General features: G+C 29.3%; 2 protein-coding genes across 2 annotated transcripts; both read left to right on the top strand.

Moving 5' to 3' along the window:
- Positions 1-11,289: 11,289 nt before the first annotated feature.
- On the top strand, positions 11,290-32,887 carry LOC136973432 (uncharacterized). The gene is made up of 6 exons (XM_067268154.1): positions 11,290-11,302; positions 11,392-11,541; positions 11,757-12,249; positions 17,290-17,349; positions 32,028-32,279; positions 32,315-32,887. Exons 1-6 carry the CDS (start codon positions 11,290-11,292, stop codon positions 32,802-32,804), a joined length of 1,458 nt encoding a protein of 485 aa, XP_067124255.1. The 3' UTR covers positions 32,805-32,887.
- A 55-nt stretch (positions 32,888-32,942) lies between these two features.
- LOC136973444 (neurotrophin 1-like) lies at positions 32,943-41,377 on the top strand. The gene is made up of 3 exons (XM_067268167.1): positions 32,943-33,117; positions 40,551-40,805; positions 40,883-41,377. Exons 1-3 carry the CDS (start codon positions 33,059-33,061, stop codon positions 41,073-41,075), a joined length of 507 nt encoding a protein of 168 aa, XP_067124268.1. The 5' UTR covers positions 32,943-33,058; the 3' UTR covers positions 41,076-41,377.
- Positions 41,378-60,504: the final 19,127 nt, after the last annotated feature.

Genomic DNA, 60,504 nt, shown 5'->3' on the forward strand with positions numbered 1-60,504 from the left:
AATAATTTTTTTAATCTTTGATAAATACATAATCTTCGCAAGGGATGCGAATGAATCCGACCGTTCTCATACCCACACTCGGAATTTATAAACATCTCCTTTCTAAGACTAGAATAAGAATTATAAGGAATTATTATTTTTCGGCCTATTCCGTAGGCCATCCTCAGGTTATATGAGAAAATAAAGGTGTTCAAACGTTCGCATGTTCCGTGCACATTCATATTGAAACATCAATTTAATTATAACACAATTATATTTTCTATTTTATTCATTCTCTTAAATTTTAATAATATAGTATATATTATTAAAATATTTAGACTATAATATATATATATTTAATTTCATTAGAAAATTAAATTTTATTCTGAACGGCAGAAATATTGAGTCACTTTTATTTCTCTCTTTATTTTTCACTTTTATTAGTAATATGCGAAAAAAAACATACTTATTTTAAAAACAGAAAAATATCAATAACAAGGTATATCAAGTGTGAAATTTCAGAGAAAGAACAAAGTACCAAAAGCGTAAGCACTCTGCATGAGCCGTGGAATAGACCTAAATGCGCACCATATAGGATATGCCTTTAGTACTTTATATGTTCTTTATAACGTCAATATACAGTAGACTCTCGTTAATTCGAACTTGTGTAGCTTGAACTGGACCCTAGTTCCCATCTGATTCCTATTTAAATCAATGTAAAACTCGCTGGATAATTAGAACTCGATTGTGCGCTTCCTGTTATTTGAGTTTTACAAGATAAACCTCTTCCCACTTTTGTAATTTAAAGATCGAATTTAAGATTAATAAATTTAATTTTAAAATAAATTAATAAAGTAAAATTAAATAAATTTTAAATCAGTTGGCTCACAGCAGTTTATGGTCGTCCTGTGTGCTTGCTCTCATGGTCTTTCGAGGACAATACAAAGCCTTCGTCTTATATTTCCTATTGATTAAACATTATTCTGCATGCTATGTGGTGTGAATATGTTGTTAAAATCATTAATTTTTGTTGTGTGGTATTCAAAAATGATCTCTTTTAATTCAAACTGTTTAAGCCGACCCTTATTGTTCGAATTAACGAGAGTTTACTGTACTTTATTTAAAATAATTGAATGCCGAAACTAATAAATATCGACGGAATAATATAGGGTGGGGCATAATGGAGTCCCACATTTACAACGTGAATTAAAAAATACGGTACAATAATATAGAAAAATTTTTTTATTTATTCAAAGTACATGTAAGAAAGATTTTTTTGGTGAGGTTTTAAAAATTATATCGTCCAACTGTCACGGGCGATGCACATTTAGAGCCGTTCCTTGAAGTTTTCTTCAACTCTCGCCAGCATATCTGGAAGAATTTTAGCGATTTCCTCGTGAATAGCCTCCTTGAGTTCTTGTAGGGTTCTCTGCCTTGCGCTACCCCCATAAGAAAAAGACACAGGACTCAAATCAGTGGAGCCAGGAGGCCATTCAACGGCTTTTTGGGAAGAGATTAGTCGACCGGGGAACATCTCTGTCAAAATGGCGCGAGAACAACAGTTCCTATGGACTGTGACTCCATCCTGTTGAAAACAAAAGCCACTTGTATCGTATTCTTTCATTTTGGGGCGCAAAAATTCTCCAGCATGTCGCAGTATCGGTTTGAAGTCAGTCTCCACGATGCATATACAGGACAACGAACACCAAACGGTGACTTTCCGGTTGTTAAGAGGTCGTTGTGGAGTTCTTGGGGGTTTCCAGCTGCCCAATAACGAAAATTCTGTTTGTTCTGTTTGTTTCACTGTGCCAGACAGATGAAAATGCGCTTCGTAGCTACGCCACACAATACCTCTAGGAGGCACAGCTGTAAAGATTTAACGACACCATTTTTAAAACCTAACTAAAAATCTTTCTTACATGTACAGTACTTTGAATAAATAAAAGGTTTTCATATTATTGTACCGTTTTTTTCTTTTTTTTTAATTCACCTCGTAAATGTAGGACTCCATTATGCCCCACCCTGTATTAGAAGAGCTTATAGATTCGACACTAGCATGATTTTGAGAAGATAAGTGCTGTTATTATAACGTATGTACTGTACAGTGCATACTATATCATATGAATTTATTTATATACATATTGTATGATTTCAAAAAGAAATATTTAATACATGAGAACTGATATTTAAGGTTTTTATACCAAAGTTAAATCTAGAAACGTATCCAGAGAGTTGCGGCACCTCTGTGCAGATGGCTATGCGCAGCCGCCGTTTTGTGATGTAGTTTTCTTTTCCTACTTAGCTCCAATGCAGGAAAATTAATAATCATTTACTTGTAAGAATTCTCACGAGACTAAAAGTTGAAAAAATATATATATCGATACTTGAAAAATTATCATATGCTATTTCAACTTGTGAATTTAAATTATTGAATAAGTTGTCTGTGTATATTAAATAATGGACTGCTTATTACCACGTTCACCGAACATATTAGTAGTAACAATGCAACAAAATTTGTTACTTTTTATCTCATGTAAAAGTGAAGAGTTTAACATTAAAACTATTCTTGACAGTTTATATTCTGAATCAATTTTATTTATTTTACGATTTTATAAAAAGATATTTTTTAAAGCGATCAGAAAATTAACAAACGATCCATCGAATATCAATCTTGGTCAAAATCAATTCGTCAAAAGAATGAACTAAACTATGTTCATAACCCCTTTTAATACTCTAAAATAAATACATAATTAAGTTCTAACTAAACTAACTCCTATTTTATGAAGTAAAACTTGTTTTCTGCCAAAGTTATATTGCTGTTTTAAATATAACGATTTACCCACTTTATCTTTTGCTTAATTATTATTAACTACAGATGTTTTAGATACTTGACTCTTTTAATAACTTTTCCAATTTATCTCTACTGAATTGTTTAACTACAGTCAAATACACTTTGACTGTACTTATTTTTCTTAAGAAATGTCTTTACTTATTTTTCAAGAAGAAATAAACAAAAATAAATTAAGAATAAAAGCAAAAAATATTTCAAATGCAAAATGTTATTTGTAATGCTTTTGTATTATAACCATTAAGCAAATGTATAAGGAATAAATAACGAAGAAATAATTAAGTACAAACAGTTTTAACTTTTTACTTGTTAAAATAATTTGATATTTTTACAAGTTAAACACGTCATATTTCTAGAATAACGAATAATAATTGGAATCAGTGTTGTTAATCTGTATAGTGTATTGTTTAAAATGTAGTAAATATGTTTTTCTGTTTTAAAAAACGAACTATCATACAAAAAATATATTGTTATGTATAATTTAAGAAGAAAGTTACATTTTGTAACAGCGAATAGGAGCCAGAGACTGTAAGAGGAACAGTTGGCTTAAATTGTTTAAAAATTTTATAATTATTTAAGTTTTAGAGCTATTAACAACTCAAAATTAAACAAGTGCATTTTACTTACATAAAGTTACATAGTTCTATTATAAAATCCTGTTGTAAAGTCTTTTTTTTTTCTTTAACATAAAAGCAAATCCAGTAACTTTTTGTATATATAAACTGTTTTACACTAAAACAAAAGTTCTGAATTGTCTAAATAGAAAACTTTCCTGACAAATGTTATGCAAAAATAGCTTTAAATATGTTAAACATTGATTTATATAGTTTGTTTTTTATGTCAATTGTATAATGTACAGTAGCTCACGAAGTTTGGAGAAATTTTTTAGTATTTATTTCTTTCGCCGAATATTAATAAATTAATGTTGATGTTGTAAACTTTGCTTTTTCTCTGGAAAACATAATATTCTATATCCTTTTCGACCAGAATTAGTGTAATTCGATGCAATACGAACTGAAATTTTAAATTATTAGCATCGTAGTCGTACCAGATTATAATCTTATAAAGAATATACGGCGACAATATCGTCTGACAATCGTTGCTACACTGTAGCGACTACTGTAGCACACAATGTCGATACGCATACCTGTACAAATGTGCCCTACGGAAAGTGTATATGCACTCTTGGATACGCCCTTAGTTTTAATACAAAGTCCAGCAACGAGTTATGTAATTTTCCAGACAAAAAACTTAAAACTGTATATGGCGCCATCTGTATGATATTTTACTAAAAACTTTTTATAATTTAATTATTATAAAATGGTAGAAAACCTTAAATTTGAAGATAGAAATTGGTTTTATATATATTTTTAAAAAAATTATAAATGCTAATAACGATTAAGATTTTCGTTAAATTCGATTCCACTTGAGATATTACACATGATCCTCCTCTCTCACCTCACCCTTCGTCTTTAACTACCAAAATTTAATAGCATCAATCCTTCTAATACTCAAGCTTCCATGAAAAATTTCAGAGATTTCGACAAAAGGCGCAGGAATTATTAAGCTTCAAATAGGTGAACAAAAGTGTACACACACACACACATACAACTAAGATTCATACTTACAGAATAAACCCAACTTTTTTTTTTTCGATGTTTCGAGATTCTCTGAATTCAACGATGCAAAAATCTTGGCGGGTCCTTTTCTTGTTTGATCGCCATACTTTCCCTCATATATAACAGCAGGGAAAGTAAAAATGGAATTCGCCTTTTAATAGCATACTAACTGTTGTAAAATTGCATGATTTAAATGAAAAAATGTGATTTTTTCGTTTAAGTTTACAGTCTAAATATTATTTATTCGTTAAAATTGCAAATTCTCTTTGAACTTTTCAATTGTTTTAAAAAAAATAATAAAAACAACATTAACGGTTTAAATAATTATTAAATTTTCCATTAAATTCTACTTAAAAAATAAATTTTTATACACTTCTCAAATCTCAAAGATAAAAAAAAATACACTGTTTTTGGAAAATGTTACGAACGAATTACAAATATTGAAAGAGATAGGATTGAAAACAGTTTAAACTGAATTATTATATTATAAACTTTTATGTTTTAATTACAGGTTAAAATTCATTATAATTTCCGGGATCAAAGGAATTTTAATAAATTTAAATCCCGGAAATTTAAATTACAATATTTGGGAATCTCAATCACTGATTAGAGAAGATAGAGAGATGTTCAGAAATGAGAAAGTTTATATTTTAAATAAATTACTCATAATTATTGATTCTATTTTACTTTTTATTCTAAATTTATATTTTAAATTAAATTTTATTAATTTCTAATGATATTCTGTATGTTTATAATGTTTCCTGATTATAATATATTTAAGATTGATATATTAAAATCAGGGCTGCAGAGTCGGTAAAAAACACTCGACTCCGGCAAAATTAAATACCAAGTCATTTTATGGGGGGGCAGAGGCGCTCTTAAGGGGTTACCCTACTCTGAACTCTGAAAGGAGCTCCGGGCATTTACCCAAATGCTTTTATAGCTAATATCTTTAATGTTTAACTTACATTAATATTTATTTCTATAAAAAATTAATTATTAACAAATATTTAATAAGAGGAAAAATGGGGAGCGATAAAATCCTACATCTACATGTCTTTATCTACAGTTTTCACACTTCAATTTCACCTTTCCAGAAAAGTTAGTCCAACTAAAAAGTGAGCGATCTAGTTACTTCAGTCCCTTGTTCAGAAAAGAAAAATATATACTCTGATCAATTAGTCTGACACATTCAGAAAAATAGAGTACTCATTTAGAGCGGGAATAATAAACGAATGAATTAAAAATATTTAAATTCAATTGGGTCAAAATAATTTAACTACTAAACACAAATACTACAAAGAAAACTCTTTAACTTATTATACAAAGAAATTCATTTATTATACAATTATTATACAAAGAAAACTCAAAAGAAAACAATTTAATTTATTAAATACATATTTAATAAATTAAATTGTTGCATTCTGTATTTAAAATAAATGAATTATAACAAAACACGAAAACATTTTAAAAAGTTGATAAATTTAAAATATATATTCTTTCATTTAAATAAAATATAAAAAAAACTAAATTAAATTTAAAATGCTAGAGTCAAAGTCAGAGTCGACACATTTTTCCCGACTCCAACTCCTCTGGCCAGAAATTCCTCCTGACTCCGACTCCACAGCCCCGATTAAAATAATCTCATTTAATTTTTTAAGATAAATGGCATAGTTAAGAATAAGTGACTAAAAATTAAAGAATCTTATAAAAGTACATTTCTTCTTCCATATTTTTATTTACATCCGCTGCAGAATTTCATAAACAGATTAGACAAATAAATGCGTTGAAAAATTTTGAAATATTTCGTTCTTTGTGTTTCCAATATCATAATAGGTTAAAGATAATATATATATATATATATATATATATACATACGCAAGGTCTGGATTTTTGGGTGCATTTTTAGAATGGATTCGGTGCTCGTTTGGGTGCTAGTTTGAGTGCTTTTAAATGTTGTATTTTTAAGACAAAAACCAACAAGAAGTATTATTTTTACAAACTACGTAGTTGTTTATTGCAATTTGCACAAAAAGATGAGCATAGTAATTTACAACAGTAACCATTTCAATGTTCTTAAAAAAGTGAAGTTTTCTTGTTTGGAGGATAGAATATCTTCATATAAGGAAAATATTTTTCTACGTCGACCAAGGCTAATGTTTCATTTTTATTCGGAATTCTAGTTTAGTGCAATTCAAAATATTTTTCATAAACTAGATCTGAGTTTTTCCAGATCAAAACCGTCCAGTACATCAATCGCCCAAATTACGACATCCCATGATTCCACATTTCAGTTCCACGTCTTTCCAGCTCGTTGATTTTACCTACCAATAACTTGTACGAATGCAAGGAGTAGAGCTCTGTGATTACTACTGGATCAGCGACCAGTTTCTTGACACTGTCAACGGCCGCAGAATCACTAGGAGGAAGTTCGTTGATAACATTGATTTACTTGAAGTTCTCGCAGTAGAATACCACACTGTTTACCCAATACACCCGTCAGGTGACCATTGGACTGATTGGTAATGGCAGCCCAGTTACGTCTTGGTACAAGCGCTCCCGACTAGGGCACTTGAGAACAACCATTTTCATTTTCGAAATGAAGTCGTTGGCCTTGCTACATTCTACACAAATACGTTCACATACTCGGTGTATGGCATGGGCAAGAGAAGTCACATGCTTTAGGTTGTTGTAGATGCATTTCAAATTCGAGAATGCTGACAACAGGTAAGATATTGGATCTGTAAAGACAAACCAAACCTTTTCGTACTGGGCACCATTTGGCCTCAACTTGATGCAAACATCATTGAAAGTTTGGGACACTGTAGTTGAGTTCGTATTTTCAAGTTAGTACATTTTGAACAACATTGGTCGTACATAGCATCCGGTCAGTGGTGCAAGAAGAACGATCAGGACGTACCGTTTTGTGGAATCCGTTGTTTCGTCCAGTATAAACACTACTCGGTTTGTCTCCGACAACGTTCAGGATTTTAGATATTGTTTGATCATAAACTGGTTTTACGTAGTTTTTTCTAAGAGTGCTCTTGTCGGGGATAAGCTTTTCCGTGTATTTCTGGAGAATTGACTTAAAGGCTGGATTGTGTGTCTTATATAAAGGTATATTTGCCTGAAGAAGAGCGGTCGTTAAATGTATCATTAGCCTTCTGAGATTCTTCTCCTCTTTCAAATGAGGCCCCCTATAAATGTCTGCTTGAAATTCCTCCTCTTCGGTTTGCATTCTCTACGCTTTTCCGAACTCGTATGGCCTCATTTTCGTTTCTTGATGTTCACATCAACCGAAATCACATAATCGCAAATGGAACAGCGAAGAACTTTTCCGTCTGTGCATACGCCTTCATCTTTAAACTTATTTGGTAAAATGTTTAGTTTAGATGCGGACAATTTTGCCATTTTCTAATTTCGCCGACACCGAACAAAGAAAATCGGAACTGTTGCGCTCACAAGTCAGGGTAAGGTGACCTCAATACAGAATTTTCTAGATTGTTCGTGTTGCAGATTTTCAGTGAATCTGTTTACATTCTTTGAACTTCAGAATATTCTCCTTTACTTTCTTTCTCTCAACAAAAGATGAGTAAGCTAATTATCGTATTTTTTTCCTCAGCATACGGGGTTCGGTTTAACGAATTTGTTTTTCACCCCTCAAGTGAATGAATAAAAACCACCACCAAAAAAAAAAATAATTGTCAACATTTTCTTTGAAAATGTAAAAAAGAGGGAAGCTGGGTGCAAGATATATAGTTTAAGTGCTAGTGACCGTTTTTGGAGCAGGTTTGCGTTTTGAATGCATTTGGGTGCAAAACGATTTGGCAAAGAGTGAGCGTACTGCACTAAAACTGATGTAGTTTGTCTTTTTACACTTTGCTCCTTTCAAAACCCGAGTGGGTGAGGCACCCAAAATTCGGATGTTAAATATAAGCTACAAATTATTATACAAATTGTTTATTTTAGAATTAGAATGTAAAACTGATACATTAAATTATATTAACATAAATGAAATTATATGCTTTTAAGTTCTGTCTAAAACAGCTTAAAATCGAGTACGAGGAAACGTGCATGTCCATCGTCATAACTGATAAAAACGTCAAAAAACGTTCATAATGTGCTGCCAACATGATAGTTGACAATTCAAGTGGAACAATACACTTAATAATTATCCTTGGATTTCATAAACATCAGATATTGTTTTTGAAGTTGGTCAGAAAATTTGTTTTTTCTTTGGGGTTTTATATAAAATGTATATTATAAAGTATCATACTAAGAACAAAACAACGTACTGGCACTAGATCAATGCTTTATTCACGTTCTTTGTAAAAATACTATGGCGATTACACTTGCCTAACGGTAATAGTGAACTGCAAATTCATAAAAATAAGAGAAATTTTAGCTTACTTTGCAGATCGATTAAATAATTAGGTTATTTCTTATTTTCGTTTTGTTCCAAACTCGAATGTTCAAACTTGTCAATTAAACACCTGCAAGCTGTGACGACACGTCGTATTTGGTACAGTACAGAGACATTGAACGCCAGGTTTCAGCATTCTAATTCAAGGCATAGATATAACTGATACTAACAGAACCAACTGTTACGACAGAGTACAAACGTGATTATTTTATAAATGATAAACATGAAATAATTAAGCTAGTTTAGAAGATAAGATTCATTTTTGAAAGCCAGATGCATTTTTCTAAGATTGTTATCTTAGAAAAATGCATCTGGCTTTATAAGTGACAAGTAACAGTTCGCTGTTTTACCATCTCAAAAAGATTGCACATGCTCTTTTAAGAGTAACCTATCTCCTTGCAACTGTTGCTTTTTCACCTCAATAATTCATTTACCCCTTCTCCTCTTCTCTTAATTTCTTTCCCTCTATTATCTCAACCTTTTTTTAACAGTCAAAGTATTTGTGTCTATCAAATCTCTTTAATCTATCAAAAAATTTCTTACTCACAGATAAGTATTAAATACTATAAAAAGTAAAAAATAAATGCATTTCATTCATTTAACTGAAATAAAAATAATTCTTCTAAAGCTCTTTAAAAAATCCAAAATTAAATGATTTTTCTTAAAATATAGTGCATCAAAAGTAAAAATTGATAAACTAAATACCATTTGTAATTAGGGGAAACCAGAACGGAACCCCAGACAAAACAGAACGCTTTATATTTCTGGCCACTAAGTAATGCAAAATAGCAGGAAATACAAGAACATCACAGACCTATCTTGTCTGCTCTGTCGAGGTCAATGTGAGTTGACAACATGCTGAAACAGAGTTCGTTCGTTTTTCAGCAAGATATTGTAATTTTATTGAATATTATTTTTACGATAAGTCAAGCCACATAATGCTAAGTTTTATCGCACTGCTATTTCTTTAATGTAGTAAAGACTCTGTTTAATGAACAAAATTTCTGGTCTATATTTATATATAATTAAATTAACAGGTTGTTTTTTTCAAATTCAAGAGTCACTGCTATTAATTTTACGCCATAACGGAGTAAGATCTCATCATTCCAAGGGGAGTAAATAGAAAATTTGTTTTTGTCTTTTCATGAAATTTAAATTTGTTTTCTTTTTTAGAACACTATTTATTTGTTTAATTACATACAATTAAAGTGTATTTTCTACAAAAATGTTTGTTTATTTTGATTTAGGTCGTATAATTGTTTATTACAGTCTTAAAAGTACTCTTAGTACATTAATTGCTAATGACGCGTATTATAAAAAAAACTTTTCTATACAATAATAAAAATAAAAATTAAACTTTGCATAATACGTAATTTTAATTACACAAACATATCGACAGAAGTAAAAAACATATAAATTAAACAATTTGTCAAATTTTTAACACCTGCATTCGGAAACCCTACTTTATATAATAAACTTTCGGCTTTATAGAATATCCCTCGCCCGAATTAGTCCGTTTAATTGAGGTTTATTGTATTACACTTTGAACGATAGATTCGTTTAATTACATAAATCTATAGTTCACACTATGAACTATAGATTCGTTTAATTTCATAAATCTATAGTTCAAAATGCAATATTAATATATTCCTCAGTTTTTAACATAGATTAACAACATTCAAACACAACAGTTGCATCTGAGGTAGGACAGAACCAGGTTTGCTAGAACTGTTTTAGATGGACCCATAATTCATGTGCTGGAATGAACAATGACGATAAAGGTGCTATTTTTATTTTTAAATTTTGCTGTTAATTTAAAAAAAGAGCTTTTTTTATGAAATCTTTTAAAGTTTTAAAGCAGTGTTTCATATGCAATGAGACTAATTTTAACAAATAATGTCTATGTAAAGCAAGATAATCTATAGAATAATAAAATTATATTATTAGTTATTTTTAAGCAGTAAAAATAACAGTGATTTCTCTCCAGCCCGTGGCAAAATGAATCAAAGTGCAAGTTTTTATACATATATAAAAATGATATGATTTACAATATATATATATATATATATCTTTTTTTCTTTCAAATATCTGAATTTATCGCAAAATATATATGTATCTAATAAATTTTGTTAATAAGTTAATAAGTTATATGGATAAATTTATAAATATTTATAACTTATTACATATCTAATAGGTATTAAAAAATGAACGTTAAAATATTAAATGTTATATCTTTATTTTTCAATAAATTTTCTTTTTTGAAATTTTATAAACTATTCTTGATTGGTATATAAAATACAGTATATTTAGGTTAATTTATCATTAATCTGATAAATATATTTGATTAATAGTTTAAAAACAAATTATAATTTTCAAATTCAACAGGACCATATATTTATAATTCTGGTTGGATTAACAATATGGTCAAAAGAAGTATGTGGAGATCATCACCATCATCATAATACACAATTGGGCGATTGGTGGAAAGAATGGTGGAGGGAATACATTAAAGATGTAACTGATCCAACAGTTGTGCCTGTTAAATGTCCAATATGTCCTACTTTTGTTCCTCCTACTAGACCACCTACCAGACCTCCAACACCACCAACGAGACCTCCAACCAGGCCTCCCACTAGACCTCCAACATTACCTCCTACAAGACCACCAACAAGGTGATGAAAACAATCGTGGCATTTTATGTAGTAATTTTTATGTATCAAAGTGTTTGAATTTCATCTTTTAAGCATAAATTTAGATCAGTACTTAAATCAGTATTATGAATAATAGTTTATTATCTTAAACTGTTTTTTCTAATTGCTGATAATTTTTCTACATTATCGCTTTAATTTAATTCGGATGAAAATTTTTCATTTTGTGTTAATTCTAGACCTCCAACAAGACCACCTACAAGGCCACCTACAAGACCTCCAACAAGACCACCCACAATTCCCTCCAACAAGACCACCTACAAGACCTCCAACAAGACCGCCTACTAGGCCACCGACTAGACCACCTACAAGACCACCCACATTTCCTCCAACAAGGCCACCTACAAGACCTCCAACAAGACCACCTACTAGACCTCCAACAAGACCACCTACAAGGCCTCCAACAAGACCACCTACAAGACCTCCAACAAGACCACCTACAAGACCTCCAACAAGACCACCTACAAGACCTCCAACAAGACCACCTACAAGACCTCCAACAAGACCACCTACAAGACCTCCAACAAGACCACCTACAAGACCTCCAACAAGACCACCTACAAGACCTCCAACTAGACCACCTACAAGACCGCCAACAAGACCGCCTACTAGCCCACCTACAAGACCTCCAACAAGACCGCCTACTAGACCACCTACAAGACCTCCAACAAGGTAATGGATACAATCGTAGCATTTTTATGTAGTAAGTTTATAGTGTTTGAATTTCATCTTTTAAGCAGACTGATCAAGATCAGTACTTTAATTGTAACATTAAATAAATAAAATTTATAAGTCTCATGCCGATCCAGAGGAAAAAGCTTCATTCAAAGTTTATTTCCTTTTAATGAAACAGTGTCCGAGATAAATGAGGAAAAGTGATGAGAGTGTATTTAAGTTTACTTTAAATAACTTGCCTAATAGTTCATTCAGACAATATTACTGTTATTATGTACTGCAATTTACACAATAATATTAAAATATTTTTTATTAAATAAAGTTAATTAATATTGAACTGCCAACCCGGTGGCGCTCCAATCGTTTTTCAGAGACACATCTGTGTTTCTAACAGACACATTTTCAAGTTTTGTGCCTTTCCAAATGACGATTGACCTAAGCTTGTGGTAAGTTGTTCCGTTCAACTTTCGATTTTTGACCTTTATTGGTTTGAATCAATTGCGCCAAATAAATCGGCGTCGAACCGATTCACTTGGCGCAATCGACAGGATCTGAAACAAGCAGTCTTGTCACTAGTAGCGATTGTATAACTCTGTCATACTTATTTCGCTTTTTGGTACAGTCATGATGGTTGAACTCTCATTTGTTTGAATATCCTTTGTCACTAATTTGATCCGATTGCTAGTCTAGGCTCTCTACAGAATAACTACGCCCAGAAAAAATACTCAAAAATTGCAACGTTTGCTGCCCAAATCGGATCCGGAAATTGGTTTCCAGTCGATTTCTGAAACCTTGTCTGCAACAACACAGGAGATACTACAGTGTCGCATTGATTTATGAACTAAAATATTGGCCAAAGTTAACCGTCCTATGTCTATGACTGACTGGATACTGCCACGATTCAGGCAACCAAAAATCATGACCGATCAACTAACATCGATGCCGAAAATTGTTTTCACCACTTTGTTAAGGCCTACGTCATTTCTTTAACATAAAAGTGTACAGTGCATCTCGGGCGCTATGGTTATACAGTAAGATCCCGCTTAACGCTGCCCCGCTTAACGCTTACGCAGTAGTATTGAAATTCCCCGAGATCGTACGCAGTGTTGGGATCAAGGCATAATATCAAATTTTAAAGCTTATTATCTGCGACGGACATTCCGACAACTGATTGATAAAACAGATGGAGCAGATAAACAACCCATTAGAGATTTTTGGAAAAACTATAATATCATGAATGCTGTAGACAACATCAATCTTTCCTGGAATGAGGTGACCGAGAAATGTTTGAAAGGAGTATGGAAGAATGTATGGCCGGAGCTAAGCAAGGATGTTGACACAAGAGAATCCATTGTTGATGCCGACGAAATTGTCAAGCTAGCTAATGAAACAGGGTTGGATAATATAAATGCGCAGGCTATTGAAGAATTATTGCAAGTTACAACTGGAGAAAGTTTTTCCAACGACGATCTAGAAGAATTAGTAGAACAACAGGTGCATGAAGATGAAGAAATTAGCGTTTCTGAAGATGAGGAACAAAAGGAACTTTCAACGGATTTTCTAAAAAAAGTTTAGCCACTATAACGGAAATTATGGATCAATTTATACAAAATGATTTCAATTTTGATAGAAGTTCAAAGTCAAGACGAAGTGTCATGGATGCCATGTCTTGCTATCGACAACTGCTTGATGAACGAAACAGGAAAAGGCAAACGACATTAGATGACTTCTTCACAAAGAAACAAAAGATGTCAAATAAGGAAGAACCTTCCTCATCACAAACATAACTTCTTTACTCGAACTTTTTTTTTATTTTCATGAATGTTTTGTGAATAAATTTCGATATTGGTAATAAATAAGTCTATAATTAATGAAATAAAAAAATATTTAACAATAAATGTTACAAAATAAAACAAAAATAACTGACAAATTTTCTTATTCTTTGTTCTGTTTCACGTATCCCCCCTTATTTACATGTTAAGATGACCCCGTTTAACGCTGTTTCGTTTAGCGCTCTGTCATCAAGGAACGCATCCCCCGCGTTAAGCAGGGACTGTATACTGAAAACTCTAATTGCTGGAACGTAATCTGATATGACATCACTTGTGAGAAACTGAATGCTCGCTTTACGACGGATTTCCAGAAATCGTAAAAAGCATGTGTGAGGTCTTTTATATATGTAGACTTATTTCGAAAGCTTGAGAATTTGCTAATGTACATTTTTTAGAATTTTGTAATTAAGAAATTTAATAAATTTTAGAGGTTTTGTTTCTAAGGTTTAAAATGTCAGATACGTGATGTTGCCCAAAAAATAGTTAACAAAGATGTATTTTAAAATAATTTTAAGAATGGATATTTGTAAAAGAGACGCAAAATAATCTTAAAAAATATTTCAGTTAACTAACTTTTTGTGTATTTTTACTGTTTAATTGTAGCGTAATGAATTTTTGCTGCCAATACGGTTTATGGTCACTTCATAACTTATAAAATAATTTAATAATTTTTGCATGTAATATAAATAATAATAATAATAATAATAATAATAATAATAAGATTCATAATGAATTATTAAGTATAAACATAATTGTATACTAGAAGAAATTTAAAATTGATTTTTTTTTGTGTGTGTTTAGAAGTACAGTAAGACCCAGCTTAACGCTGCCTCGATTAACGCTGATTCGATATAACACGGCCTGCTCAAAGCCTAAAAAAATCTCAAAATTTACACTGATTCAAATTAACGCGGCATTTCATTGATTCGTATATAATAGGATTATTTACGAACACGAACAAATCAGCAAAAGGTGGAAATTTGTTGTAGAGCTGTACTTCCCTTAAATCTATGTTGTTTTGTGCAGTTTTGGAAAAATTTAACATCATGGATGCCATAGGAAATATTGACTTGGCTTGGAAGAATTAACTGATAAATGCATGAACGGAGTGTGGAAGAAGTTATGGCAGAAGGTATTCAAGAATTCTCAACGAGAAGAGCCTATCGCTACAGCAGGACTCTGAGATGTAGATAAGCAGGATATTGAGGATGTACTGCAGGTTTCTGGCGAGATACTGCAGGTTTCTTACAAACAACGACCTTCAAGAACTGGCAGAACAAGGAATTTATGTAGAACTGGAAAATAGTGATTCTGAAAACGAAGAATCCAAAGATTTCCTTATAAAAATTTTGATAACGATAACCGAAATCATCGATCAAATTGTAGCGAATGATCCAGATTTTGAAAGGAGGACAAAAGCGAGATCAGGCGTTTTGGATGCGATCTTCTGCTACCGACATTTGCTTAAAGAAAAAAACGACAAATGAAACTACACGACTTTATCGAAAAAAACAAGAATTTCAGAAAAGCAGGACCTTGATCACAAAAATTGATCTTTACATTTCTGTGTGCATATGTTTATGTGTTATTTAACATATATTATTATGCAAATTAATATAAAATAACTAAAAATTAAAGTAAAATCTGTGTATTTTTGTTCGCATGTTCCTTTTTCCCTAATGACCTCGATTAACGCTGTTTCGTTTAGAAAAGTTCTTAAAAAGTAATAACTTTTTAAATAGTTATCTTTAAATGTAGATTTTTGATTAAACTTTTGATACTTTTTATAACAAATTTGGTTCACGTAAAAGCTTTCAGATCATTGAAATGTTCTATCATTGAAAAAAGTTCTTGTATTGGTAGCTGTCTAACAAGGTCTATTCTTAGACCTGTAATTGTTCTTTGAAGTTCGTTTTAAAAGTTATATATGAAAATCACTTTTATAAGTACCGTACGGTAGCCATAAGCGAAAGTCTCTCTTTGCTGTTCTTTTAACAGGAGGAACACTAGTCGTTCTTTGATGTTTGATTGTAATCTAATTTTCTTGTCTTTCGGCTAGTAAATATGTAAAATTATTTCAGGAGTTCAGTGATAAACTAATAAGTAACTGTAGGCAACATACAATTGCAAGAAATGTCGTAAAATTGATAAATATAAAGAAGAATCGATCTTTACTTAATACTCCTTTCATTAGAATGACTTTGTTCTTTAATTTTTATTTTGCAATTATAAGACTTATTTTTTATGAAATTTTAAAGTTTAATCTCGCAAATTACATTTTGAAGTATTTTGCATCAATTTTAAATTTACAGATTATAGTCAAATTTAAAGATAAGCTTATTTTATTAGATTTCTCAGTATTAAGTTACACACCATTCTTTTGCTGATTTAAAATTCTAAATATAATTTATTCAATAATTCTTTATTCTTTAATTCGAAACGAAATGCTTTAAAATTATTGTCATTCATTTGTCATACTTCTATCAAAGATATCAGAGAAAATGTTTATAAATAAATGGTTATTTGAATCATAACGTGTATGATCATACACGTAATGATTCAAATATACGATAATACACGTAAATTAAATAATAAACAGAAATGTTATCTAAAAATTAAACAAACGTTGTTAAATTTAAATAAAGAAAGAATAAAACAATACAGTATTTTTAAAAAAACATTTATGAATTTTAGATCACAATATAGGTGTAATGAGGCTGTTATTTGTATGAAAAATAAATGCAAGTCATTGCAAGTCACACTGTATTCGATCGATATTACATATATCAAATATTAATTATTAAATGAAATCTCTGATCAAGGCCATTCCAAAAAATGTACTGTACATCTCGAGAGAGAAGCCATTTTTTTCACGAAATTTATTTTTTAATAAAAACGCACACAAAATAATACCTGAGCAACCAGTGTTTTTTATATTCCCGTCAGAGGCCATTGTTCAGAGGTTTGACTGTGTTTACTAATAAATTCTAATGGAATATTTTATTCATTTGTTTACTCCATGCTCCATGTTCTCAATTTGTTAAATTTAAATAAGTATGAGCATTTTTATTTTGAAATTAATTTTTGACAATTTAGCGCGATAAAAGTATAAAGTGTTCAAATTGACTGTTTCATTTTGAGATATAATTTATATATATTATAATTAATAATATATTCTGAAAAATATTATTTTCGTTATTACCAGACCGCCAACGAGACCTCCAACGAGACCACCAACATTACCTCCAACAAGGCCTCCAACAAGGTAATGAAACAACGGTAGCATTTTTATGTAGTATAGTGTTTGAATTTGATCTTTTAAGCAGATTGATCGAGATCAGTATTTTAATTTTAATATATATATATATGTGTGTGTGTGTGTGTGTGTGTGGACATGTTTGTGCCTATGTTTCACTCTGCAGCCAAAACTACACATTGCAAATGAATGGTGTTTGTGTATGGTTGTAGCCCCAAGTCTCCCATCGTTCACTATGGTGGTTGCGTCTCGATAGCTATAAGGGTGTGGGAGATATGGGGGTTGAAAGTGTTTGACTACGAAAATATGTGACGCTTCAATGAGAATGTTCCAGTTTTTTCTAGAAAGTTCCAGAATTTTTCTCACACATTCCTTACACATTTTCTCTGTCCTCACTCTCATTCTTCACCCCTACAACCTACCCCCTCTCATTTCTTTTTAAATTAATATTACGTTATAGTACATTTTTTTAAATAATCAAATAATTAAAAATATTAAATGATAAAACAAACAACGAATATTCTGGAAAGATTTAAATTACTTTAATAAGTTTTAACTTCAAGAATGTTCCATAATATTCTATATTATTTCAGAAACTTTTGGACGTTTCCGACACTAGGTTCAGCAACTGACTCTAGGTTCAGCGTGCACTATAGTGCACGCTGAACCTAGAGGTAAAATTTGGTACAGAGTTAGGGTACGTCATGAAAACGCACACTAAGAAGCGATTTTTCGAAATTCCCCTCGCGGGGGGAGAAGGAGAGCATTAACCTGAAGAACGGCTTCTACTGTACTATTTTAGATGCAAATTTTTGTATTTAATTACGTTTTAGTAGGGTGTGCAATGAGAATGAACACTAAAAAGGGATTTTTCGGATTCTCCCCCCCGCGGGGAAGAGGGAGAGCATTAAGTCTTAACCTGAAGAACGGCTTCTATTGTACTATTTTAGATGCGATTTTTTGTTTTTAATTACGTTTAGTCTTCATTGAGTACTTAGGGGTATTAAATTGATAACATTTCAGACATTGTTATAAATATTTTTATATATTTCGATTTTTTAACCAAATGTTCGAACCGTTTTAAATTCGAATTTGTTTTTGCATATTGGTTCGATTACAGAACAATTGTGAACGTTCCAGAAAATTTATCAAATTAAAAACAGTTCGTTTGATTCTCAGCAATTCTCATCATTCCCAACGGTAGGTGTTAAATAACAATTACTATGGTTGTTGAAATATTGAATGTAAATAGGGTTTGTTCGAAAAATCTGCGCGAGCGAAGCCGCGGGTAACTGCTAGTTAAATAAATAAAATTTTAACTAATAAACTTAATTTATAAATCTCATAGCCGTAGAGAAAAAGAAGCCACATAGAAAATGCCATTTAGAAATATATTTATTTTTCTTTAATGAAAGCTTAAATGAGAATTGTTATAGGCTACATTCACTTTATATACCTCTAAGGGAGATGATCTCCTTGCTATGAAATATATTCAAAATAATGCAAAACATTTGATGATTTTATTGTAGGACTATATTCGATGTTGGAACTGTAATAAATTCATGACTTTTGGAAATTATCGGTTGTATTATTAACATTAAACCATCATTTTACTTTTTTAGATTTTAAAATTGTGTTTAATATTATTATTCATATTATGCAGTTATATTTACAATATGCAGTTTTATGCATTTGTGTTGGAAAATGTTCATAAGTTTTTTCAAATAAATTGCTGTTTCAAAGTTTATTGTTAGGTTACCCGTAAAAATTATTAAAAATATACATGTGGCATTATACAGTTAGGTTATTAACGTCGATATTATATAATATTATTATTCAATTTTATTCACTAATTTAATTACTTAGTTAAAGAAAATATAATCCAATATGTCAGATGAAAATTAAAAGATAATAGCTTACATTAAGGGTTCTATTAATATGATAATGCATTAATAAATATGTAAAGAAATTATTACTTTTCACTACACATGAATAATTTAAAGGTCATGACATGACTACGCTATATCTGCTTTTTAATATTAATACTGTATATCTCATTTGAATGTCAGCTTTAATAATCATTTAAAATTGTGTACAGAATTATTCTTGTATGAAGTTTGTATAAAAATTTGATAATTTTCATTAGTATATAGGACTACAGTATCAGTTTATGCTATGGTAAATGCAAATTGAGGATGAAACATAACGCTTACCTGCAACAATGAAATTATTGATTGTTAGAGTACGATTTGCGGAATTGAGTTTTATCTTGCTTGTTAATGTCACTTAATTGTATTTGCTATTCTTGATGATGGAAGAAAAGTATCCACATGCACCAGTTTCCCCGTGCTTAAACTATAGGTTAACTTTTCACGATCGATTATTAAGATATCATTTCAATTTATAGGTATTCAATTTAACCTGAGGGTTTTGTTTACGTAATTCATAAAAATTTGGTAACAAATGTTTCCTTCTAATTCTCAGTTATTAGTTAAATCCGGAGAAATCTGTACATTATGCCATTCTTCTAGTAGGTTTTGTTGTTTTTTTCGTATAAAATCAGTGTTAATAAGATATCTAGTTTGATTATTGTTAAACGCGATTCTTATTGTTAGATTTGGCGTTTTCGATAATTAAACTATCTCTAGTATATCTTCTTGAGTTAAATTTTGTAAATTTAATATACTGGTAATAAATTTAAGTATTTCTGCTCTTGAAGTGGTTTTGTGAATTGGGTAATTATACATAATTATATTACAGCGATGCTCGTTTATCAGCAAGTCCATTTTGAATTGAATATAATCTTTGCCAGTTTGTAATTTCTCTACCTGTTGTTTCAAGCTATCAACCTGCTCCTCCATTTTTATCTGATTTTCCTTCGTTTCACGAATATTTTCGTAAATAATGTCAAGTTCTTGTTTAATATTAACCATTTGATTAAAGAGTTTGTCATTGGTGGTGTTAATCAAATCCAATATTTTATTCCATATCACTGAAGTAAAAGAAGGGAAGATCTGGAAGATTATCCGGTGTATTAATCGGAATTTGGTCAGAAATGGTTGACTCACCTGGGGTGCCGTTTGCACTAGTCTGCGGTTATAATTTACTTCATTAATAGGTTCTTCATAAAGGTTTTTTTCCGAGCTGAAGTTATAGTCCATTATTGTCCTAGAATTTGATGAAGATGACTGGTCTGGCACGATTTAATGGGGGTTTTCCCTGCTTGGGTGGAGAACGTTGCATAATTGTTATTATTGTTATTGCCGATATAAATTATATTAATTAATAACAAGATTAAGCTTTTAGCAATATAAAATAATCAAAAACGATTAATTCTTATTCTTAGTACGAGTAACCAGGTGCACAAGAGCAACAATGAAATTATTATAAGTTTCCTCTTCTCTTTTTATATATACATACTCTTTATATATATATACACAGACTACTAAACTGCATATACAGACTATATTCAGTTTAGTAGAATCTGATTAATTTAAATTATTGGATAAATTGTAAGACAAATTTCCGGATCGGATTAAGTCCGAATGCATCATCCATAGAGAATTAATAGCTACTGATTAGGAAGGAGATTGAAAACCAAGGGACTTATTCAAAATCTCAGCCTCAATCCAGTGAGATGTTGCCGGAAGTGACGCAACTGTTCGCGTTTTCGAGTGAACACACTCTGACTACCGGGTTATCGGGAAAGAAAAACAAGAAAAATGGCGATGATGTGGACTTCCACGTTGCATTAAATTTATTTTTGAACTTATTTAATGAGAACGACGTAAAATGAAAGGGAAAAGAGAAAAAGGGATGAAGATTTTTTAAATTTCCGTTTGACTTATAAATAACTAAACCAATCCTAAGATTACACTATAACAACTAAAACAAATTTATGGATAAAAAGATTCATAAACCTGAGAACAGAACAAACCTTGGGGTACGAACTCACGAGTGTCGACAACGAAGACATCTTTAGATCTATAACAGTCTAATATCCCCGTTAGCCGTAATATAAATTGTTATGTGTTATTATACCCCTTGAAATTAATATTGGATTAAATTGAATTGATGGAATAAAGCACCGCGGCACTTGATGATCAGCCAAGGGAGATCCTCCCGGGAAGAATTTCTATCGGAAACTAACACCTAATATCTCGTATGTCTAGGGTCCAGTTTTCTGTGAGTGTTAGACATGTACAGAAAACCCGAAACACTCTACTTGGCTAACCTGCTGGTGAGACGCAAAATTACGTAGGTTGGTCGTAGGTTTGCGTCTCAATGGTTTTAATTGCAATTCAATTGGTTGCAATTCAATGGTTTTAACCATTTTGCTACTGTGTGCGAAATATTAATACTGTGTTTTAAAAATACGGTAAATTCGAACTTTTTACTATGAATTTCAATAATTCAAAGCTATTATATCTCAGATTTCGAAAAAGAAATTCAGACAAAATAGCAGATAGTTAATTCAATACGTATTATCGAATGCTCGCGTTTCAAGATTTCACCAAACACGTAATTCTGGGGCCTAGGAGAAATCACCACGGTTTAACTGAATTTGAGTCAAGATCGCGGAATTGTTATGATGCTTAAAACAATGTTTTGGGTGAAAGCATTTTGCTAAAAATTAAGTAGATAAAGTTTTTATTTAGAATTCTTCGTTCAATTGCAACCCTAATTGCATCATTGAATTTAACAATGGAGAGGTTGCAGCCGACGTTTTTAACGCGAAAACGTGTACGTCGGACGTTCAGCGCCGCCTGTAAGCCTAGAAGTTTCATAATGGCGTTTGGAATGTCGAGCATGATTCCACTGACGTTCAAAACGCTATTGTCAAACTTCTAGCCTTACAGGAAGGCGGCGCTGAACGTCCGACGTACACGTTTTTGCGTTAAAAACGTCGGCCGCAACCTCTCTATTAAAAAATTTTTAAAATCACGTACCACAAGGTATAAATTGCCTTTTGAAATTTTAAAGTTATAACCCTTAAATTCAGAAGTCAAATTACCAAAATAGGTTGTAAAAATGAAATTTTTAGCTTTATTAATATTACTTTAAATTTAAATTTCTATTTTAATCAATAATACCAGAGATATAAACCTGGAGAGGTCTTTCGGGGACACTTAGTATATAGTACTAGAAATATTTTTATATTAAACATTCAATCTTCTTATAGTAAATAATTTTCCTAGTAAATGTTTACTGAATTTTATAATCTTTGAGATATAAACGATTTTTAGTACAGAATTTTTATTTCATTATCTTATTATATTTCTCTTTTTTTCTATAAAACCGCTTTTATACTCGCTATTAGTTTCTTTGTTGTATTTAAAAAGCCTCGGATCAAAATTTTCATGAAATCTTTACAGTTATCGATATATTGATCAGTTCAACTGTATTCGATATTAACACTTGTACTTTATGGTTACTTGTGCTTAACTTTAAGAATGATTTAGCATAAATAATTTATATTTGAATCAATATAGATTATCTTGATAAAAGATTTAATTAATATATTTATTGAAATATAAATTATTTAAATTAAATTTTATTTTAAAAAGAACATTTTTTAAATAATCCAGCAACCAGTTATGTAACTTTATACCGGCAAAAAAGTTAAAATTGTATTTGGCTCCATCTGTTATGATACTTTACTGTAAAATCTTTTCGCAATTTTATAATAATTAATTATAAAACGCCAAATTTTATCGAAATTATAAATACCAATAACGATTAAAATCTGTATTCTGTCTTACCAAAAAATGAGATATGATAGGCTTTATGACACCATCTCTATCTCTATCCCCTTGAGCTTTACCCACCACAATTTAACATCATCAATCCCGTCTAATACACAAACGTCCCTGAATAATTTCAGAAAGTTTCGACAGAAGACACAGGAGTTATTAAGCTTCAAAATAAACAAAATCGTGCCTCCCACACACTTAACATCTATAAATACAGTAAAATACCGCAAGTTTCTTTCCTCCACGTTTCAAGGTCCTGAGTGAAAAATGTAACAGTAATTTAAGGAGAATTTACAGAATTTACATTGCTTATAGCGATGTAAGTTCGTGTAAATATAAACGTTTTACTGTATGAAATTTCTTCAAATTCAAGCCCAATTTATTAATAAGTTTTATTTTTAATAACATCAGCGAAGTTTTAAATTGCAAAATTTCATATTTGATTATATATAATTTACTATGTTAATGTCATTATTGCATATTTTCTAGAACAAAATAAATACTTTAGCATGTTTATTCAAAGAATGATATAGTTCAGTATAGTAGAAAATTGTTAAATATGTAAATTAGTGTAAAATTCACTACAGTAAAGTTAAAATCAAAGATTTAATAATAAATTACACTCAGAAAAATAAAGTATAATTGTACTTTAGTTTTCTGAAGTGTATAGTACTAGAAATATTTTTATACAAATACAAATGACTACCGGTACATTGTATTTCAATATTTAACATACTAAATATACGTAATAAAATATAAAAATTACTCCCTATACAAGCTCAGAAAAAAGAATCCTACATTGGTTGTTTTGGCATGGTCTTAGACACTGATGTCCTTCACAAACAAAATCTTTTACATGAGAAATGTGATATTAATATGGATGAAATGTTAAGACGAAAATGTATACCTATCCAACGCAAAATAAAAAAAGTAAATATTTTATATGTTAATTTAAATTATTTAGATTCGTTTGTATTGTAAAACAAGCAAAACTTTTATAAGAAAAGCAAAACAAAAATGGAATTTTTATCATCTTAAATATTTTATACATATTCTATTGGATTCCAGATTTTTCGTGCGTTAAATACCAATTTTATACTTGAAGAAATTGAATATATCAATAGAATTTTTCAATTTGCATTACTACTGCTTGCCATCAGCAAAGCATCTCACAAAATTGTAGTAATACTTTCTCAGGAATAAATCGTTTGTTTAAAAAAACAGAAATCAATTTTTACAGAAATTTCGAAAGCGAAGATGTAAATACGATTAGTAAATTATTTTCAAAATATTATGGATCAAATAATACCTTAATATTAACTTTTATATAAATTAGTAATGGTTAATGTTACCTACAAATTTCAGATCTAGAAAAAGATTGAGACATCATATAAAACTTTTAATATATTTTAGTAAGTTTAAGAACTTTAATAATAAACTTTTAGTAAATTTAAAATCCTTTAAAATCATTTTACATTTAGAATGATCCAATATTCAATTAACCATTTTTAAATGAATAACTGATAATTGATTAAATTTTTGTTTCATCATTTAAACACTCTGTTGTTTATAAACTGCGAAATATTCCATTTCTTGCTTAGTACATAAATCAGAAAGCTTCGACATATAAATTGCTGATATTTTTACACAAATTGTTAAACTGCTTTAAACAGTACAGTTCACTGGGTTTTAAGCCACTCTGCATTTAACTAATTAATAAAATTTGATATGCTTAAATAGTTAATGATTAGTACATCTCATTGTTCATAACTTTAAATATCCATTATAAAAGTGCAAGTTATTTCGAACGTTTTGAAGATTTTGCCTCTCTTATCTAAAAGTTAGCATTTGACTTTTGTGTTTATAGTATAACATTATAGCTTCTTTTTTATATAAAAATTGAATTTTTTTAAATGTTGATTTTCTACTTTTTTAATTCATTTCGATTCAATATTACATTTATATTTTCAATAAGTGATATGTTCAATCCAGCTGCCTGGCGAAAAGTTTCGTGTTAACGAAAAAGTTAACATTTTTGATTTTTCACACCAAAACTTCAAAATTATATTAATTAGAACGGTAATCTATTTTGATAATATTCACTACTCATATTAAATGGATAGAATTTTAAAATTAATAATTATAGTTGTTTAAGCGAGAGTTAAAAGGCACATGGCAAGCAGTGACCAATCATAGGAATGAGATCTTTCCACTTCAAAAAGCACTTCTGACCTGTTATAGCTTGTGTTTATAGATTGCGAAACAATGTTCTAGAATTGAACTTGAGTTTTTCTCAGTACATTCAGAAAAGCTGTAATTGCTTTTAAACAAAAAATAGCAGTTGTGACAATGGAAATGACGTTTACGACCCGCACGTTCTAAGCGATCAGCTAATATCTTATTTGTGGAATGACGTCAAGTTTATCTTTTGCCGAAACAAGTATAGTAATAATAGTTTTAGTCGTAGTAGAATTTATTAAATAAATAGTGAAGTATCATAAAATTAAATTGAATCTTATAAGAAAAATAAATCTAACGAAGATGCGAAAAATATTTATATATTTCGAAAAAAATTTGATAAAAATGAATAACAGTGTAAGGGATGCGGTTTCAGTGTAAAGTGAAAAGAAAATATATTCTTAAAGATAATTTTTATTGCTGCATATTATTAAAAATCCGTACAATTTCTCTAAAAACATATTCCAAAGCATTGATAAAATAAGCAATCTTTATGCCAGAAGTCAATAATCTGATGTGATTTTTTTCAGAATAGCAAAACCATTAAATTTTTATTACTCTCTTTACTGTTCATTTATGACCTATTACTTTTGTGTTATTTTTTATCGTCTTCATAACCTTAACTAAGTATTGACGAAATTAACTGTTTCAGTATCAAGCTTTAATGTTACCCCATAAACTTCTCATGAACCAGAAGGATTATTAAGTATTTTAATAATTATTATATAATTAACTAAGATAAATTTTATTAATTTCTATGAGTGACAACTTATAGGTCTTTCTTATATTTTCTCAACATTAGAAAGTTCAACAATGCACTCTTCTTTTTGTAAAATATAGCTGTTTCATTGCATTACTTTTTTATTCTTTAAAAGTGCAATGATTCTAAATTATTTAAAAATAGAGAAACATAAACAGAAAAACCTAAATTAAAATAATAATTAAGAAACAAACCTAATAAATGTAATTTGAAAAACTTATATACAGTAAACTCCCGATTATCCGGGCTAATGGTGGGGAGCGGTGGCACGGATAATCCGAACTATAATTATTTATTTCTAAAATACAACATATTATACATTTCTAAAGCAGACAATTATTTTAACATGTTTAATGCACATTATTAAAAAAAATCCGTGATTTTGGTTCGCTTGCAGGAATCTTTTAATGATTTTTTAATATCAGTTCGAATTTTTCTAAGAGCTATTGTGTCATTATACTCGAATTCCCATTGGTCGATGTATTCCAACAAAGTGTCAACAAAATTCAGGGCCGTGTTGTGACTAATGCGATTGATAATTTCTTTTCTACTTTCAGCTTCATTCTCTTCCTCTTATGGTTGTATGAGATTGGAAATAATATCCGCGTCACTCATTATTTGAAAGCCTCCATCATATGAATCGTGTTCTAACCACTCCTCAATATTTTCTCTATCACATTTTCAAAGCCATGTAAATTTGTACTTAGCTCACTTATTTCAGATACTGTTTCACTTGTCTCGGGCTTGATAGAATCCAAAAAATCCCCTTCTACATTTGGTAGAATTTTCCTCCACGATCGAACGAGTGTTATTGGCTTTATTTTGTTCCAAGATTGAGTTACACCATGTAGCGCATCCAGTATTGTCATTTTTTTCCAAAATTTAATCAAATAATTACCTTCATTACATTTTTTAAATTAAATTCATGCACGGATAATCCGGAAACCGGATAATCCGCACACGGATAATCGGGAGTTTACTGTATCATTTATTCTAACGTTGTTTTATTCACGTTCCTGAATTTTAATTTCAGTCATATTATCATATGGGATTCGGATAGATAAATTATTAAAATAAAAATAATAATTAAATAAATACAATGCATACAGGGTGTCATGAAAATGGTAGTAAACTTCACCAGTGTTTGTAGAATGACAGAACTTTGGTCCCACAAACAGGTATCAAGAAATGCACCGTTGAGGAGCTAGACAGGTTTTATTATAATGAGTGACATTAGGTATGTATTTTAAACTCTGCAACCTGAACCTTCTGTAGATGAAAGAAATGAAACTCTTCCTTGTGCAGTATCCACAAGACTCTCTTGTGAACCATCCATATTGAGATTTCATAATATTGCATGGGTCAGGCTTTTTTACATCAAATCTTCATACGCGCAATGCTCATTGAACAGATTTCTGAGGTATCAAATACCGACCTAGCATTCCAACGATGGGTTTTCGGCCACCTGCTTTTAGGACTATAATTGTTCGTGATATCTGTCTACACACATTTGTGAAATTGGCACTAGAGTTTTTTTAGTTACGTTCTTGATATTTGATTTTTTTTTATATTTAGTATATATGTGCAGCTTTAGGATTACTTTTGGTTTTAGTATTAAAACTTCATTTGATTGTAAAGAAACTTTTAGCTTTAGTTCAATTAAATTAGAACTACGATAATATATTCTTGAAAATGATTAAAACAATATCATTATACTACAATAATCGAAAGTGACATGCAACTGTTGGAGGCGTACTTCTTGTAGCATACAGTATCTGACAAGCATGAATTTTGAATGAAAAGCTTAGATAGAGTTAATTATGACCTTCAAAAATGTTTAAAGTATTGTAAAAGATAATTAGAAAAGATAAATTTATTACATTGATGTCCATGCAGTAAGTAATAACTTAATTTTATCCATAGCAACTAAGATACAGCATTATCACGATACCATTAATACCGCAATTTTGTATTATGCTTTCATATCATCAGGTTTTATTGAAGTTTTCGTTTTCTTGAATGTAACTCTCGAAAGATTTCTAATTAATTATCGTTGTAATATTACACGAGAAAGAAACTGCATATTTTTTTTTATAATTTGCAACATTGAGTGCAACATTACATTGCAACAATTATAATTTTATTGCGTTTGCATTAAACAATGCAAAATGCAATAAAAAGAATTTCTACATTTCTTATTTAAAATTTTAAGAAATAAGTATTTTAAGTAAAGTTTGGAAAACAATAATATAAAATAGAACTTTTAAGAAAAATTAATAATGAAATTATAGATAAAAGCAACATTAAATTTATTAAACTAACAATAAAAATCAAAGTACATTTTTAACTTTGCATATTTTAATAAAATTAAAACGAAATACGATTATTTTTAAATATGTCGATCAGTATTTTGAATAATAAAAGTACTTTTTAATTTGAATATAATTCTAAAAACTTCTCTTCAGAGAAGTTTAATCAATGTTAAACCATGAATATTTTATGAATGTTGAAATTTCATGGTGATAAAAAAAGCTTTTAGGAAAAGACAATTAATTAAAATTCCTGGAATGACAAATATATACTTGAAAACAAGATATTTTATTCAGTGATTTTTTGGGCTGCAATTTGAATAAATGGTAATCCTATAAATTCGCACTGTCGCCCGTCGTCTGTCTGTCGGTCCTTCCTCAATCTTGAGAACGGAGTTAGATAGATGAAAGCGGTTGATCAGATATGGACAGACTATATACGAATTTCTAATACAAACTGGACGTCACGTTATTTCAATTTAAACTTTTTCCTGAAAGAAGTTGGATAGATGACTGGCATGACTCTATTGCTAACCGGAAAAGTATGATGCACAGGGGCAAGACACTACTAATTTGAGGTGGAGAGCATATATTTTTAATTAAATAAATTTTAAAAATATGATTAAGAATTGCAGCCCAGCATTCAGACGATGTTATAATAAATATTTGCTTGTTGTCAATTAAAACTAAAATATACAAGTTGAAATACTTGCAAGTTTTAATTTTAATAATCAAAGAAAACTTCTTTCAATTTTTTCTATCTTTGCCGATTAAAAATGAAAGAATAATAGGAAGTAAAGATTCTATTCTTATAGGATATTGAATGTTTATTATCAAATGCCTTGTTATCAAAGTAAATTAAGTTTATCCACATGACAAAATGAAATTCAGCAAATTGAATTATTGAATAATTTTTCAATATTTTTAATAACAGAAAAGATTAGTTAAAGTTTTAAAATGAAAACAAACTCGTAATATATAATTTCAATTTTTAATACTCTTTTTTTGATCTAAAAATCTATAAATTGTTCTCCTTTGTTGTCTCTATAAGGCAAGTTTTTATATTTTTCTATTTTTTATAATTATATAATTATTGCATTCTTGCTCATCCAATGCACTTATCTTGTCAGAAATTCACTTTGATACTCCATAATCATTTCCTTGTTTTCTAATTTTCCTAAGTCAAACCTACCTTTATCTCTGTTTGTGAACTTTAACAATATATTCACTATAGTTTAATCACTGCAAGATAATAGTTACAATCATAACCAGCATTTCTGAAGATTCTTACGGATAAATTTCCTGAATCGAAAGTTAATTAGTTTAGCTGGTGTTTATAACAGCCTCTAGAGTCCTCCAAGGTACACTCGTGTATTGATTTAAACAGAAATTTACCAGATAATATAAAATGACAACGCTTTGTTTGTTATCAAGAATATGAAAATATTCAGTTCGTCACAATAATTTCTACGAAAGAACGGAATAAATTAATAAGAAATTCTTTCATTTTAAACGAAAATTGTATTGTATTTTTAATAAAAGTTTTGTATATACTTTCTATATAGTTAGAGAGAGTAACATTATTTTTAAGTTAATGGAATAATCATGCATAAATGATTTGCTAATATATTAGTACAATATCAAATGCAGTAATCCCGGATAATTATTATAGCTAATATTAATCGTAAAAAAATTGATGAGATAAACATTCAATTCGAATTTTAAAAAATAAATTTCGTAACTAATGAAATGCTATTTTCGTCAATATTCATTGTTAAGCTTGTTGCAACGATGAAGTAATAAGATAAAATCTATGATATTCATTTTACTTCGGTGTGACAATTTCTGTATAAGGATGAATAAAATACATGAAAAACTGCTAAAAAACGAAACAAATTGGAATAATCTAATTACTTTGCAATCACAAAAATTAAATTTTTTTAAACTAAATATTTATCGTTGATAAAATAATACTTTGACAATCTTATTTTCTAGTGTTGCATTTATATAGAAGATTACAGAAATGGGAACATCAGAATGAAAAAAAAAAAAAAAACATATTTGCTTCTTCTTTATGTATATAATAGAAAGCAAGAATGTTTGGTTGTATGTTAGAGGTAATCCCAGAATCTACAGAACCTATTTTTAAAATTCTTTCACTATTGGAAAGCAGACATCTTTCGCATGAACATAAGCTATATAGTATTTTCATATTAAAAAAGGAAAATACATGAGAACAATGTTTTTACTACGACATTTATCATTTATCGTGGTATTACGATTTGTTTGTTCCTTTCAAGGTATATCTCCTTCGCCATCTAGTGGGTTTCTTTAAACTTATTATCTTATGTATTCGGTTTCGGTTTTAATTCGTGCATATCGGGTAGTTGTGTATATTGTTTATAATCGTTCGTTTCTTATAACAACTTTCTTATGTTATCAGATATCTACCTACATAAAATTAAATTCTTTCGGTTACTTTTCAACTGCACACATGTGTGAGTGAGCATTATCAATGAATAAATGCCTAGAAGAAAGTCGCAATTGTCACAAAATACATCCGTGTCAAAGAACCATTGGAGAGATTATTACTTTTCAATTTATATAAGCTACCCTAAAACTCGGATCTCTCCTTCCTTCACTCTAATTTTATCTCTCTTCCCCCAAAATCTCAAATTTTTTGACCGATCTGGACAAATTTTGAATAGTTATTCTATAATCTTCCAACAAATATACACTACTTTAAAACTCAAATCCTCATTTTTTTTCCTCCTAATTTCATCCCCACAAATTGCCAAACCCTTTAGTTGATTTTCACCAAAATTTGCATAGTTACTCTCTGCCACCCTGCAGGAAACATATGCAACCCTATAACAAGGACAACTCAACCCTCTTCCTGAATTCCCGGGCAACGCTGGGCATTCTTTGCTAGTAATATATATTCAGAAAATGGTGATAATATTAATTGTTTTCTTTATCCGAAACATGAATTTCACATAAAGTTTATTTATGTTATTGATAAATTTTATTTTAAATAGTTCGATCACTTAAAAAGAAAATTCTTACAATAAATTTAGCATATTATGCCACTAATTAAATTATGTGAATCTTGTGTATATTTTATATAGTACAAATATGCGCTATGCAAAATTTAATAAAAATTAATGATTGTTATAAAAAGAACTGTAAACTCTTTTGTATACTATGTATTAGATTGTATACTATGTCTGATTGTATACTATGAGTTAGATTTCACTCTTTATGAAAACATAATTATATTATATGTATTTCTTTGAAAGAAAATAGCATTTTTAATATGTTTTTCAGTTTTTGCACATTTTAAAAAATTTTTATACATTTAAATTTGTAAAATACGGAATAAACTTTACGATTTAATTAATATCATCAATAATATTGTATTATCTTACAACTGCTTTTCTAAATGATACTAATTTTTTACATTATCGATCTATTTTATTTTAAAAGAAGATTTTTCGTGTTCTATTAATTCTAGGCCACCTACAAGACCTCCAACTAGACCACCTACTAGGCCTCCTACAAGACCACCAACAAGACCACCTACTAGACCACCTACAAGACCTCCAACTAGGCCACCTACTCCAACAGACCACCTACAAGACCTCCTACTAGACCACCTACTAGGCCTCCTACAAGACCTCCAACTAGACCACCTACTAGGCCTCCTACAAGACCTCCAACTAGGCCACCCACATTACCTCCAACAAGACCACCAACAAGACCGCCTACTAGGCCACCTACTAGACCACCTACAAGACCTCCAACTAGACCACCTACTAGGCCTCCTACAAGACCTCCAACTAGACCACCTACTAGGCCTCCTACAAGACCTCCAACTAGGCCACCCACATACCTCCAACAAGACCACCAACAAGACCGCCTACTAGGCCACCTACTAGACCACCTACAAGACCTCCAACTAGACCACCTACTAGGCCTCCTACAAGACCTCCAACTAGACCACCTACTAGGCCTCCTACAAGACCTCCAACTAGGCCACCCACATTACCACCAACAAGACCGCCTACTAGGCCACCTACTAGACCACCTACAAGACCTCCAACTAGACCACCTACAAGACCTCCAACTAGACCACCTACTAGGCCTCCTACAAGACCTCCAACTAGGCCACCCACATTACCACCAACAAGACCGCCTACTAGGCCACCTACTAGACCACCTACAAGACCTCCAACTAGACCACCTACTAGGCCTCCTACAAGACCTCCAACTAGGCCACCCACCTTACCTCCAACAAGACCACCAACAAGACCGCCTACTAGGCCACCTACTAGACCACCTACAAGACCTCCAACTAGACCACCTACTAGGCCTCCTACTAGCCTCCACAAGACCTCCAACTAGGCCACCCACATTTCCTCCAACAAGGCCACCTACAAGACCCCCAACCAGACCACCCACATTCCCTCCAACAAGGCCACCTACAAGACCCCAACCAGGCCACCACATTCCCTCCAACAAGACCACCTACAAGACCACCAACTAGACCACCCACATTACCACCAACCAGGCCACCACCTGTAACAGACGAAGATTGTCCAACTCCTGGACCTCCTCAAAAGATTCAAAGACCAGACAGACCTAAACCAGATGGATCTATGCCTCCTTGTGCAATTACTGGAAAGAATTTCTGTATTTTAACAGATGATTATCCTGAGTAAGTATTTTAATAAATAAATACGATTAAGAATTATTTAAAATTTTAGTTATTTAGTAGTTGAAGACCACTTTCTACAAGGAGTAATGATAGTTGAATGACCAAGTCTGAATTAAAACAAAAAAAGAATTTGAAAAATATTTATGAGGTCATAAACTTATTTATAGTATATATTACAATTTTCTTACACTTACAGAAAATTGAAATGCCATTTAATAAAATTTAATTTTATAAAAATTATCATATTTATTTTTAGAAGGTTAGTATTTAAATTTGCAATTATTTATAAATTAAAAAATTTTCATAAAAAAATTTATTAGTAGTTATATTAGTTCGAGTAGAAATCAATTTGAAAATATGCTTTCTGTAATCGATAGTAAAAGTTTGCTTTATAATGATTTTGTTTAATTTTTCTATTTAATATTGCCTTCCAACACCTTTAACAATGCTTTAATGTCAGTACTGTAAAAGTCAATTTAGGGCAGTGCTAGATCATTGGGTTTAAGAAGTGAATAAGATCATGGGGTTTAAGAAGTGAATAAGATCAAACCTGATTACATCAAATTTTGATCCTATTTAATCATTTGTGAATGGTAGTTATTTGAGATCAGTTATTTTATAAAAGTATATTGTAAGAATAGTGAAATAGTTTGAAACAATTAATGTTTCAGGATATTCTTTACAATTATTAATTTAGAGAAAAACTATTAAATTCCAAGAGACTCTTTTGCATACTTTCTCGTTAAATAAAAATTTTATTTTTTTTTAGAATAAAATATTAAATTTCACTGAATAAAATTTTGGTAAAATAATATATAAGACAGTTCTAGCAACACTTTTTCATTAAATTTTTTACAGATCAAACAAATCAGAATACAAGAAATGTTCATTTACTTTTAGAAAAATATCAATTTTTTCTAATAAAATAGGAAAAATAAGAAAAAAATTCTTAAATTAATTTCAAGACATTTCTAAAAGTTTGTTGACATTATTTCTGAGAAGGTGGATTAAAATAAGAATATAGAAGAAAAAGAATACTAAAGAATGGTAAAAATGAATAAAATCGTAAATCCTTGTAATTTCTGCTTAGATCCTCTTTGGATTCTTTCTTGAAGGAAATAAAAGGAATTAAAGAGAAGGTAAACATCGAGGAGAAAGACAATGGCTAAGAAGTAATTTCATTTTTTTTTCTTTTTTTTTTGTCTACTTTAATATGATTAGACAGATTTGGACATGAACATATTTAGAACTACGAAAAATACAGGCTGTTTGTTTGGAGTTTCGGAAAAAAGATAGCACGTATCCAATCGGATAGTTGCTTCTTTTTAATGATGGAAAAACGGTTCCAACTGTTTGTTCTCGAACGATACCCAACTCTTATCTATGGCTTCAAGACAGTCATATTCCAGTAAATCGTATCGACTCATACACTAAACTAGATGAGGATATCCAGATATTGGCAAAACAAATGAAAGAAAACAGCTTCATGGTTGTTCATTAACGTCAGACGAATTGATATCTGCGAAGATGATAAGAGAAAGAAAATTAAAAAGAATTAAATTAAAGGAATTAAAAGTAATCATGTCGATATCAACAGTTCCAAAAGTGCGGTAGGAAGGCAACGGAAACCATATAGTATATTACTCCCCGGCATAATCATGATTATAACTGATGAGTGTAATGTCCCCGAGTGTGGATGAACTTAAATCGAACAGGAATGCTAAGAAATTTCCCGATCAACTAGAATCAAAAATGGGCAATCTGATATAAGAACGAGGGAAACATGGAATGTAAACAATTTGTATAAAGCATTAAAAGTTTCCAATACTTTTGGAATAAGTGAATTATAGTAGTCTAATTATAGTGAAATGAGAGTAGACAAGCATGTCTACTCTCATTTCACTATAATTAGACTACTATATTATGCAAGGAAAATAGTCTACCTCAAGGAAACAGAGTCACTCTAATTATATCGAAAGACAGCGTTCGTTCAGTCGGTTGATTCATGTTCAGATAGTATATTTATGGTACAATTTTAAACCCTAACAATAAGTATAAAGAATTACAAACAGATATAGTCAACCAAAATTACGAAGATGAGCATGCTGAGAACTTTCACAGTGCTTTAAAATAAGTAAGTATGTTGACAATGAGGCATGTGATGATATAGACATGAGTAATCTAAACGCATAAGTTGGAAAGAAAAGAATTGAAAACTAGAGTTATGGTAATATATACGTCATATATATATAAACTATACTTGCAGCATACTATACTATACTTAGTATAGTATTGTATACTATATACTAAGTGCAGGTTCACCAGCGAGCGCGGTGAAAAAAAAACAAGCGCGCCATTTCTGTAAAAGTAGATGGATTACTAACGGTCGGGGCCTACTTATTGTTTTCCGTCGTATAACGAAAAAAGGTTTGTTCAACGATAGGTTATTTCATTACCGACATCGGACGAAGCTAAAAAATGATTTCAGGAGTGGATTGACCTGAAGTTCAGCCGACAAAGATTTACGACATGTTCGAGAAGTGTACTACCAATTTGCAGTTAGGCTTTTGGCAGTCCAGAACTTTCGTTTTCGCATGCCAGACGATAGCACATAGAACGTGGAGGTACATGATTTTAGTAATTAATATTATTAAGTAAAGCAAGTGAAGACTTAATGCGTGGAGTATATCATATTTAAAAATATAAAGTAATTGAAAAAGTTATGAGTTATCTGGCGAAGAGAATGAAAGGTGATTTAATTGAGTTGCCCTGGGAATTAGGTATAGAGGCTCACTGGAAGTCAAAGTGATTGAGTTGAAACATCTGATTTTGAATAATAAGGATTACGAAGGTGAAATTTGTTAAGCAGTTATTGAAAAGAATAGTGAATGAAAGAGTAAAATTAGTATAATTAGCGGAGGCGGACAAACACTTCAGTTCGTATCAGAAAAATTAAGAATCGAAAATGCTAAACTCAAGTAACGTGATTCCAAATGTTCAAAGTTCTGAGAATGGTTATCAGATTTAGAGATTTCTGAATCTGATGCTTTGAAAAGACTGATTATTATGGGTAAAATAAAGAAGAGTTGTAGCAACGATTCGAAAACATTTTATAGATGAATGGCAAAAGTTAACAAACAACAAGGATTTCTACATCGAATAAAACCATATCGATCATCTCGGACCTTTTGTATATCTTCCAAGGAAAATCAAAAAATTATTAGTAATAATCGATAACTTGAAGAAATTTGTCCATATTGCGGCTGTGAAGAATACATCAGCCCAAAATATGCTAAAGGTACTAAGGAATTTCGTAAATGACTTAGGCTTACCCGATAGAATAATTAGTGATCGAGGGCCAAGTTTAACGTTACATTAGATTGCATAGATTTCCTAAGCAAATGGCATACAGCACACACTGAATTCCACGAAACAGGCCCGACCGTTAGCAACCTCTCTACTTTTACAAAATCGCGCGCGTTTTTTTCCACAGCGCCTTCTGGGGAACCTGCACTCAAACTCTGACATTCGAGTACCTGACCTGTCAATCACCTGATTGATACCGTTTATTATATTTAGAAACAAAAAGTCGTTTCCACAACTACTTCACGTAGCATGCTTCTCCGAACATACAACACATTCAACATTTACAAAGTTTCAAAATGAGAGTAAACGTTAACAATATATCAGCACTAGTACTTTCACTGAAAGTTCTCAAGTCCTTTCCTAGATCAAATCACACTAAGTTCTGAAATTAGGTCGATTTTGTCTGGGAGCTTTCACTTCGTCACCACATGCTTCTTCTTCAGTTTCAGCAATCACGTCGTTGTCGCCATCAGATCCGGTAGAAGTTTATCATGGTTTAAGCTGGCTAGCATGCGAAGAAACTGTAGTTTTCTAGTTGGGTTACTCTATTTGTATCTTCTGATAAAACTTTCGTAACTATCATTGGACCTCCGTACTTATGTTGAGTTTTATTCGGTTTCCCCGTGGAACGTGGAGTTCTCTTCATTAACACGATTTCCCCTTGCTGAAATTTCAATGTTCTATACCTCTTCCTGTCGTAATTCGACTTCATCAACTTTTATTTACCCTCTACCCTCTTTATGATTTTGTTTTTCTGGGATTTAGGATCACACCACTTATCTGTCTCTTCATCTGCTAATCTTCTGATGATTTTGTCATGGTGAATATCCATGTAGCATCTCAAATGGTGTTTTGTTTGTCGTTTTATTCACGACATTACTTAAATTCCTTTCAACTTATTTCAGCCTTTGGTTCCAATCTCTGTGTTGTTCGTCTTTCACGCACACGGAAATTGTGGGCCAAGATCGTTTGGTTAGTTCTTTCCACCATCTGTTTGCCTGGGGATGCGGTCAGGGCATATTGTTTGCGTCTTGTAACGAAAAAAGGCTTGTTCAAACGTCTCATTATTTCATTAGCGATATTAGACGAAGCTAACAATATACACATATATACATGGTTTCAAAATTTATTTGCCTAGAATTTTCAAGAGCCATAACGTACTACAGTATACTGTATATATACAGTAGTATGTTGTGGTTCTCGAGAATTCTATACAAATTTTGAAACTGTATACAGGGTGTCCTAAATTAAACATAATATTTCCCAGCTGGCTAGAGCAAAAATTACTCATTGGAAAGTCATGAAAATTTGGGAATGTCTTAATGAGATGATGGGAATTTTCTCTAGAGCAAAAAAAAAGTTAGTTTCAAAAACCAAAACTAGAGAGTGATTTTTAAGCTAAAGTAGTGTGCAAATCTCCAAACTTGAATACAGTACATGCGATTTTTGGCTGTATGGCTATCTCATGCTATGTGGGTAACATTCCAAGGCATACACTGCATGCAACCATTGAAAATGCTGTTTTACACTTCCAGATGATAGCAGACAATGGTGGACATCATGTTTTGAGTATGTTTTGTTCCCATTAGACAGCTAACTTATGCAGTAGGCTTGAGTAGCAAAAGATCGATCTCTCAAGTGATTGGAGTAAATTAGACAACTGCTCACTTTTTTAGTTTTTTAGTTCCTGACCGGTATGTGCGTGTGGTGCTGTATTCAAGTGTTGAATAAACCAAATAATTATTCACTTTACACCGTGTGGAACTTATTTATTCGAGGTAAAAATCGGTTTTTATGAAACTATGCATTTTTTTTCGTTGTTGCATGCGCTAAAAGGAAAAAGTGTCAGGAAAACTAAATTATAGATAAAAATTGCTATATACTAGTGAATGTGCTGAATCACTGGACATTATACGGATACCAACAAAGATACGATAAAATAAGGACTGATATATATATATATAAATGTGAATATAGTCGAAAGTGACATACGTTTCAAGTACAGTGATTGAAGCGACAAAATACACGTAGTTCCCAGGTGATCTCAACACTAGTTTGTTGATCTGAACTAAATTGAATGAACTATAATATGAATTAGGATGCACAAGAAATTTGAAGGTCACTGAACTAAATGAACTAAAAGAACGAACTAGCTCATTGAAGTGTAATGAACTAAATTGACCAATTTTTAAAGTGAACTAAAATGCACAAGACTATTATGCAGCTTATTGTTATATTCTGTATAAAGCTATAATACGCCCTCTAGTAATGGTTTTTAAAACTAAGTTGTTTTGCTCTAGAAAAAATTCCCATCTTCTCTTTAAGGTATTCCCAAACTTTAATGACTTTCTGATAGTTTTGCTGTAACCAGCTGGGAAATGTCAAGTTTAATTTGAGACACCCTGTATATGTATATTTCAAAACTTACCTTTATTTAAATTTAAATTTATTTACATATTTTCCAGACTGAATTGTTTAGTTTCTAAAACTAAAACTTAACCAAAAAAATTATTTTTATTACTTTATAAGCTTACCTAACATATATTAGGATACATTTTGTATGTTTAACAAAAAACTTCATTTTCATATTCAACCCTAAAATATATTTAATTTAGAATTAGCCATTATCATTTTTATTTCATTTTTAAAATCTGGTTCTAAAAACATAGATAATACAAAGCTAATATTTTTAATTATTAATATTATTATATATCAATATTATTCTAACACTGTTTATCGTTATAATCAAATAATGAAATTAATTTAAAATTAATGTAATTATTTTTTTTAAAATTATCAATACATAAAAACTGTAAAACAAATATACTCACACTGAATAATCAAATTACTTAATTTTCTTAAATAAAATTATTTTAAAGTGAAAAATGTAACATTTAGTTTTTTAAATATTTAATTATATTTGTTGAGTTCACTTTTTACTAATGACATCCTTACTAAAGAAAAAATATAATTTAGTGAAATTGAGTTATTGAGCTACTATGAAATTATTTTTATAGAATAAATACAACTTTTAAACATTATCTTTCTTATATAATAAAAGATTTAAATGTAGTTTATCCTTAGCTTGGATGTTTTCTGCCCAAATGGATAAAAGTACAAAAGAAAACTTTCTTACAAAATGTATCTAAGGATATAAAATATGTACAGTACAGTACAATACAATTCATACTCATCAAAAACTTTAAAATTTGTATTCTGACATATGATTTACTAGAAAAACAAATATGACGTTTTTTCTTTCCTATTTTTGTCATTGTATTACACACATGAATTGATGATTCTGGTAATATAATTAGTAATAAACCGAGAATGTTTTATAAAAATTTCCTTAGGAAAATATATATTATTTTACACATTATTAAATTAATTTCAGAAAGTAATTTTATATATAAATTCACTGTTAAATAAAGATGATAACGTTATTTTTAGAATCATGCAAATCACATAATTTAAAATACTGGAGTAAAAAGAATTAAGTTCAACATTATAATTTACTCTTTACTATATGAAGAGCGTGTTTAATTTCCTTTAATAAAAATGCTAGAACTAATAGAAAATTTTTTTATCTTTTTAAATTTTATAGAATAGTATAGTCATATAAGTGTTTTAATTTATTAAAATTCCAAAAACTGCAAAAACAGTAAATAAATAAATGTTTTTCTGATATGTTGATAGTAATGAATTCTAAATTGATTATCATCAGGAACACATATTTGATTTACAAAATATCTACTTAATTGCATTTTTCTACATGTTATATTGTATTAACCTAAAGTTTATTTCATTTAATTTAGATATTAAGAATAAAAAGAGACATGATGAAAATATTTAGAATTATAGAATTTTTGAATATAGAATTATATTTAGAATATTTCCATTATTTATTTATTCAATTTTAACTCTTTACATTTTCTTTACTTTTATACATTTAACCTAAATAAATTAATGTCAAACGAATAAAGAATTACTTTTAAAATCAATAAAATTTGTGAAGGATTTTTTGTTTAAAATGTATATTAATGTCGTTATTATTTATTTCTATTCAGAGATTTTGTAAACAAAGTAGTTAATCATAGCATCACAACAATGAAAGTCATGTACGAGGAATTGCAAACCGTTGGAGATCCTAAATTATTCGAAAGTCATTTTGGAGATAGTCCTGCCGCGAAAGGTAATTTTGCCTGCGAAACTGAAGCATCCACAATGAGACCAGGATGGGCACAAAATGCATTAAATGGAGACTGGTTACTAGTTATCAATACCGACATTTTCCCACAGAAAGTTAGAACAGAACGTTGCAAGTAAGTTAACTTGAAAGTTTAAATAATAAAGATGTTTAAATTGAATTGAATATTGAAATTTTAATGTATTTTTGTAGAAAACCGAATGAACCTTGTGATTTCATTGCATCACACTACGAATCAACGTGTCAACAACGTTTCAGCTTACATCGCTTGATTGCAGTTCATCCTCATGATCCCAATAGAAGTCCCATTGTGGCGCTCTTTAAATTCCCTGCTGGATGTGCCTGTAGAGTCGATCCAGTTCGCAAAAATTTTATTAGAAGATAGAACATGATTTTCTTGTTTATGAAAAGATCGCAAGTGATGTTCTTGATGGAAGAAAATTGTTCTCTTGGTGCTAAAGACATTCTTTTCTAATCATTAATTTTCAGAAATTCTTCCGTTTTGATTAATCGTAATATACCATATTTTAATTTTATACTTCTGTCTAAATTAGAGGAACTATATTGGGTCTTTATATACCACTTTATATGGACTGACCTATTGTAAAATATTCAAAGGGATCAAGGATTACATAGTTGAAACTTTGTATAATTCATTAATAAAGAATAAATTTTAAAAATGCAATTATTTTAAAATAAACTTATAGACTTTTTATTAATTTGATATAAATATTATTTGATATTTCGGTGTTGGAAGATATTATACTTGTAATTAAAGATTAAAAAAATAAATAATCATCAAATTATATCCAATTAACTTTACAAAATGTAGAATATAAATTTTATTAATGATAATTTTATTATTAAAAAATACTATCAAATAATGGAAATTTAAGTGCGCTTATACCGAGTAAATATGAGGTTATTACTTTGTAAAAATTGAATATTTTAATTATTTAGACAAATAAATTTAATAGTTTTGTATAAACTAATGAATTTTCTTGGAAATTAATTGGATAATAAATTAGAATAAATCTTAAGAAAATTAATGCTTTTGTTTTGCTTATTAATGAAAACAGCTACTTTATAATTTAATATTTATAGAAAAAGAATGATAAATTATTAAATTACAGTAATAAAAATTATGCAGTTATTCACATTTATTCTAGAGATTTTTTTAATTAAATGTAATATTAACTTAAAATTTATTTCCTTCATTTATTAAATAACGGCATTAATATCTCATAATGATTTCGTAAATCTTTTAAATTATTTAAGATATTAATTTATAAATTTATTTTAAAAGCAGTAAATAAATTTTTAAATAATTGTTAATGAGGAAAACTTATTTGATTGTAATATAACTGTAAGTATTAAAATAAACGTTTATCTCACTATAATAATTATATAACAATAATATATTACACATACTGATTCCAAAGTCTCCTTACCAAATTTACCATCTCAAGAGACATTAATAACGTGTCAGTGAGGCTCCCACTCATAGCAATCCTATGAGTGGGAAGTAAATATATTTGGTTAATGACGTTATATATATTCTGTCACTTATAAGCGATTGTGTGATAAGTTAGTTCTTTTGCCTTAGAGTTTTTTTTTATTATTATTCTGTAATCTTATATTAATTCATAAAATAAGAGTAATACCAAAATATCTTAGATATATTTCTAAAAATTCATAATTACTCATTACATAAGTAGAAATAATTTAAATGAACATAAATTTCATTTAAAAAACAAGAAAACGTATAGGATTAATGAACATAAAAATTGGGCAGAGTATGTGATGTGAGTTATAGATAAGATTTTTATTTGCTGTCACCTTTTGGCAATAATCACATACGTTTGTACATGATTGAAATATCACTGCTATCACTAAAAATACTCTGGTTATCGTGTTTTACGTCCACAGGTGAAGTTCTTTCTATGAACTCCTGAACAACGTTAACAGTAATGTCCTGTAGTGCTGATTTTACAGAAGTTTTCTGAACGAATTCAGTTATTAATGGCTAGGTTCGTATTGTGACTAGGTCTTTATATAATTTTCTACAAGATAACGTTAACGATTTCAAATCACGTTGAAACTTTAAAGCTCGTTGTTCATTAAGATTATACTTGACAAATTATTATTTTTTAAAAATCGTGTTAAATCATAATCGTTTAAAAAAGTTCGTGTAAAAACAGAATTTGGTATATTTAAGTTTAGAATTTAGTAGAAAATATGAAAGAAAATCTAAAAATCATTTAAATTAATGACTGAGCTGTTGAAAAATAAAGGAAAAAAAATTGCTATAGCGCTACTGAATTTATCTTAAATTTTCTTTTCATACCCGAACTCGGAGGTTATTATTTTCTAAAGAATTTTTCAACTCAAAACTAAAGAACTAGAAAATAAATTCGAAGAAAAAAATTAAATATAAAAAAATGTATAAAAATGTAATAACTGTTCTCACAGCTTAAACTATTGGGTTTGTTCGGAAAGTAATTTCGTTTTTTTTTTTATTACTAGAGGAATTAGATGTATTTTTACCAGCCAATTTTATTTTAAATTACATTTTCATTATATACTTCGACAACTGACATTTTAAGGCTTATTTGTAAAAAATTTTGTTTGATTCTGTACAATTGTTTTTTTTCGGTGACCCATCAAATATGGAAAATCGAAAGCATCATTTTCGGCATATTTTGCTTTTTTACAACTAAAAAATAAAAATGCTGTTCAAACAAGAAAAAACTTGTGGTACATGTTTGAAGAATATGTGTTGAGACAGTGCCAAAACTGGTTTACAAAATTGCGTTCTGGCAATTTTAATATCGAAGATACATCTACATTCTGAATAGCCATTTGAAGCCAATGAAAACAAAATAAAGGTACAGATTGAAGCAATCTGCCATATAACAACACGTGAAATCACTAAGAGATTAAATCTGTTAAATTGAACCGTTTATTATTACTTAAAACGAATTAGTTTCGTTTCAAAGCTCGATATATGGGTTCCACATGTTATTAAAGGGATTTTAATAACATGGGCTCTCTATGGTGGGATTTTAAAGAAATTTGTTTTTGAGCTTTTACCAGACAATTTAACAATTGATTCGAAAGTGTACTGCTATCGAGTAAACAAATTGAGTAATATTATCAAACAGAAAAGGCCAGAATTGATCAACAAACAAAGTGCAGTGTTTTACCACGATAATGCCAAATTTCACACAAGTTTGGTAACACGTCAGAAACTGTTATAGCTTAGATGGGATGTGTTATCACACCATCCATATTCACCAGATCGGGCACACTCAGATTATTACTTGTTCCGGTCTATACAAATTTTTTTTAACTGTAAGACATTTACTTGAAATGACAATATCAAAAATCACTTGGATCAGTTTTTTGTAAACAACGATCAAAATTTTTATGAATGTGAAATCATGCTACTACCAGAAACAATGACAACAGGTATTTGACCAAAGTGGTCAATATATAATTCAATAAAATATTTATTTATTATAAGAAAATTGCGTTTACTTTTCTATGGAAAAAAAGGAATTACTTTCCGAACAACCCAATAGATAGGTGACACCGATAAACTCGAAACGATCTTTATCGATGTAGTTAGCCAGAGCGAGCAGTATGAGCAGTAATATGTCACAAATGAAAGATTACGAGTGATTTATTGAACAGTACAGATAAAAAAGAAAAGTGTCATAAAGAAATTAAATTCGTTTTCTTTAGTTTAATTTAGTTCAATTTAATTTACAATAAAAGTAAATAAATAAACTAAACTAAAGTAAAAAGTAAGAAATAAAATCAGTTGGCATTTAAGCGGGAAAGTTGGATAAATTGGAGTCGCTCGTTAAAAGCATCTGCGTTTGAGATTTTGTCCAGTCTGGACTGAAAGAACTGTGTCTGAAACATCACGGCGGTGACTCGCTTGACACAGCTAAAAAACATCTTTGAAATAGTTAGATAAAAGTTGGAAATTTGCGATGGGATGAGAGGAAGGAGTTGAGATTAACTGCTGACATGTGAGCAAAAGAAGACGACGATTGGTTTAAATCGGTAGAGAATACGGACATCCAGTTACAACAGAGGCAATAGAAAAGCTAGATAACGTGGTGCCATGTAGTGGGGATGAGGGACATAAATCTGGTTCCTTTTTCTTTGAACTTAGATAACTTTTCCATAGATCAATCGAAATTCACCAAACTCTGTAAAATTATGAAGCAACTATCTGGCTTTACATTGCAAAAAAACAGCACCTGAAAATATAAAAAAACTTTTTTGTTATTAACCGTCAAAAAACGAAAGTCGACACTTTGGTTTTTCGAATATATGATAAAAAATGTTATGACAATGTTTACATGCTCAACTAATAAATATAACCAGTTAATTATATAAATTAATTTATAATTATTAAATATGTTGACAGAAAGTATATGCTATTAAATCACTCTCATTGCAATTTTAATTAGAATATGAGCAATTTATTATTTATTGTGACATTGTCACAATGCTCTCAATTTTAATGATGTCTTGTCCTTGTACTGTACATCATAGTGACTTCTGGAGTAGACTGGAAATTCCTATACAGTGGCCTACTACTGTAACATTTCAATATCAGTAGTATATATTCGAAAGACTCTGGGATAAATTTGTCAAAAGTAACATTTTATAACTTATTCCAGAGACACTCATGATTTCGAGGGAAAGACATGAGCTGGGGCAAAAGTAGGATGGATTTTGGTATTGTGAGATAAGCAGAGGGTCAGGGGAAACCTCACTGACCACTTACGCTGCACGGGTTGGTAAAACCCGACCTCGTTGTCGTTGGATGGCTAGGAGGGCAAAAGTGAGTGGTGAGGTGCGTCAGTAAGTCGACAGGTGTCCTTACTTGGACAGGAGACAGGGTTGACAAATAACAATAAAGGTTTATTAACTAACAAAAGCGAACATACAGTAAAATACACATAAAATAAAGGTATACAGATAATTACTGCTAAAATGCGGATAAAATATCCCTATCGCTAATCGTGCTCTAACCAATAAATTAGTCACGTGCCTAACCTCGAGTGGGAGAGAGTTTACAAAGTCGATATACCTTGATATGTGATCCGATGACAGTATGCGACGACCTCCTGGACTATGGAAGCTGGAATCAGTCTTATGTCTGGGACTGGAGACACTGGATTCAGACCTTCCTGGACGATCGCGCTCTTTCTAGAGTCGATCAAGTTTTTATGCCATCGTGGTTGGCACTGAGCCAGTCTATTATTCAATGTTTGATGACTAATTGGCTGACTCGGGATGACTGGGACTTTTGTTTTCTCTTTCTGATCGGATCGGATGTGAAATCAACATCCGATCGATTTCCCATCGAACTTGCGGGTCAAGAACCTCTTTAAACTCTCGAATTCACGCCCTCAAAACCTGCGGGCTCACAGTATAATTGTAAAATCGCTTAAGCGATTCTGAGATAATTCGTATTTCCAAAAACTCTCATATACATCGAAAACCACATCCTTTTTTGATGCCCTTCGGTTATACTTTTCCGCATGATTTGAACAAGAGTTTTTGGAATAAAACGACTATTTTAACCGTTATATTTATTTAAATGTTTATATAAGAGAACTAATATTTTATATAACTTTTAATATATTTCTCATATAAGAGATCTAATATTTATATTTTTAATATTTTATACAAGAGATCATCTGTCAACAAAAATATTATATAACTTTTTTTAACTTTATTTATAATTTAATATTTATACAAGAGATTATCGTGGCGCCATCTGTTGACAAAAATATTATATAACTTTTTTTATATTTTAATTGTATTGTATTGGAAAACTGAGTTTGATATGACTAAAAGAAAATATTGTCAAGTTTCACTTAAAATTATGTACAGTACATTTTATTAAATTTATAAATATTTTAAAACTGATAATATGTGACTTTTTAAAACATAATAATGTTTTACATTTATCGAAAATTTCTGAAATTTTGTTTATAAGGGGATTGATGGTATTCAATTTTTGTAGTTAAAGGTGAACAGGGTACAAAGTTACAGGGAGTCGTGTGCCATATCTCGAGTAGGGTAAGACTTTACTCGAGGACCTTACAGCTTGTTCTTTTTTAAAAGAAAGAATACTTATATAATGATGCAAGTATTCCTTCAGTAAAATGAAAGTATTATGCAGTATATTTTACTGCTCATAAAATTATTTTGCCTTTCTTATGGTACTAAGAAATGTTTTTTAATTGTTATTTAACAATATTATTAAGTAAACAACACATCATAAAAGTAGTTTTCATTTTCTTCTATTTTCAAATACAGCAAAAGTACAGGTTCATAGTTTTAGTATATAGGTTATTTGTATGCAACAAATCTGTATAAAATTATTGATAACGAACTATTTCGCTTTATATTATATAAATGACATAAAATATAGTATTTTGTTTCGTACGAAATTTATAACACATTATATAACTTTATAAGTTAGAAAGTCATAATTGGCTTTTGTATAATAAAGTTAAACTGTATGTATATAATTATATAGTTGAATACTCATAAGAAAAATCATTTATATAAATTTTAACATATTTTTCTTGTTTAGAACTTCTTTATTAACATTTGAAGTTCTATTTATGAAAATTATTTAGGAATATTCCACTGTAAATGATGATGACAATGGAAAAATTTTGTAATTTATTAATTAAAAATAACCTAAAATATTTTATGTACAAATTATTTTGTATAAAGAAAATCACTTTTTCAGAATTTAGTATTGTAATAAAGAAAACATGTATTTACTTTAAAAATCCATGTACAGTAAAACCTGTCAAAAACGGCACTTGAATAAAATGAAAAATATTTTTTGGAACAGTGATTTTGTGTGTTTAAAAAAACCTGTCAAACCAGAAAAATATTTAGTACCGTGCGTCCGGTTTACACAGGTTTTTCCGTATCAGCTTTGTTTAATAGCAAATATATCTATACCAAACTGAGTATCATCGAATTATTTAAACATTTTCAGCAGTATGTTTTTAGGAGTTTCTTATAAAGCCTTTTTTTATTTATTAAAATTATTCTTTCATTAATTATTCTATCAAAATTAATAACTGAAAAATAATTAATGAAAAGTAAAAGTTATAAAAAATTAAAATTAAATTATCAACTTGTGTAATAAAGAAATGAAGTACCATAATTTCGAGTTATCCGAGTTATTTTTCTTTGAACTGAGGTAGCTTTTTCACTGTTCAACCAAAATTCCCCAAACCCCCTGCATAGATATGAAGCAACTATTTGGCTTTACATTCTAAAAAACAGCACCCAAAAATTCAAAACGCCTCTTTGTTATTACGCGTGAAAATTAAGATTTTTTTGATTATATCATATCTGATAGTTAATTATATTTTCCAAAATTTAATTTATGCACACCCAAGGGATAGTCTACGCATTTTGAAATCGAAATCTTTAAAATCTAACGTGGTAGTTCCTTTCTGAAACTCGTACAAGAAAGTGCAAACGTTACTTCGCCCAGGCAACAAAATGATTATCATTGAAAGTGCAATAAAAAAAATACATTACACCACGGTTGCCAGATATGTTTTTATAAAAAGTAAAGCAGAATTCCTCGAAATTAAACCTAAATTATTAATAAAGTGACTCAAATAGCAGTAAGTTTCCAAAATATAGTAGCTTAGAACTTGTAAATATCTGAATCAGCTGATTATAGACCAATTTTGTATTCCCGAAAATCAGCTTTATTTTACGATATAAGAGAAAAAACGGTAGTCCAATTGTAGGATGATATTCGAAAATGTATTACTGTAAAAGCATAGCCCTATTGACCAGATTAGTGTTCTTGGTCTATTGTTTTCTTACAGCATGGAGGCACTTCGATTTAAACGAACGAGTTAACCTACGCTTATCACAGTTCGGACAGAATTTTCACTTTGAATTACGAAGTAGTCGTATTTCGAACTAACCAAAGTCTTTAATTGTGTGAATCTCTATATTCACGACCGGGTCAAAAGTACAGTTACGAACTAACGGGATTTCGAATTATCCAAGTTCGAATTAATAAGGATTTACTGTAGTAGAAGTGGATAATTTATCGTTTTCAATAAATTATAATCATTTTTAAATGTATAATACGTAGAAGGATTTTGCGTCATTTTCACAAAATTTTTCTAAAAATATGTTGGAAAACTTCGTTTAATTGTGAATATTACTAAACCATTAAATTTAAAGAATTACACAATTATAGTAATGTATATTATCAAGCAATTCTTGATCTTTAGTTAATTGGACTGACAATTTCAATACAGTTCTTGTTAAGTTGCATTCATAAAAAGCCAAATTGACAGAAATTGTAAATCGTAATGATCTAACAAGATGGACTTGTTAGACTTATTTCATACTTTTTCTTACCGTTCGTAAGTACTTGCAAATTTGTTATGACCTTTTCAATATTGTCAGATAAATTGTAATTCTGTGGTATGCCAACAATGAAGAATATGAGTGAATGAAATATCAATTTGTTTCTTCAGCAACTAATTCCATATTCAAGTTAACAATTTATTCTGTTACGTTTACAAAACTTATTTAATACTTTTCTAAAATTATAAAGCTAGATTATTTCACTGGAGAAATTATTTTTACTGTTACTATTAGGAGAGTTATTTATGCGATGGAATGAAGAACAATTATATGTCAGTTTGAAATGATTGTAAGTAAAACAAATTTTGATAAATTATTTTCTTGGTTCCTGCTATCCTTTTAGAATATAACAAATTCTTAATACAGCAGCAAATGATACAGTTGAGTCCTTTCAAAGTTCACTATATACAGTGAAATATTGATATAACGAAATTGTGATATTGATATCGAATTGTTGATATTGATATTGATATAACGAATACAGTTAAAAATGCACGGATGAAAAAATGTATTGACAATAAAAAAACGCTTACATCTGAAGTAAAAAAGGTTTCAAAACACAATTTAGCTATTACTATTTATATGGAACCAAATTTTATATCTTTAGAACGTAAGTTATATTAAATACAGAAAATAAGTTTACACTATAATAAAAATCAATTGCAAAGAAAAACATCTAAAAATTCAGAACGAATATATATATTTAAAAAATGTAAAAGTGTACCACATTGAAAACTTATAAGAAAAGGAAAACTTTTGAAGTTTTCTAAACGTCCTTTCACAATCATTGGAACACGATCAACATTAGAAAACTTGAAAAGTTTTTCTTTTGCACAAGTCTTCAATGCTGTGTATTTTTACATTTTGTAAATAAATAAAATTAAGTTATCCAAAATATCGTGAATGAACGCCTAAAGAGTTGTTACCCTTTTGACATTCATTCGCGATTTTTGACACTATTGTTATACAGTAGTATCGATTAATTGAAATCTCGCCTTTCTAATTGTTGTTATTGCAACTTGAATCCTTTATTTTTTGCTAAAAGGTTGTAATTTTTCCTTTGTTTAATCAAAGATTTTCGATAAAATCCTCTACTGTAACACTGACGTACAGAACGCTGTCAGGCATATATTTTTGTTTGATTCTTTCAGCACGTTATCCATCAATAATGTTTTTTTCTTCTCTTCCAAAGTTTTCTTTTGTTTTCGCTTTCCTCAAGTTTTTCTCGTAAACTTAATGGAAATAACTGTAGTAATAATATTTAAACGAAACCGTAACTAAAGATTAAAATTAGTGTTGCCAGATTGTTTGACGCAATATTCATCATTTACGAAAAATAAATTTATAAATTTCGTTATAATGAAACTTTTCTTTCATAAAGAAGAGAATTTTTATTACGTTAAACTGAAATTTTCGTTATAATGAAGCATTTTTTTGAATTGAGCTGAATAGAAAATTGGCGGGGAATTCAAGACAAATTCCTTATACTGAAAATTTCCTTATTACCATATTTTACTGTACATTACCTTACAAAACCGAATATATTACATAAATATTCACCTCTTAATGAGAAACATGAAATTATATTCATTCAATATATTATTTTAATCCTCAATTTAATGAAATATAATCTTCAATTTTAAACTTCAATTAATGAATATTCGTCATAGTAATCCTGTAATACTGTTAACATATTTCTAATATCCACTGAAGAATTTAAACAGATTTAACTACTTTATATATAATTATCCTCAATTTTGTAACAATCTCGATGTTAAGTTTTCTCTATTTTGGTTAATTATTTTAAATAATGCTAGTGTGAAATAAATTTCTCATATTTATGTTTTTATATAGATATATTACTATTTTAATTGGTGTTTCATATGTTTTTTTTTTCCTAATGGAAATATTTCTAAGCAGTTAGTATGGAATCTAACTAGGAGATTGCAAACTTTGATAATCGGATCAGTGATTAATGTAGAAGGGCAGTTTACAGTTCACCTGTAGGTTCATGCATTAAAGAGCTGTAAAACTGTCAGAATTAAAAACGTAGACATGATAAGCGATTTGGAGCGTGTACTGTACTGTACATCTGAGATCGATTACAGTAATAAAATTATTTATGCACTCGTTCTAAACATTTTACCCATTGAATAGCTAATATCGAGAGCATTGCCTCGTCATTTTAAGTGTCTTGGCTACTGAGACTCATTTCAATATTAAAATATTGAAGCAATTAACAGTGATCATCTAAAATTCTGTACGATCATCTTGAAACATTCTCCGACTTTACCAACACTAAAAAGGAAAGTCTAAAAGATATATCTTATTTCTCCATTTTATCTGTTCTAGTCCATAAAAAGTCTATAAGGTGTAAAAAATTATACAGTTTAAAAATTCTTTTAAGATATGCACATTTCCATACATCAGAGTATGCAGAAAAATACTATTATTGACTTTATACTGTTATATTCGATTTGACAAATAATCTTGAAATTCTCAAATATATAGGCCTACATTGATGTTTAAAATATTGTTTTAACATTTTTAAATCGCTTATAAGCTGTACATACATACTCATCATTTTACTCCTCTTGCAGATAAATCGGTATATACTTTTAAAAATATATAGCGAATATTAGTTTTTTTTTTAATTTGGAATTTATTAATATTTTCTTATTTTAAACAGTAATAAATATGCATATCAATACATACAACCAAAGTTTGAATTAGCGCCACCATTTTTAGCCTGTATAATTGACAATAAATCGAGTATTAACGTTAAACTTACTTGACACTATAGGGATTATACAAATAGGTTGAATGTTCGAGAGTCACGTGATTTGGTGAAATTGGGATATTGTTTGCAATGCAAAATTGTAAATTTAGTTACTAATAGATATCAAAGCGTTCTCTATTTAATATTTATGAGAAAATCAATTCACAAGTTTTTATTGTGACTTTATGAGGGCGGCACTATTTGGGAGGACATTGTATCAAGGTGTGTTTGAATGTATTATATCTTTAATACATATAAAACAGAAAGGCCAGTCATCGCAGAATATATAAAATCATTAGCGTAGAATGTAGAAAAAACGTATACAAAATAAAGAGATAAAGTCTAGATGAAAATAAAAAAAGGAAAAGACAAAGACAGTCTAGAAAAAGATAAAAAAAGATGAAAATAAAGAAAGTCACGTAAGAATATAGAAAGGTTATGCATACACAATACAAACAAAACAATAAATTATTCATTTTAGAAAGTCTCGTATATCTCTAGATGATAACATATCATTTTTATAAGTGTTGAATTGTCTTATTATTAATGAATAAAAATAATTTAAACACATAAATGTATAATTAATAAATATACAATTTTGTTACAGTAATTATTTTTATTTATATCTATAAGATCTAGTTAATTATATGAATATAGATACGTTCTAGGCAGAAGGATATTCGATTAACACAAAGAAAAAATTGTCTAGAACTATTATGCAAAATGTCTCTTCATTAAAATGTATACACATTTTTTTTTAAGTTGAAAAATAATTAAAGTTTTAAAACATTAAAATCATTAAATATATTTTAAAATTATTTATAACGTAATATTTTCAAAACTTGATGACCTGTAAGTAGGGAAAAAAAGTCATTTACCACATTAAACACAGTGTGATAAAGTTGTAAAATTTTTAATATTTTGTAAAATATACTCATTAAAAATGGAAAAATAATTAAACGAAAATTAAGAAATTTGGTAGTAAATTAAAATAATGAAATAATATTTTATATTTCTTACAATTTTAAAATAAGAATGATTGCTGGGAGATAATTAAAGAATCTGTTCTTGTAAATTTTCATTATAATTGGAATTAAAATGTTCATTATATTTTATTTTTTCAAATGAAATGAAAAAAAATCAGTTGTACTAAGTAATTTACATTATTATATTGCTTCATTTTTAGATTAAATCAGTTTTAATTTATAATTAATCGGAGCCTTCTGCCCCGATTAACTATAAATTAAAATTGTAAGGGACAAGCCACTAGTAATTTGAGATGGAGAGCATATATTTTAAATGAAATAAATTAAAAATATGATTAAAAATTGCAGCCTGGTTCATTAGTTCCAGTTAACTGTGTTTTGTAAATAATTTACCTTTTATATTTTAATTTTAATATATTTTTTAACAACATTTTAGATTATTTATACAAAAATGTACTTTTTGTTTTACAAAAAATTGAAATTTTAAACTTTAATTTCAGTTTTTAGTATGTATTAATTATCCTTTTATTACTTAAAAAAGAAAATATTTTAGAGTTAATCAGTTTTGTAAATAATTAATGTATAATCTATAATTATACAAGAAAAAATTAAATGTTTTTCGTTTTCTAGATCAATAAATCAATACATAGTTTTTTAGATATTATTAGTTTTAAGCTTGAAAATTATTTTCTGGACCATTAAAGCGATTTCAAAAAATTATTTTTATGCATTATTCCGAATAATAAAGAACCGCATGATGTGCTAAAATAAATAAATAAATTTAAAATATTTTTATTACTACAGTCCAGTCTGCATAAGTCGACACCCGGATAACTCGACACCATCGGTTGAGTAGTCACTTTTCTGTGGTCCCGGCCGACTTACACAGGCATTAATGTTAAAAAAAATTCCGGTTTACTCGACACCGTTTAACTCGTCACCACTAAATAAGTCGACATACTTTTGCCGTCCCACACTCCGATAAGTCGTCACCCCCTCCTGAACAAATGAATTCACTCCGCACGTGTGGTGCGAACTCATTTTTTTCAGGAGGGAGACTCGATTTATTTATTAATATATAATTAATATATTTAAAAATGTAACAATATATTAATATTATTAATATATATATATATATACATATTAATAAAAATGCCTTAACATTTTATGTATTTTTATGTATAATATAATAACAGATAAACAAAAAGAAAATATACAATCTATATCAACGTCACACCAGAATCCAATTTTGCATATTCTCATGGCAGAAGCATTAAGAATCCTTAGAAGTTACTTGCCAACGATTGACAATTGCGAAGATGATGTTTTCGAGGCGTTCGTGATCGTTGAAAAAGAAAGTCGAGACAGTTAAGTGCTCAAAACAAACAACACTAAACGAATTTTTCAGTTTTTCATCTACAGAGTAATTGTAAATAGAGGACACAATGTATTGTAAGCCTATACTACTGTATAACGCACTACTGTATTTTATTAATTGTAGTTTGGTGGTTTTTTTTCAACTTCGCTTTAGTCATCACATCGGATAACTCGACACATTTCCACTTTCCCTTGAGGTGTCGACATATGCGCAGTCGACTGTATTTCAATTAGTTATATATTAAAGAAACAGAAAATATAATTCAAAGATGTAGACTCGTTTGTTGTCTGCAGTTGCATTTATTATTATTTTATTTGACTTAATCCCTGCTTCTACAACTGATATAAATTTTCTATAATAACTGTATGATTACCGTATAATTTTATTTTATATTATATAGTAAACAATGAATAATTATAGAATTTAATCTTAATTTACCACGTGAATCTTATGGGAAATATCATGGTTCACTTTACTTCTTGATTTAATAGCAATTTTCAGTAAACTAATTATATTATAAATGAAGAGTATATTGTACTGTACTTTATAATTCAGTCTATATTAGTCAAATTCTTTCTTTACTGTGAGTCAAAGTTAATAATAATTTCGGTTTCAACCTGTTCTAAATGTCGCTTGTCTAGAAATTCTGCCAAACTCAATTACTGCGCTTGTATAAACAATTTATTTTCGGACTATATGCACTTTGAATTACAATATATTAGTGATTTTTCTTTAGTAATACATGATTTTACCCGTCTGTAGTTTATCCCCAGATCGTATTTGAAAGTTACAGAAGTCACAGAAAATGATCATGCACCATATATAATAATATTAATATATTATTAAATTTAAGATTAACTAGATAAACTATAGACGTATAAAACCATGTATTACTGAAGAGGAATCACTAATATATTGTGATTCAAAATGCATTTAGTCCGAAAATAAATTGTTAATACAAGCGCAGTAATTGAGTTTTGCAGAATTTCTAGTCAAGTGACATTCAAAATAGAAGAATAAAACCAAAATTATTATTAATTGTGGTCAATGAGTAAACAAAGGCTTCGACATAATTATTTATAATCCGATTACCCAAGGATATAATTAGTTTTCGATATTGTTTATAACGTTTAAATCTCGTAAATAAATGAAGCAAGAAAACGAAATTTTACTAGAGTTCTTATCATATTTAATGAACTAAAATCAACGAAAAATATTTATTTATTTTCTAAAATTAATATTCTAGCGACCATTTTTACAATTAATTTTCGATTATTTCTCAATTAAATGCAGCCAAACTTCTGAACAACGGACACTGAAGAGAACTTAGAAATTGCCGCTGTTGGGAGGTTATTTTGTGTACTTTTTGGTTCCAAAAAGTTCATAAAATGGCCGCTGTTTGAAGATGGGCGTCATTAAAGGTTCGCATATATTATAAATGTTATTGTTGAATTTCGGTTTTCGTTCCGATTTTTTTTTTTATTAATGACTTTCTTACATATCTAAATATATATTTATATATTTAACTATTTAATAAACTGTAATAAATATTATTTTCTTTCAGAATTATAATCCAGGCTCCCTTGCATTTAGAGGAGGATATAGGCCAATGCCTATGATTCTACTCTAGACTTAAAGCTTCAGGCATAGAGAAGTAATGAAAATATAAATTACAGTGATAAATTTTAAGGTAATAATAATTTTAATCGTTTATATAGATAAGAAAATTCAATAATGATTTCAACTTAAGGTTCCTTAAACTCTAAAGTCATCGAATGTTATTATAACAATGTACTTCATACAGAATTATGTAAACACATTTGTAGATTTATTTATTTCATTACAATTTACTTAAATTTTAATAATTTTACAATTATAAAAATGTATAATTTTTTTAATTTAATTTATTTTCTAACTTATGTAAATACTTTTTTGGGAAATACAAATTTGATTTTAGTGTCATACAATATTAAAAAAGTATTGTATTAATTGTCAAAATTATTATAAATTTAATTATCGCTATTAATTTTTATTTCGTAAAGATTTAATTTATTTATTAATGATATTTACAAATTAAGAGTAAAACAGTACCTTAAAGGTTCACTAGATGGCGACACATTTCTGAATTGATTTATTTAATTTTTTTCATAAAATTTCAAAAATAAATTATAAAAATTTATTTTATTGATAAAATTAATTATATAAAAATATATTTTTTAATTATTTTTAACTTTGATCTACTGATCAATAAGATTATAAATATAATAGGGCCTAAAAATATAAATTATATTTTTTAAAATATCAGATATGAAATTACATAATTTATAGAATTCTTTTACATTTCAAATTCTAAATAATTCAAAAACATAAAACAACAGAAAAAATATTCCCAGGAAAAATTAATAAAATACAAATTTCAATACAAATACAACTATATAATTTTTATATTTTTATATTTCTAAATACAAAGTTTAAATCAAATAAATTTACATTTATAAATTTTAGTTTGTATTACAATATTTTAAATATAATATTCTAACGGAGTTATAACATAAATAAATTGATTTAAAATATGTAATTTTTAATTTGTCCATCTGTGTGACTGTCCTTAACGAAAATTATTCAAAATATTTTTATTTAATACTTAATTATTTAGAATTATTATCAATATAAATTTTTTTATATAACTGACTGCCATTTTGTTTCTCGCCTGGAATAAAAGAAATTAAAGTATTTTTTCTTATCTACGTCTCCTCAATGCACTGCCCTCTGTTGGAATAAAACATAAACATTTACTCATTACAGATTAAAATCAGAAAAATATAAGTAATTGTATTTTGAAACAATTTTTTTAAAACTCGATTTAAAGAAAATTTATATAAAAATGTACTAATTATGTTATTTTTATTAAAGAAACCAAAAATTCAGACAGAATATAAATTTAAAACTCCTAACTATATTATTGGAGTGTTAAGTCAGGTTCTTTAATTTTTTTTTTCGTATATTTAAAGACAAGAAGTAGTGTATAATATACTAAGTAAACGTTGCTTTTAAATATTTTCCAATTATAATATATTAACAACAGAGTAAAGTTATTATTTTAATGTAAAAGTTAAAAATCGTTACCAATTTACTAGTAAATTTATATTAATTTAAAAAAAACAAGTAAATTCTGAGAACACAAGGAAACTTTTTTCATTTTTTATCATCTTTATTATAATCAAGAAGAATAGAAGAAATTATCATCTTTTCTTTCCTCCCTTCATCTCCACATTCTATCTATCAAATATAATTACTACTATTATTATTAATCCTACAATGCATTCCCGAATCAGATTAAGAATTTCATAAGTCAATCCAGTCATTATCGTATTTCATAGCGTTGATAGCATTCTAGGCAATTATTCACGTAACGTGTTCCAAATGATTTCATATTCATATACAATGCAGTAAATGCTGTCATTACTAGACATGGAGAAAAAATCATTTATTGTCTTAATTTGTTTTCTCTTGTCTCTCTGGGCTCACGATCGAATTTATGTTGCGAGTGTTTGGATTTTCATGAATGTTGGACAAAGAATGAGATAGCAACCCTGTGTGATTCGATATTGCATAGAAGATACTGAATTCGGTTATAGAAGCTGAAACTGCCTCGCTATATACCGGAAATGTTGATCCTTACGTTGAATTTCCGTTCAATTCGAAACAATTTGTGTTTCACGCCTCAGTATCCTACACACAATCTGGTATTAATACTTTATTACTGCAATGTATATGTTACTGTATGATGCAATAGTTTTCGACTTTGCTATCACGATATTTCAGAGTGTTGCAAGATCTCTTGATACCCAATAATTTATTTTAAGTCCAGGCAAATTATTGAGTACTGGTGTGTCACGCACACCTCAACTTTGTTATAATGATTTCTCAATACGTAGCGATTTCTGATAATTCCTAGAATGCTCTAAAATATATAAAATAGCTCTCTTTTTCAATGTTCTCACGTTACAAAACAATTTCTAGGAACCACCTACTACTTTTGCTTAAAAATTGCCGTTTCTGTCATTTCGTGATTTCGAACACAAACTGAATGAATGAAATAATAAGAGTTTTGTTAAAGAAAGCTCATACTTTATTTAAATATATTTAAAATACTTAGATTTCTTTCAAGAGAAAATAAATAGTTCTCACTTGAAACAATATAGCGTAAGGAAAAATCAAAATTCTGCACAAAATTTATCTTAAATTTCAATTGTTCACAACGGATTTCAAGAAAAATCTAGTAGGGTATTTAGATTGAATTCTGTCAGATAGAAAACAGACATTGTGAAAACAGAAAGTTGTTGAATAAAACATGAGAAGAAAGTTAAATAATACACAGAAACAAGTTGGATAACCTTAAAGAAATTTAAAAAAAGATATTGAGATTACAAATCAAAAGTAAAAAATAAAACATCCGGTGCAGGTGCGAATTAAACTTTGATAATCTTTAGAAAATAAAAAAATGAAAATAATATTAGATGTATTTCTTGTATTTTTATTGTTTGTTTTGCTAAAATTATCAATTAATCTATTTTTTGATTATTCAAAAGAATTGTATTAACGATTCATTCATGAACGAGATTCGAAATTTATACAAATTTTTAATTGGATATCATTTTTACAGTGGATTTTAATTAAAAATTATTTCTTTGAAGAAGGTAATACTTCCAAAATGGATTTATAATTGGCTTAAGTATAAGCAGAAACATTAATTTCGCTGTTAGTAGTTGAGAAAATTAACTGAACATTTATTTGAGCATTGAAGAATTGACATACTAACCAACAAAGCAGCGAAATTGCTTTGTTATGTTGATTAGTATGCCTGTCTTAAGGATTTTTGATCTCAAGAGAGGCCCGACAGATAAATATACAGCACAATTAAATAAAGTAGATAAATTAATTTATTTGTCTTGTAAGTTTGTATTTTCTTGAGACAGACATACCAATTTACTTTCTTGACATCTGACAAAGTCTTTTAGATATCGAGAGAAGCCAAACTGCTTACTTTTTTCAGTCAACAAAATTTGATAAAAATGCACATGATTTACAATGCATGTTTTTGAGGCCCGGGTCAAATGCTCCTGCTGGCTTGCTGTAAGAGGACGTCCTCAATACTTCAACTTACGTACTATACTTACATTCTGCGCTTACGTCAAGCTAAGAACAAATAGGATTGGAATATAGGTAACAAATGCTTGGAGCTCAAGTTCTGAATGGTCCTGATGAAAATTTTTTTTTTAAATAATAAATAAAACTTTAAATTGTCTTTTCAGTTAAGCCATAAACAAATTTATTTTTAGTAAATAAGAATAAGAGAATTTATCTCAGATTTTTGTAAACATCCCAAGGCAATATAACTCTTCATAAAGGAAATTTTTAAAACTTGTTCTGCGAGAAAACACTAAATATTTTGAAAATTCTTGGCTATTCGGCTAACCTGTCTATAAATATAATAACAGGTTGGCCCAAAAGATAACGAGGGCCTAGAGCAAAGTACATATTGTGGGCTATAGCAAATTAAATTATAATATTAAAGTAAAGAAATGGAAAAAAAAAACATAGAATAGGGGCTAAGGGCAATATACTCCTTTTACCTCTTCTAAACGTCCCTGTTTATTCATTATGGTTAGAATATTTTTTCAGTATAATTTTATATAAGTAAACGTTATATTACACTGTAAAAAAAATTAAAATATTTATGAATCTTTTCCAATATTACTATAAAAAATAATTTGTTTTTGTATTTTTAATTAATAAACTTTTAACATCCATTAATTAAACTGATAAACTAACTGTTTATTGTTGATTTATAGATAAGCTAATGTATATTTACATGTGTAGAAAATTAAGTTTTATGTTATAATTAAAACATGTTATGTTGAGATTTGTTTAAATGTAAATCAAATGATATATGGCAGTATAATGAATGAGTAACAATGTATTGCGTTACGTAAAATTTCGACCTATTGTTGTATATGACTAGACCAGAAGCAGCTTCGTCGGGGCGCGACCTTATGAATTTGACAGAGTCTTGGCTTAGAGCGATTTATATGGGGTCCTGTGCTTGGTTAATATTTGACCCTCGGACCCCTATTAACTGAAAAGGCCTCATGTTTATATTTTAGAAAATATGAAGCAGGTACCACCTAAGCCAGATAGAGAACCATTT

The sequence above is a fragment of the Centruroides vittatus genome, unplaced genomic scaffold (assembly GCF_030686945.1).
Source record: "Centruroides vittatus isolate TY-2023 unplaced genomic scaffold, ASM3068694v2 contig_3175, whole genome shotgun sequence".
Taxonomy (NCBI): domain Eukaryota; kingdom Metazoa; phylum Arthropoda; class Arachnida; order Scorpiones; family Buthidae; genus Centruroides; species Centruroides vittatus.

Coding starts and splice junctions, on each gene's coding strand:
- LOC136973432 (XM_067268154.1), top strand. Junction 11,542..11,756: donor CCTACAAGACCACCAACAAG/GTGATGAAAACA, acceptor TGTTAATTCTAG/ACCTCCAACAAGACCACCTA. Junction 17,350..32,027: donor CCAACAAGGCCTCCAACAAG/GTAATGAAACAA, acceptor CTACTCCAACAG/ACCACCTACAAGACCTCCTA.
- LOC136973444 (XM_067268167.1), top strand. CDS start 33,059: ATGCCTCCTTGTGCAATTACTGGAAAGAATTTCTGTATTTTAACAGAT. Junction 33,118..40,550: donor TTAACAGATGATTATCCTGA/GTAAGTATTTTA, acceptor ATTTCTATTCAG/AGATTTTGTAAACAAAGTAG. Junction 40,806..40,882: donor GTTAGAACAGAACGTTGCAA/GTAAGTTAACTT, acceptor GTATTTTTGTAG/AAAACCGAATGAACCTTGTG.